The sequence below is a fragment of the Centruroides vittatus genome, unplaced genomic scaffold (genome assembly GCF_030686945.1).
Source record: "Centruroides vittatus isolate TY-2023 unplaced genomic scaffold, ASM3068694v2 contig_391, whole genome shotgun sequence".
In the NCBI taxonomy this organism is placed as follows: domain Eukaryota; kingdom Metazoa; phylum Arthropoda; class Arachnida; order Scorpiones; family Buthidae; genus Centruroides; species Centruroides vittatus.
In genome coordinates, this window is record NW_027122207.1 from 1069924 (window position 1) to 1129294 (window position 59371).

Consider the following 59371-nt stretch of genomic DNA (forward strand, 5'->3'; position numbering starts at 1 on the left):
GAAGTATGGAAATTACTTGGACAACACAGAGCTTAAGTTCTTACTATACTTTTCAATGAGATCATCAAACAAGAATGTCCATCTGTGACCTGGCTAACTAGTATCATCATACGTATCTGGAAAAAGAAGGGAGATGTCGGTGAATGCATAAACTACCATCCAATACATCTACTTTCTCATACACTTAAGATCTTAGAGTGTATCTTTGACAGCTGCCTATGCACAATTGTCAAAATTACTCCAAATCAATGTGGATTTGTTAAAGAACTCAGCACAATTGATGCCACTCATGCTGACTGCATACTAATTGAGAAACACAGAGAAAGAATAAACATTCATTTGACTTTTCTGGATCTGGAAAAAGCATCTGACAAAGTACTGCATGAGCTCATATGGAAAGCACTCTGAGAACACAATGTACTTGAACCTTATATGAAATGAGCTTAGCTTTTATATCACAACACCAATAATAGAGTGCAATGTCCAGCTGGTACCTCAGCTTCTTTTCCAATAATAAAAAAATTACATGAACATTTAGAAATTGTAAAAATTTCCTGCAGATAATAGAATGATTTAAATAGGTATAAAATTAAATGAAATGTGGCAATAGGTTACATCAGTGTTTCCCAAACTTTTGACATCTGTGTACCCTTTGTATAATTTTCTTAATGCTGAGTACCCCTCATCAAAAAAATTGCATATACTTTAAATCAAAAACCAAAGATAACGAGGATATTCCATTTCTATATGCTGCTGCAATTGAAAAATCGAAAAAGCCAAAATAGAAGACTATGTGGAAAATATTGTTCCTAGATATAGCGATATGGACTTTAGGTCTCATTTTTGTCTTTCTAGAAGCACTGTCAAAGTAAGTCTCTGCTAAGAATTGTTAGTTGTAGTAACTAGCTACAGAAAAATTGGTTTATTCGGCAATTTTAGCTTTTTATTAATACTAAAGCACATAACAAACCTTTCCTGTTAGAAAAATCGCACAAAAGCTAAAAATACACACGCGCACATTGTAACAATTCAATGTGTAGATACTGGAGGTTTTTGTGTGACACTGTTGTCTTGGCCATAAGGTGGAGGAATACACAGAATCACAGCACCCGGCGAAACCGCTAAGAAGTAACGAAGTTTTTTATTATTTTTCTATGTTCGTAATCGAAAAAAAGTAAACTGCTTGTTGCACCAGGAACAGCCGAAGCACGGTGCAGCGTGTACCCCCACTAAACTCTTCCCGTACCCCTGGGGGTACGCGTACCACACTTTGGGAAACACTGGGTTACATAAAGACAGTGCACTCTAATGTTTTAATTAATTTTTTTCTTCTCCTACTTCAATGAAAAATCTGTAAAGAAGTAAATCATAAACGGATGAAAGGGATAAAAGACCATTTTTTAAAAATGTGTTAGTTTTAAAGTTTATAAGTTACCTTTTTTGTTCATTTTTTAAGATATAAATTGTGATAAAATATAATTTTAAATAAGAATTTTTTGTATTTAGACTATAACATATGTCTAAGAAAAAATCCATTGTTTTAGAAATAGTACAACCAAAAAAGTCTTTGAAAAATATAGGTAAATGCTATTTATATACTGTACCATATTTATAAATATGGTGCGATGATAAATTGTAAAATAATCTGTAATACGGTACCTTGTTATATTTGATATTAGGTACTAAAAGACAAGAACTGATGAGGGATATGATACCCAAAATGATTTTTCTTGTAGCATTTCAAATTTACTTCTGTTGTTTCCAATGTTTCCTGTATGATAAGTCCATAAAAAAGCATTACCCTAAGCTTTTAATTTGAACCTGAAAAAACACTTGGTTTGCAGGTTAGTTTATTGTATTAATTATGATTGTGACTGTTTTGCCAACTGCATGTGCAACAAACAACTGGTGACTGATAGTATACATCAGTACCACAAGTACCACTTGTCACATGTATTGACAAATGGTAACACAAAAATTTCATGTTTGCCACCCTGCAGAGTATTGGATTACTGATTCTGTTGGACTGGTGAGTGATGGACTGTAGATGGTATTGGTTGTATAACAATTGACCGCTGTATATATCATTTCACACATCTAAGAGCAAAATTGTTTCCAGTTTTTCTCTTTTCTGTAAGTTGACTGACTGTAGTAGGATTTGTGATTAAGTTATTTATGTTTCTGTTCAGTTATTTCTTCAAAAATTGACTTCTGTATTTATTAACTTATCACTCAAATTTCTAAATTAAAAAAAACAATGTTTAAATAGAATTTAATAAGCATTTAAAGCTTAGAATCTGTTTTGTTTTCCTGGCCTACCTGAGGTTGCTTTGTATAACACCTAAGTTATTGTTTCTATTTAGTATTTAATTATTGTAGTTATACATATTCTGATGAATATTTGTTGCATTTATTTTATATTATATGCATTTTGCCTAATCTGTTACTACTAAAAGAATTTACAACTATAAAACTTCTCATCCTTTATCAACATTAATAAAGCACTAGAATGGCTGTATCTTAAAACAGAAGTTCTTAACTTTTTTGTTCTATGAACCTCTTTCCAGTTAGGTAAAGGTCATGGACCTCTTCTCAGAATAATTTTTTTAGATGCATAAAATAAAATTACAGAAGAAACCTGTTATATAGAAATACATTTATTAAAATAAAAAAAAATAACATGTGATATAATGATAAACCTTGTATGTGCTTCTTTCTTAACACAATAATTAACTGTACAATAATCTAAAATATAGGAAAGTTAAAGTTGATTTTTATTCTTTCAAGTCATGGATTCCTGGTTATGAACCTGTTTTAAAAGGGATTTATCACACCTATCCACTTGTTTCTAGTTTTATCACACTTGTTTTTAGTGATATTATTAGTGGACTAATGCCATAAGTCCTTTATATTTATTAATTAAAGAATTTAATTTTTAAAAACTGTTTTTCTATTAAGTATTTTAAATGTTTCTACTTTTCAAGATCTATCACATCTAGTTCTTATTTTAATGATCTCCCTACCAAAGGAAAAAAAAAAAGTACATCTTGAAATTAAACTCGCATCTTACTGTTTCTCTTCCTGATCCTTTTGATGACATTTTATGACTCCGGATTATCCAGAAACCCAGAGATGAGACATTACCAAAAATTGTCTGGACATAAATATAACTAACTTGATTAACTCTCCTGGAATTTATACTGCAGTCATTAAAAGCATATAAAAGTTTTTAATATTAATATTAGATGCTTACAATTATTTCATTAGCAACAAAATTCTGGATATTTCACATATTCATCAAGTAAAAAAGACAAGTAGCAGAGCCTGGCCAATGGTCAATCAAAAAACAGAGCGAGATATCAGTGTTGGTTCACTAATGAAAAGGATGACAAAATTCTTGCTAGACATTGTGCATGTCTGGTTAAGTTAGTTTTTTAATACAAATGGAACATATATTTTACAAATAGAAACTTTCATATGAGAACACAAGTTACTTTTTAAATATGTTACTGTATTATTATGAAATTGGAGAAAATCCACAACACTGCAACTAACTATGCATAAAATTAATAATACTAGTAAGTTGCCATGTTACTGGATGTATTTTTGATGTCCAACATTCTGCAAATGCTGTCCATAGCAACTATTGTATTTTAAAACTAACTCAGTATTCAGCAACAAATGACATATTTAATTCTTTTAAGACACTATTAAAATAGTATCTCAGACAGGTCCAAAGCATCACGAAATTTGCGAAAATTTAGTTGATTAGGAAAAAAATTATATTTGTTTAAAAAGGCAAGAAAAAAATGTTTTTAGCCCTTTGTTTATGTTGAAATGTTATGCAGAGTCGTAAATCTTAGAAGGAATGTCATTCTGTGATCAAACATCTCTGGTTGGGAGATCAATTTGAGTTGACTTCTCCCACGCTCTGGGTTGAAGTCCCGTTACACTTAGTAATGAGGGACCATCTACTTGGAAAGTGTGGATGAGGGAGATCAACCAATTGGAAGAATCAATCGAAAGATGGAGATTGATATAATCCTCAATTTTCAAGGATAAAATCACTTGCCATTAACTGTGCACCTGCACTTGGTTAGTCAAGACTCTTGATCAACCCACACCATGTGTCAATGTGCTATGTGCAGATCCTCTGGATTATTTACATCTGTCTGGACCTTGGGCCATTAGTTGAACAAAAAGTGATATTGACTGTACTACCCTCTCCTGCCTGTCAACTCTTCACTCAGAATTACATCTAAGCATTCGCCTGTCACCTCCACGGGACTGCCCTGGGGCTGCCATCATTGTTCCCAGGAGATCATCTCATCTCTGACTGAACTCTATGCCACATGGATCATCGAAGGAATACTTAAACTGACTTGTAAGCATTCTTTTTGTCTCAATAAACAGTTTGATTGTAGAGACAGTTGTCGCATTTGCTTCCTCAGCACCATCCACATACACGAATCCTTAGACTATTCTGATGTGGAAGTAATGTTTCTCCCCTGACAGTCGGCAAACTCCCACTATTATGATGATGTGTTTGCATTTATAATGAAATAATTAAAAAGATTATCAAGCAAATCAGGCATATCATTACATAATTTGTTATTAAATTCAAAATAGCTATAATTTTACAATATTGATCATTTTCAAAGAATTTAAAATTACAAATGAATTTTAAATATGTTTTTAATGTATATTTTTATATATTAATGTTTTAAAATGTATATATGTTTAGAAATCTAATCAGTAGATTACATTGTTAAATCAAAGAGCCTTTATGCAATTATTTTATACAAGGGTAATCCCAAAACTGAGGTCTTCTATTTTTTCATAAATACAAAGAAACTTTTATTTTCAATAACATTCATATCATTTTAAAGCTTGAACATTTATCTATTTTTTTACATAATTGCTATTTCGGTCGATGCATTTTTGTATTCCCATATTACACCAGCTTGCTGCCATGTCGCGGGACCCATCTTGCGCACACTTTTTGATCTTGCAACTTTTCCATTAAAATCCTATGAATGACGCTTCGAGAAACTCCAAGAACTAAAATGCAGAGATGATTCAGAGTGATTCGTGAATCTTCATGCATGGTTTGCTCAATCATCGTGATTGTCTTGTTGGAAATTGATGATCTCTCGCTTCTTTCTTCGTTGTAAATTTCGGTACGTTCAGCTGCAAACTACCTACACCACTTCAGAATGTTTTTGACATCTATGCATGACTCATCGTACACTTTTGTCAATTGGTGATGAATTTCAATCGGTTTAACACGACATGGCGGCTAGCTGGTATGACATGGGCATACAAAAATTGCCACATTGCCTACAAAAATGCATTGACCGAAATGGCGATTATGTAGAAAGATAGATAAATGTTCAAGCTTTAAAATGATATAAACATTATTGAAAATAAAAGTTTCTTTGTATTTTAAAAAAAATAGGAGACCTTACTTTTGGGATTATCCTCGTATAATGTAAAGAGAGGTAAAAATTATTGGGTATAAAGTATACAGGTAATTAAACTTTAATGAAAAAATAATTATTGAGACATAACAAGAAAAATAAACAAAAGTTTATAATTGAAATATGATCATTATCAATAAAATTAAGTTACTTTAATTTACTATGATAACAAATACAAAGAAAAATTTTATGCAGTGAATTAGTTTAATTTTACATATATTTATGAAAATTAATAATAAATCTATAGTACAGTTTATTTATTTAATGTTTTATATTTTTTAATATAAATATTACTTTTTGATAAATAAATAATTTCCAAATAATGTTTACTTTGTACATTTGCAGTTTTTACTTTGATATGTGAATTCTTTGAGCATTTTATGAAATATTTTGTTATTTAATAATTACAAATATATAAGCCATTTTTAACAGGTAACATTAATTTTTAATTTTTTTATTAGTAACTATATGTAGTTAGTTATTTATTAACATTTTAATTTTTTGTATAAAATTTTTTGACAAAATGGCTTGAATAATATGAATACTCTAAATATGAATTAAATATAAAAATTAAATGACAATCATAAAATTCTATTAACAATATATTTATAAATAAAAGACACACAAAATTACATTATATATATTGTATACATAGCAATTTGATTTTTAATTATTTTAACAAAATCTTGATCAGAGTTCATGTAGTTCAGTATTATCTGTAATTTTACATCAAATTAATATGAAGAAATAACTTATCTGATATTTTAACATTGCAGAGTGAGAGCATTGAAAATTGGGCTATCATATTTTATTGCGCTATTAATATTTTATAGGTAGATGGACCGGACTATCAATAACCATCATATTTTTTTAATTAATGTTAGTAATTACTTCCTTAAATGATTTATATCTTAACAGCTTTAGTCTTTAAAAATAAAAACATAATAATAATATAATTTAACTTATGGAAATATCAGACAACTTATTTACCAATATAAGTTTTATTAAACAATAATTTTATTATTTTTTATATACAAATGTTATTTTCTAAATAATTTATTATATATTTTTCCTACATTTTATCATATAATTTTATGGTGCATTATATATTTACTTACAACAATTATGTGCATTCATCAATAATATATTAGCATTCAAAAAATTTTGATTCTTTCTTTACAATAAACTTTTTGTAATTGTAAATACAGAAATACCTTATACATAAAATGATTTCAAGTTGTTTTATTTTTCCAAAGTTATTCAGTAATTAAAATTTTTTCTTCACAAACTTCTCTATAATATTTATTTTATATGCAAACATAATTCCAGTATTAAAACTTTATTTATATATAGCTTATAAAACTTTTTCCTAAATTTTTACATATAATTTTCTAATCTAAAATTGATTTATATTATATTTTTAGCTATTATAAAATAATTCTTTTTAAAATGTGATTGCCAACATATATATTATATATATATATTTATTTATTTATTTTATTTATATTTTATATATCTATTATCTTGCTAAAATTGCAGCACCAAAATTTTGCAACATTTAGTATTTTAACCAAGTTTTAATACCTAATTGCACAAGACAAAATACTATTGTATAAGTTTATCAAATTTGACACACACAAAGTATATAAGTAAGCTATTGTGAAATATTCTACAAAATTTTCATAATTAATCTGTGCCATTTTTATCATTTAACAAAAAAAATATATAAAAAATATCCAGTTTGTAACATTCCATCAATTCAAATTTACTTAGAATGACTCAATTATTTCTTCTTATATTTTTAAATCTTGAATATTTTTTGACTCATTATATATTAAAGTAATGGTCCCAGCATTTTATCTTTAAAACGTTTTGATATATTGCTATTATAAACTGCTTAAATAACTCTTAAAACACTTTATTGCTCTTTTAGAATAAATCCAAAAACGACTGAAGAAATTATTAAGCCATTTCACATACACTTATGTGTCTTTCTTGCATTTATAGCATAAAATACCATTTCTAGCTAAAATATTTATAATTTTTAAGTTTTTAAATAGGAAGACTATAATAAAATGAGCCAATTTTACTAAAAAATTTTAATATTCTATGATGATATCCTTTATCAAGAACAAATTTTATTTATCCCCTATAACCAGACAATAATTATCTATCAAATCATATATTATTAAATATTATTTCACTTTGTAAAATGGTGATGAATTTTAAGCTATTAAAATGTTATTCATTTGTAGAAATGTAATAATTTGAATTATCAGATACAATGGATTTGCTTGAATATTTATCTGTATTAATAGTGGATGAATAAGATGCATTTTCTGTTACAGACTGGAAGGGTAAAGATTCATAACTAGATTGAATTCCTTTTAATGATAAATCAATAGATTCATCTGAAAATACTGATGTTTGAGGTAAAAGTTTGTAAGAAGACTGATGAATTGCTTGCCAACGTTGTTTTTGTAATATTTGTCTTTTCTGGTGTAATCTCTGCTGTAGTAGTTGTTGTTGTAATGACTTTGTTTGGTCAAATGGTATTCCAATAAATTCATCTAGAGGTTTGGAAATTATCCCTTGGACAGTTGCATTCATATCTTCCAAATCTTCATATAAAATGTCTTTCTTTTCAGATGGGATTGTAGGTAGAGCTTTTATAGAAGATGCAAATAAATCTGTCTTGTCTAAATGAGTTTGTGGTAAATGATAAGGATATAGTTGCATGCAGGTATTATTCAAAACATTTATAGGAGAATTTTGAAAATACTCAAGTTGTCGTATTTGTTCTTGTGTTGAAATTGGACTTCTGTGTAGCATCTGAAATTGCTTTTGTTCCTGTTGGATATCATTTAATGCTAACATGCCTCTGGCTTTATCTTTATCACATAACCTTGTAGAAAACATTTCACATCCTTGAGCAACTAAGCCATCAGAAGCTCTTCTACCCTCCCTGAAATAACCTGGTGATTGTATATTACTAGTTTCTATTTCCATTGTATCATGTTGAACATGTAAAGGATTAATGGCATTAAAATATATAGGATGCAAAGAATATTGAGATATTTCTGATAAAGGTGGTTGTACAAAAGTTGTGCCATAAAAATTCATTGGAGTTTCAAATTCCTGAGTGCAAGACGGTAGACTAGAAGTCATATCTGTTTCAATTTGAGAATCAAAACTTTCATTATTTTCTCTGTTTTCAGAACTGATATTTCCTATTGGAGAATCAGATAAGCTGAGTTGAGTTAGATTACATAACGGAGGACTTTTTTGATAGTATTCTTTGCTTGGAAAAGTTGATTGATTATTAGATTTCAAATATAATGAGTGATGTTGTGTAGGAGAAGCACAGGATTCAAGAGAATCTCCACTAATATCTGCTTCTACACCTTCATCTATAGATGTTGTGATTTTACTTTGTAAAGGACTAGTATTAAATGTATGTGAAGAAATGGAATGCAGATTATTTAAATATGGAATAACTTCATTGGATAAAAGTTTCATTTTATATTCATCACTTGTCATTTGTTTCTGATCTGGACTGTAGCACCTGATGCTTGACAATTTATCATCAATATTTTTATTATAAAATTGTGTTTTAATAGAATGTAGAGATGGTTTAATCTAGAAAAAATAATTTACATAATTAATAAAAGGAATTTTTAAAATATAAAAATAATTATATCTAGCATATCATATATTTGTGCACATAACACATTTTGTGTTTTTTAACACAAACAACACACAGACTATTTGTGTTAAAAGACAATTTGAAGAGAGTATAGCTTATATACTTAGGTTATAGGTGTAACTGCAATGAGATGGGTTACATGTCTTTATTGAGGTGGAGCATTAGAGAAGCTTCTTCTATGTGGCTTACAGAATTGCATTTGTTCTTGAAATCTATTTGATCAATTTTGGTAAAACTTTTCCATTTTCCATTAATTACTATGAAGAATCCAAAAGTAAAATAAAAAATAATGGTTCATGACTTCATTTTTGAGATACAAGATCCTAACAAGAGCGCTTATGACAAAGCAATATCATACGACTTTGTCACATGATGTCCCAGGTTGCTAGCACATCTATGTGGCTTATGATGGACTAATTTTGATAAAACTTTGCCATTTTTCATTGATTGCGATGAAGAATCCAAAACATAAATGTAAATGTAGAAAATAGGGGTCCATGCTTTCATTTTCAATATAAGGTGGGGACAAAGTGACAATGTTCATGCTGCTTGAACATGTCTAACAGAATTTTGGGGTCAAATAAAAAAAAAAGCAGCATTTCATGCACCTAACAGAAAATAGACACAAAAAACGAACAGAACACAAGAACAAAGCAATTGACATCAACTGCTTGTAGTTTTGGTTTTATTCCTATACAGCAATGCAATATGGATGATCTGCCAAGGGAGAATACTTCTCAAGAGGTCTTGTAGATGGGATTGTAGGTAAAGCTTTTATAGAAGATGCAAATAAATCTGTCTTGTCTAAATGAGTTTGTGGTAAATGATAAGGATATAGTTGCATGCAGGAAACTGGCCCCTATTTAGGTGTTACTAACCTGAAGAAAACCTGGAAAACTCATGTAACCAGCCCATTCACCAGGCATAAACTCAACCAACTACAAGTGTTCAGTAGTTTATCCACTTAGCACTGGTGGACATTGGCATCTATTGCTTTGTTCTTGGATTGCCTCTCTGTGTTGGTAAGTGCAAGAATTGCTTCTCCCATGACTGGCAGATGCAAAGATAACCTCTTTCGTGATGTGCAAAGTTTGCTTGTCTGTGACCATCAGGTACAAGGATCACTTTTTCTGTGTCTAACAAGTACAAGGATTGCATCTTGCTTTCTGGCTCTGCCTCAATTCTATTGCAATATTACAAAATTGTACTATATCCTAGTAAATTTACATCTATGGAGTAACTTTCTCCATAGATATACTATTGTGGGTTATGCATGAAAATACATGTAATGCATATTATAAATGTTACTAACTATAAATAATAATAATAATAATAATAATAGTTTTGTTTTTATTATAATTATATTTTCAGCATTATTATTAAAATGCTATAAGACAATATGTATATGTTGTCTTAATATATCCAATTTTTTTCTGTATTATTATTAATACTGTTAAGGATTCTGTTGTTACTGTTGTTTTTATAGATGCTTAAATTATAGATTTAAAAATACTTGAGGATAATCAATGAATAGAAAATTTAAATGTTAAGAAAGTAAAAAAATTTCAATATAATGTTAAAATTAAGATACTTTTATTTCTCAAGCAGAGAAATTTGATAATGAAATAATTTACATTTTATGATTTTAAGTCAAAAATAATCAAACTAAATTTTTGGAGTTTAAAAGTGGCACCAATTTTTGAATGCCATTTGATAAAAAAGAAATTTGACTGAAATCTGATAAAATAATTCTGAAAAGATTTTTTTATATGTAAAATCAAAATACAGTCAAACCTCTGAACAATGGCCACTGATGGGAACATAAAAACTGGCTGTTGTTTAGAGAATATTTTGTATGCAATTTTGTTCAAAAAAAAAAGGTCCTGAATAAATGGCTGCTGTGACTGTTATCGGAAATTTGACTGTATATAGCTATATTTCAGAAAATTTTGAATTATTGTTTTTAAATTTGAATCTTCAGTACCTTTTAAAACATATAAAATGTATATTTTAATAATGTTTCACATATTATTTTTTGGCAATTCTGTAAAAACTAAAACTTTTTATTGACACTAGAGAAAAGTTCAATGCACATAGTGTATATAACATAAAGTAAATGTAATCTAAAATAATATTTTTTTCATGGGACATTATTATGTTTCTGGAATGTTTGCTTGCAAAATTTTATAATTTGTGTAAGATCACTTTTTATGAATATATAATATCCTTTATGTAAATTTTACAAAAAATTTTAAAAAATTATAAATTTGCAACTGGACACTAAACATATTAAATAACATCTTTTAATTCAATAGTGATTTTTAATACAAATGAATAGTTTTACCTTATTACATAAACATTTTCAGATTTGGAAACCTAAAACCAAAACTGTTTTATTTCTTGGAAAACTATATCCTCATTAAAAGAGTGCTAAAGAAATATAAATTCAAAATAAAAATATAATATGAACTAATTTCAAGGAGTATTTTTGCTTTATTTCATTTTAGTGTCTTCAGATAGAATATTGAAAACACAATATTCCAATTGTGTTTTGATTCAATTTCAAGTAATAAAATCAGAGTTTTGAAAAATAGGCTTCAAAATAAGGATTCTGAAAGCATCAATAAAAGATTCAAATATGAATTCACTAAATCATTATTAAATGATGACAATGACTATAAAAAGAAATCTCTTTTATGCAGTTTTGAATCAATTGTAGTTACTTTTAAGAGAAAATTTTCAGCTAATGATATCAAATGTACTGTCTTTTGATTACCTCCAAAATTTACAAGATTTGAAGAAAATTCATAATAAAATGTTAAAAAAAGTTTTGTCAACTGGGAGAGAAAATTCTAACAAAGATATAAATTATTGCAAATGTTGATGGATGCAATCTCACTTGAGATTTTTGTTTTTCTTTTTGTGAAAGAACATATCTATGACTAAATTTCATCAATAGATTTTGCCAATTTCATACATACAGAAGGGTTTCTGAGATTTATCCCAACTTATCTGTGGCATTAAGAACTTTTCATGTCTTACAAATTTTCATATATCCAAATTATTCCTCAAAATTAAACTTTATAGAAAAAATTGACTGTCAAATGCAAACATTTCTGGCCTTGTGATTTTATTAATAGTATAGGGAATAGTGGAATCATTAACATTTGATAAAGTTATAGAGCATTAAAAATCATTGCCAAAATTTGATTTAATAAATTTCATGTAGTATTTGTGTCTTTAATTAATTTATGTACACAGGATGGCCAAAATAATTATTGCTTCTGAATGCCAAAGATCTGAAGTGGTCTTGGCTACATGTAATATAATTATAAAATTCATTAGTAGTGTTTTTATTAGAACATTGTTTTTCAACATACTCCCCTTGCTTTTTCAAGTGCATTGAAAAATGAAGGAATAAAGAAGTTTGGTCAGCAATGCATTGCAAGTTTAATTTCCTCAGAAAAGAAAGTTTTTAGTAGAAAGATGAACTATTTCCTTCAATTTTTATCTATAGTAAATTAATGGTGACATTTCTGACAATTTTAAACTTTTCAATCCATAAGTACACACACTGTCATAAAATAATGTCTCCAAATTGTGCTTAAAGCATTTGATGAATATTAATTCTTAATTCACTTTTATAGAACAAAAAAAAAAAAAAATTAGAACTTTTTTCCAACTTTTCTTTGGTGCAGTTGAAAAGAAGAGCAGCATAATTACTACATTTCCTTGAATTAATGCTTAGCACTTATTCATTTACATTGGTCAAAATTTTCCAGTGCATAATCAAGGCAGGCAATTATTTGAAGCCTGATGCTAATTCAAGGAAATACAATAATAATATAAAATATTATTAATGTATTAGTTCAGCAAAGTGAACTTCAGTTCTGTTTGAAAATGCAAGCTGAGCTGAGGTCTTGACAGATGAGCTGCAAGCTAAGTTATGAATTTGGACTGGAGCTGAGAACTGAGCTGAGTTGGGGTGTGTTGCAACAAAGGGCATTTTTGAAATTAAATTGCATCTGTAATAACAATAGATACACAGTATGTCAGATATGTTTTCATTTATGTTATTAAAATGAGAGCGTTCAAATTGTTCAGTATTAAGCAATTGAGCAATAAATAATTTTTAGTTTAAGAGAATTATGAAAAATAATGAGCAAAAATGATTGACATTGTTAATATAGGGTTCAATTTTTAATTTATTTAATTTAAAATATATGTTCCCAATTTTAGCAGTGAAAGCTGGAAAAGCATGATGTCCTTGTACATCATGCTTTTCCAGATAACAACAGTTACACCAGTAAAATCCGTTTAAATTAATTACTAAATAATTTGTCACTAGAAAGAGGCAAGATGCCATCTCTTATTATTTTAATGAATGATCTCTTTTAGAAAACATTGAATTAAATTCTTTAGGATTATTTCATTTCATTTGACACAGTTGATCACTGTTAATTAAGAAAGTTCAGATATTGTTTTCAAAATTAAAATCATTAGTTAAAAGGTTACTTACATGTTGGTGAGATTAATGATACTAATTCAACATTATATGAAAATATTAAATTTTATTCATTATAACTGCAAAAAGTTTTATTACCTTAATGCTTTGGTTTGCTTTCAGATAGATTTTCTTCAGATAATGAAGAAAACATAACTGAACAGCTCAAAAATATTAGCAATAATTTGTACAGTTTCAATGAATAGAACTTTAAGTTTAATTGTAAATATAAAAATTAAATTATGATTATATATGAATGAAGTAAACTTTTCAAAATTTGCTGTGAATTCTTTAGGAAAGGATCACTAATCCATACCAATGCTTGCCTCATCAAGCCATCTTTATTTCACCAATGCCATATATGTATTTTGTGAACTTTCTTCTCCCTCTTCAGTATGACACTTCATTTTTTTTTTTTTTTTAGTTTTTATCTTTAAGAATCAGTTCAAAGATTTTGAAACAACAACTCCTATTACTTTAATAAACAGATCTTTTAAGAAAGAATAAACAAATTTTTAACAATAATCTCTAATAAACTGGATGTTTCACAATTCACTAAATAACCAAAAACTCTAGCATTCAAACTGAAAATTTAAGCAAAAACAAATGTTTTCAATCACTTTCAGCATCATCTTCAGGCTTACTTTAAATTAATAATATAGAGCAACACATAAAATAAACTTTACAGACTTATATTTATGGAACATTGATCAGATTGGTTGTTGCCACACTTGTGGTGGAGTCTGTTTACAAATCTACTGTAAAATTTTATATCATATTAATATTTTATTTAATGTAATATAAAATTTTTCAGAGGATTTTTGAAAACATAAACAATTTAAATTTATAAAGTTTATTCTATATGTTGTTCTATATTGTTAATTTAATGTAAACCTGAAGATAATCACTGAAAATGACAGAAGACATTTGTTTTTGATTAAATTTTTAGTTTGTGCACTGGATTTTTTGGTTATTTAGTGAATTTTTAATAAATTTACCATTGTTACAAACCTACTGCAGAGATGTCTTGTTAAAAACAAAAGAAAAATGAAGTACCATATTGAAATTCCCAAAATGTGCATGGAGTAAAGATAGTCTGACAAGGCAAAGTGTTGGTGTGGATTAATGTTCCTTTCCTAAAGAAATAATAGCATAGAAACTACAATACAATTCAAAAGAATGACTATCCTTTCCAAAACTTTTTAATGATCATTATTTTATATTAGATTTTATTAGAAATGGGCAAATATTATCCACAAATAATCAAATACTAGAAAGTATTTGAGATTTGAGATCTTGAGTATTACATTAATAAAAAAATAAATGTGAATACTATGAATATCTCTAACATCACACCGTATGTATACAATCACAGTGGCAGATCTGGAAGTGCCAAAGGGGTAAATAATTCAAAAATTAGGAATATTTAAATAATTAATAAGTACCTTTTATTAAAATGTGCATGACAATTGTATTACAAATGATCCAATAAAAAAAGGGTTTAAACTGTGGGTTATGACCCCAAAGGGGGGTCACAAATGAATGTAGAATCATAAAAAATTTGTACTATGAATTTATGCAAAGCAGTGCTTTTAGCATTGATGATTATAAAATCAAAATGTCAGTCATCTCTGAAAAACATTGACTGACATTTTGATACTGTGTCCTGTGTATCAAATATTTGGTCAAGGTTTAATTCTATATGCAAAAATAAACAAGCACATCCATCTTATTAGTGTGTAAATTTGCGTTTGTCTTTAACAAATGGTAATAAATGATAAAATAATATGTATACCAAACAATTGTTTTGAAATAAATTTTTTTTATGATTTATTATCAATGATTAATGATTTTATTTTATTTATATACCTGTACTAGGGGTTGCATAAAATTTTCATGGATAAGGGGGTTGTGAATTCAAAAAGGTTAAGAAGTCCTGCAATAAACAATATTTGTCCACTGTATATTTAAAAACAAAATTTTGAAGTTTAAACAAATAAATTTGATTTTGTTTTATTTTTTGGTATGATATTCCTAAATCTGCCACTGTGTACAGACAGCACTTCTGGTTTAATTTGTGACAAGAAAAGAAACAGTCCTGATCTTGAACACTTTTGAATTCTAACAAAATTCACACCTAAATGCTAATTCCAGCAGTAAATGAACAAGAAACTTTAATGTTTAAATGTTTTCGGCTTCTTTTAGAGGCCCTCCTCAGGAATGTTTGAATTCTGTTATCTTAAATAAAAATCTTGCAGTAGATGAGAATGAGAACAATTATTTTTTAATCTATAAGGTGAGATAAAAGTACTTAAATCAAGCTACTTTAAAAGTCAAAGTCAAAAGTTTGAAGTTTCATTTCTTAAAGTTTATTAAATCATTTTTCTTTTTACTTTCTGTTTCACTATTAATTTATTAATATATTGAAATGAGTAAAACAAGTTAAATAAATATTAAGTTACATAAGTTAATTAAGTTTACTAAGTATTCAAGGTATTTGAATATTTGAGATCTGGTTAATATTCAAATTCAAGAAAAGTAATATTTGCCCATTTCTAGTTTTTATCAATTTTATTAATTTTTTATTGATTGATTTAAATGCTGTTAGCAAGAGAATTTGATCAATATAGTTTATTTTCATGAAAATAGATTTCATATATTGACTATCGTCTTACTACAGTATTAATATTTTAAAATCAAAAATTTTATTTCATTCAAATATATAAATTAAATCAAGAATATATTATTATTAAAGTAAAAAATAAATTTCAAGTATGAATATACTAACATGATGTTTATAAGAAAGTTTTTTAGAACATAATTTGTGGGATGATACTGTTGAAAATGGATAAAAAAATGATGTAAATCTCCTAGTTGCTTGTTCAGTCATACTACTAGATCTGCGAGGTTCGTGTTTTGGTTTGTAGCTTAATGTAGGTACAGAAGATCGATGTTGTCGTAATCTTTCCAGCAGTAAATAATAAATTGCTGCATGATGATCATATTTTTCATTTCTAAGAGACTAAAAAATAAGAAAAATTATTAAAAAATATATAATAAGATTTGAAAGAAATTTTTATCTTAAAAGATAATAAACAAGAATTAAGTTCCATGTTTGTTTTTACTAAAGACTTTTTGTGTTCAATAACATCAAAAAAGAAAAATTTCATGATCATATTTTATTTGAAATTTACTTTATTTACTTCAACAAAGTTAATTCATTTCAAAGTTTTTAGATTTTATGTTCAATTATATGAAAATATATTTTACTGATTTTAAAAAGTTTACCTTGTCTATGCTTTATTAATATTAAATTATAATTAATGCCTACTTAATTACAATAAAAAGCAATTAATTTTTAAAACATACAGGCACTCCCTGACTTCTAGATTTAATGAGTTTCTAAAAATGTATACACAAGTTGAATATCCAAAAGTTGGACAATAGAGTTGCATGTGATAAAGGGCTTAGTAAAAAAGTAAAATCTCTTATTAAGACAGCCACTGTAAAAAAAAATAAATCTTTCCTATGTTACAAATGTATAAAAGATTATTTAAAGCATTAAAATCATAGATTAATCAGAAAACAGGCAAGAAAAGAAAATTTTTACAAATAATTTTGCTGATACAAAACCAAAACTGGCAGAAAATCTTATCCCGTAATAAACAAAAATTTCAACTTATCATTATCAGCTGAAATATGCAAAAGTCTGAATGTGGTGTCTCCTTTTTACTCCAACTGCTGTCTCATCTGATAATCTATTACAGGGGTCACCAAACTTTTTTTACAGCAGGCCACATAACTGAGAGAATGAGAGTGTGGGCCACATAACCATTTTGTTCAATATGGCACACTAAATACAAAAAAAATAAAGGCAACCAATATATTTATTTACCAGTACACAAACATGATTGCTGCAGCAAGCTTGTAATTGCTTTTCTTAGAAACTTCACTGCAGGTACTTACTCAAAAAGCTCTCTGATATCCAAAGTAGCCAAATTTTTTATTTCAGTGATTTTCCTAAAAATTATGTTACTGTCAGATGCAAAAATCAGATTGGACCAATTTTGGCATTTTTATTGATACTTACTATGTAGAAAAAATTAAAATAAGTGTAAGTTTATCTACAATCTCTGATATTTTCATCTAAATAATTATATTTTAGCTCATTTGTGGCACAGTGTGGCAACAGGCCAGATGAACTGATTTCATGGGCCCGTGGGCTATAGTTTGGTGATCCCTGATTTATAATATAGTGATATGAAATATCAAGAATCAGAAAATCAAGTATTTTAGTTTATATATATTTTAATTATATTATTTATTAATTTAATGTTAATTTAAAATAATAATATTACCTCGGTTGTTTTGGTTATATCTATTCCTAAACTTTGCATTAAATTCAAAATTTGTTCATTAAATTCTCCAGCTTTAATGTGTTTTTTATCATCACAGCTTAGATAACTGGTTGTTAATATTTGTGGAATAGGCTCTACACTTTGCATCCATTTATGTTCTTTAATTTGAGAAATGGTATATCTTTTTGATGGATCCAGCACTAGCATTTTTCTTATAAGATGTTCACAATCTAAAATAGTTCATAAATTTGCAATATATGTATAAATTTTTCATAACAAAGTAATATAAATTTTTATATTATGTTGATTTAAACATTGTAAAATAATAAATAAATTATCTCAAAACAAATTCAGTTTTATTTGCAACAAATCTTATTTCAAAAAACACTTTAAAATCAAATATTTAACAACAGAACTATTTTATCAGGAACTGTAAATAATACAGTAGAGAGTCGTTAATCCGAACCCCGGTAATCCGAATCGCCAGTTATCCGAACGATTTTCAGTTGGACTGTGTCGTGCTGAATCGAACGTTTTTGATACTAGATTTACTTCTAAAGTATAATTTTCATGTTTTTATATTCTTCAATATATTTATTTTGTTTGTACAAAATAAAGAAATAATTTTTAACGATACAATAGCCTCAATTATTATTATAAAAATTTTCGTTAGGCTTAAAATCGACGAAAATTCAACACGAAGTGACACACAATGGAGAAAAATTTGAACATCAGACAGGTTAATATATTTTTTCGTACATAATCGGTTATCCGAAGAGATCACTAATCCGAACAATCCCAGTCCTCAATTGATTCGGATTAACGACTCTCTACTGTAATACAATCAATTCTCGTGTTTTCAAATTAACCAATCCATCTTCAAAGAGTTTTTCCAGTTCCAAATAGAGCAGTTTTATTATTAAAAATAAAATTGTATATATAATTGCCATAAAATATTTCCTGAAGAAAATTAATTTAATATAAATTATACTTATTATCATGACAAAGTAATTTATTATTATTATTTATATTTCAAATGTCAATTCGTTATCAGTCGAACATTGTTAATATTACATGCAAACTAACTTCAAGTTTAACAAGTTATAATGAAATAAATAAATATTAAATTATAAAGTAAAAGTAAAAAAGTTATAATAAAATACCAGAAGACATGAAGTATGGAATACGAAAACGACCAGATAATACACGTTCTCGCAATATCTGAAGATTAGAACCATCAAATGGTAAAGCACCACATACTAAAACATAAAGCACCACTCCTAAACTCTGAAATCACAATAAGAATAATAATTTTATTTTGAATGAAGTGTAACATAACATTATTGATATTCTATTTTATAATTTTTAAAACATTTTTACAAATATTTTATATTTTAAAATAATAATATTGAAGTTATCCTATCTGAATATTTGAGTATCAGCTGAAATATGCATGTGATAAAGGCATCAATAAACCTGATTTTTAGATTAATGCCAAATGATTGCTGGATTACATCAGACTATATTAATGCTACTAATTACTAACTCAATGTCAAGTAATTTGGCCTAGAGGTAGGTGTTAGCTGCCACCTCTTGATAAATTTAATGATTATAATTAAATTAATATTTAATAATTAAAAGGTTCTGGAAGAAATGAATCTGCCTGAAGCAGGACTCAAACCACAACTAGCCATCTGAGTGCCATGGTGGGAGTTATAGGCCATGGCACTGAAGTCATTCCCAGTCAGCACCATGAATAACCAATATGGGTTATATTATATCCAGTGGTGATATTCAGTGGTGAATATTGGTTATATTATATCCAGTGGTGATATTCAGGGGGGAATATTGGTTATATCCAGTGGTGATATTCAGTGGGTTCGCACAGGTTTGGCCGAACCTGTTGGTAAAATTTTCAGTTTCCCGAACCTTGTTAAACACACGGAACATTTCTCAGTGGTTTTGTTTCTTTTAAAAAATATATTAAAATATACATATTATACTCTGTAACACTACTAAACTAGTGCCTTATACCCCGTTTGCACCGAGCATTTCAATCTAGATTGTGAGCAAGGTCTGGGACTATGCCTTGGTGCGATCTCTCTTGACCGTTTCAATCTCGACTGAAACGAGGTTTAATCGCGATCGATTCAAGAGAGTTCTTGAAACTAGATCCAGTCATAAGAGAGATCCCACAATGTCACGCATGCAAGATAATACAAGATAGCTGTGGAACGCGTGTCGGGCTATGGACAGCGAAATAAAAAGGATATTGTGTTTTGAGAGACGATGACATCTGTCTATTATCAGCAGTGCCATTCAGGGTGAAAAATTTTCCTTCCCAAAAACAAAAAAAAGGTTGACAGCACTAATATACTATTGTTATCTGGTCCTGGCCCAGGGCCCCTTACGTTTGAAATATGCCACTGATTATTAAATATATCACAAGAAAAGGTATTGTATTTATTTCTAGCCAAAACGTCCACTTTGTTTGTCGGTGATTGTTAGGGAAAAATTTTCTGCTAGTGAACCCTTTGTTAAATATTTTGAATATCACCACTGGTTATATCTAAATTAATAGATCTGGAAGTGAAGATTGGATTGAGAACTAGGTAGTGTCATGCATCTGCATAGCAGGCAGGAGTTGCAGGTTCAAGTCCCACTTTGGGCTGATTCTTTTCTTTCAAAACCTTCTAAATTAATTATTAAATTTGTCAAGCAATGGTGTCTAATATCTACTTCTAAGTCAAGTTACTTGACATTTAATTAGTAATTAGTAGCATTAATATAACCTGATGTAATCTGGCATTAATTTTATATTTTTCTTTTTCTTATATTAGAAGAGTTATAACTGCTACTTATCATCCTACAGAACAGGTAAGGAAACATTGATAGAATTGTGTATGTAAACTTTGAATATTGATAATTATAAGCACTGGATTTGGCAGACACCTATATTTAGTGGATTAGTCCTGGCATAGTAATATGATTGTAGATATATTTTTTTCTTGATTAAGCAAACACAGCCTTCTGTGGACAACAGACAAAAATTTCCTAATTTTCCTATTCTCCAAAACTTTTTAATTAAACAGACAATACAGTGGATTACATGTTTTATATAAATGTAATTTAAAAATACTATGCTAATCTTTAATACCATCACTCTGTAGCAATTCTTTGTATCAGACTTTCCAAATGAGGTTTTCACAGTTATATTTTTAGACAGTACTTCTGACACATCTCACATCAAACATTAGTAGACTGACACTGGCATTTCTCCTTTTCATTATTCAAGTAAGGAATTAACCCTAGGTACACTAAATACAGTATAAAGAAGTAAGTTATTGAAAGTTATATGTTTTCATTGCAAGTTTTATTTATGTACTGTATAAAAATTTTTTTTTTAAATTCAACTGAAAGTCACTTGTACAGTAGAAATGTAAATAATATATAGGTATCCTTCATATAACATAGTAGTTACATTCCAAAAAAGTGCCATGCTATACGCAGTGGTGATATTCGAAATATTTAACAAAGGGTTCGCTAGCAGAAAATTTTTCCCTAACAATCACCGACAAACAAAATGGAAGTTTTGGCTAGAAATAAATACAATACCTTTTCTTGCAATATATCTAATAATCAGTGGCGTATTTGGAACATAAGGGGCCCTGGGCAAAGACCAGGTAACAATGGTATATTAGTGTATTAGTGCTATTGACCTTTTTTTTTTTTTTTTTTTTAGGCAGAGAAATTTTTCACCCTGAATGGCACTGCTGATAATAGACATATGTCAGCATCTCTCATAATACAATATCCTTTTTATTTTGCTGTCCATAGCCCGACATGTCTTCCACAGCCATCTTGTATTATCTCGCGCATGTGAGATTGTGGGATCTCCCTTATGACTGGATCTAGTTTCAAGAACTCTCTTGAATCGATCGCAATTAAACCTCGTTTCAGTCGAGAGAGATTGCACCAAGACATAGTCCCCGACCTTGCTCACAATCTAGATTGAAATGCTCGGTGTGAACGGGGTATAAGGCTCTAGTTTAGTAGTATTACAGAGTATAATATGTATATTTTAATATATTTTTTTTAAAAAAACAAAACCACTGAGAAATGTTCCGTGTGTTTAACAAGGTTTGGAAAACTGAAAATTTTAACAACGGGTTCGGCCGAACCTGTGTGAACCCACTGAATATCACCACTGGCTATATGAAACAAAGGACTAGTGCGAAACTTAGGATTAGGTTCTAAAAGTTAACAAAAGTATACTATTCTTTTTTGTTACTAATAGAAATATGATTTTTAGTTAATTATTGATTGCTTTAATAAACATGTTTATTAAAGTTTGAATACTGAGATATCATAGTATTTCATTTGTCATTTTTACGAATGATTACTTACCTATGGCTAAAAAAGTTTAATAACACCTACCTAAAAATGTTTAAACTACTCAATACAAAGATTAATCTATAAAAACAAAACACAGTGACAGTTCTTAAAGGCTAAAGTCTGAAAGCAACGACAATGACACCTGATTGATAGGAAAGCTTGGGCAAGGAAGAAAAAAATTGCACTATCAGTTTTCATTTAAGAAAATCTGATGAAAGGCTCAAAACAAATTGAAAATTTCAATAGTCTAAAATCCATAAGCCAATTTGAGACAACATGCATGCTTTCTTGAATAAAATATCAAGTAATGGAGTTTGCACTTAAAAATTGTGAAATTTTGTATGATAGGATTTCCCAATTTCTTGAACTGTGTTGTATGAGAGATTTCCCCAATTTTTGAACCGTGTTAGAGTGAAACTGTGTTGTAGAAATGCTGTTGTACAAGGGGTATCTGTACAAGTGCTAATTTTTTTATTTTACATTCACAGTTTAAAAACAGCATATAAATTTAGTCCAAACTGTGTAAGAATTTATCTAATGAGTTCATTTTAATTTAGATGTGTAATAAGACTTATTTATATCTTTTTTCATCAGAAAAAACAAATTTCTTATTTTAATTTTTTGTCAAAATTGAATCAGATAAATCATGATCACATTGTATTTTTTTTTTATTTTAATGTTCTGATAATGTAAAAATTATCTGCAGTTGTTAGTAAAAAAACAGTGTGCATTAATTTTTTATATAAAAAATATTTTAAGTAAAAATTTTAAAACAAATGTTAATTGTTTTAACTTTAATAACTTTGTTTAATGTAAAAAAGTTTATTTTGAAATACTTTAATGCTTTCCCTCACACCCTCAGCTTGCATGCAGATTTTTTTTCTTTCTGCTTTGTGGTCACTAAGAGAATCCTCTTACAAGTTAGTAACACAATAAGCATATTATATAATAGCAATATTTACTTTAGTAACAATTCATTACTATGCATTATCATTAATTCTATTTCAAATTTATCATAAGCAAATGAAAAGGTTACCCATATATCAATTTCAGGTCCAATATACTTTTTTCCTTCAAAAACTTCTGGTGCAGCATATGGTGGACTGCCACACCATGTAGTTAGTTGACTTCTTGTAGAATAGAAATTACTAAATCCAAAATCTGAAATTAAAATAATATTTTATATATTAAAGTATTTTATATATCAATACAATTAAATACTACTCAAAAGTATTGCATTTATTATAAGAAAATTCTTCAACAATTTCATAGATTTATGCAAGTATGAAACTCTTATACCAGAAAACTTTTTAAAGTTGAAATTATATGTATTTAAAGTCCAATGTAAATTTTAAAATATTCATAAATAGTATGAATATTGAGTTGTCAAAGATTGTTTAGTTGGTGTAATAAGTTTTAAGACAATGCTTTTAATTTGTTTTTTTGAATTATAAAACATTTGAAATTTTTGTTAAGGTATTATTACTGTAATTCATCCTAAATAAAGTTATTTATTTTTGTTATTTGTCCAGATTTCTGATAAAACAAATAATGTTTTAATACAAAAAGTTGAAATTACTATATAAGGAAAAATGGCAATAGTTGCATACTGAATTCATTCAAATAATTTGAAGTTTTTGTAATATATTTTCTATATTAATAGATTCCAACAAATATACAGCTATTTATCATTCAGAAAGAACATTATAATATTGTTTTCAAATTTTACTATTTGAGTATATAATACAATTTGTTCTATTGTTATAAAATATTATGGAAATGCTAAATATTCAAATTTAAATTTATTAAAAAACTTCAAATAATTCTATAATATAAATATAAACTTGTGACAGTAAAACAATTTGCATCACGTAATATTTTTATTACTGTAATTTCCTATGTATAGTTCACCACATCATATCCTTTTTAGAAAATTGCTAGAATAGAAATAAAACTATTACATAATCCACACTATCATTTACTTCATATTTGGATTTACTTTTAAAAAATTGACTTTAAATTAGTTTACAATCTTATCAATTTAGAATCTTAAACTAGTTTATCATCTCATACATTCCATTTTTCTATCATTATTTTATTTATTTATTTTTTAAACAGTTCATTGTAGATGTGATTATAAACCACTGTACTACTACTCTAATTTCTAAAATTGCACTTCATTTTAAAGATTTGAGTAATAGTACTGTGGTTTATTACAAGTGCAATTTTTAGAGATGTGATTTTAAATAAGTGAAATGGGGGAAAGGAATATTTGAGATAGAACCACCTGAAGTTCATTTGAAAATACAAAATGGCTGCTGAACAACAAAATTTTTTATTGTTTTACTATATAATAATTTGAAAATACTATATATACTATATTGATGGAGATCAATCAAACAAATATAAAAAAAAATACTAAAAATATTACAGATTCCTTGAATGTTTGAATCAGGATTAAACATTTTTTGAGTATTATAATTATATATTTTATTATTTATAAAATATATAATTATAATAGTAATAATAGTTAAGGCTAAATAATGTAATAAAATTAAATGGATATAAATTTTAGTATCTACAGTATACAGTGGAATCTACTTATTATGTTCACTTTGGGACTTGCAATTTTTGATAACAATAAATAGCTAATAACATTAAACAGAAAATACAAATTTTCATTATTGAACTCAATTTATTGCAAAGTTATGACATTTGTACAATTTATATTTATCACAAACTGTACACTTAATACAATATTACACATTTATACATACTACATTTCTTATAAACAAGTGCTTTTGAAAACAACATAAAATTTATTTGAAAAACTTATGATTTGTTTGCATTTATTTGCTTTTGAATATAATTCTCATGATTATAATGCTTTTCAAAATGTTTTACTCTATATTGCCTGCTATGACAAAGAATTTGTAGTTTCTTACATCTGGGCATCAGTTGGAGGAACTTCTGAAATTTCCTCTTCTGTAATTAGGATAGATTCATTTTCTTCTGATAATTTGGAGTCATCATCAGCAACATTTTTGACATATTTCTGATAGTCATTGTAACTGCCACTTGAATATTGCTATCTGTATCCACCTGAGTTCCAAATTCGTTTTTAGATATATTGCCTGGAATTTTTTGCAAATTTAAACTGTAAGATTTAATTTTTCAGAAGTAGAAGTTTCAGCATTTATTTTAAAAAATCCACTTTTTTGGAAACAGTTTTCAATGATTTTTTTCTGAGACTTGCTTCCATGACATTGCTAGCAAATGCAATGCAACAAGAAGGGAAATCTTTTACAATTGCACTTGATGAAATCCAAGATTAATACAATGCAAGTTCAGCTATAATTTGAGCATGAATTTGCCTGCAGCAAGTTTTTATGGTCGCATGGCTGAATTAATGATGTATTGTTTGAAGATAAGGAGATCATTTTGATATTTTTAATGACAAATTGTTTATATGTGTCATGCAGTTGTTTACTAACAAGACAATTCTTTGCTTTAATTTATGATCCCACTTAACCAATTGTTGAAAATGACATTTGTCATCCAAGCATTTGCACTAGAAAAGTATGTAACAGGAAAACTTTTGACACCTTTAAAACACCCAAGGGTTTTTTACCACAAAGACATTTATATGTTATATTCTCTCACTTTTTCCATCTGTTGAACCATCCATCAATTGCAATGAAATCTTTGCCCATAGGTTTGTTAGTTCCTCTGCTTTATGACACATAACAGGTTCATTAACTGGAACATTCTTTTCACAAACATTACTAAACCGAATTTTAAATGCTGACTCAACTATCCTTCTTAGATTATTCTCTCTTCCAATCCATGTTGTCGCTAAAAAGTGAAGAAATTTCTACATTTGATCTGTTTTTTAAGATCTTAAAAGTGGTTGTGAAAGTTTTAAGTGCATAGCTGCCCTATGTTGACTCATTTTGGGAAATTTATTGTAATACTCTAAAATTTTTTACTCCTTGAAGAGACAAATCTCTATGCTTTTGCTTTGCTTCTGTCATGATCCAAAAGGTTTTTTTGTAGAGCAGTTTGTATAATCTTCTTAACTCAATAGATCACAAAATTAAAGTAGAGAAATTACAATGGCACATGTGTTATCCCCACTCATTGGCTTTAAAATATATTTTTGCAAACAACCACCAGATTATAAATTTATTGGGTTACATGAGGTTTGTTTATGTCTAAACAATATATTTTGAAAAGATAAATGGTATACTTCATGAAAAGATTTATTTACATATTTACTAAGTATTCCTGTTGTGTGTACAGTATGTAAAAGATAAAAGGTATGTTTTTGTTAAAAGTAAGTTTTGAAGAATAGGTTCATTTACAGTAGTGCAAATTTTCTTATTACTTCTCTCTACTGTAATTACCACAGCTGATAACAATAGCCAAGTTTGATTATAATAGGCAGATTATTTTTAACTAATTTTATATAGTGTTTTGAGGCTGACTGGTTATGATAGCAATAGCCAGTTGATACATTAGTTATGATTATTATAGTCAGATTTCACTGTATTTTATGTTTGGGAAGACAAGTCCAGGATGGCAGGGTGATAATGTGGCATTATGATTTTTGTTGGAAATGATTGCCTTACAAATTTAAAATAAGTGGTAAGATAAAGTAATTTCTGTTAATGCCATCATTGTTGATTTTTCTAAACTTTTAAAAACTGAAAGTATAACTAATATATAACCAAGACCAGGTCTGTCACAAGTGGGTGTGCAGCAAATTTGGTGTCCCTTGATGAAAGTGTCCACAAGACATTCTTGATTTAAATTATGAAATGATAGAAAATGAAACAAAATGTGTTAAAAAAGTAAAATTGAGAGCTCCAACAGTCCAAATATTAACACTGGCATTTATATGTTTATAGGATATGGATAATATAGTATTTCACAATCAGGTGTATGCAAAGATGTTGAGCTGCTTATCCTGTAAGGAATAAATTTGTACGGACTATATAGGCTAACAAAATTGCAAGAGTTTCATACCATCCATACTCAATTCAAAGGAGTTTTGATGTTACCTGTAGAGGGACACTGTATCACTAGATACAGTGTCCCTCTGCAACAGATCACTAATGCCTTTACATCACAATTGAAGATGATATGAAGAACTAACCAAGTTTGAGAGAGGAAGGATCATCAGGTTGAGAGAAGCCAAATGGTCATCTTGCTGAACAGCCCACCACCTAGGCCATTCTGTGTTGGGACCAATGAATGAGAGAAAGCTCACACACATGGGTGCTTAGACTCAGGACCCCCTTAGCAGACTACTAGCCCAAGAAGACTGCTGGTCCTCCAACAAGCATGCACACAGCCAATCATATCATTGTCCACCATCTGAACACAGATGGTTGACAATGATATGGTGCCATCATTACAGGCCACTATGTCTGTCCATATCATTTTGAGTGCCTAGGTGAGGAACATTTAGTATCACAGTAGCCATTACATGTGCTGCCATTGACACTACCCACTGTTGCCTTTGTTTGGAGTGGTGTTCCTGCTGACAGGATTGGACTGCAATGGAATGAAACTGGATCATCTACAATGATAAATCCAGATTCAGTTTGGGCTCTGATGATGGCTATGTTTGTATCTGGAGGCCCATGGTGAATGCCTCAATCCTGCTTACACTGTGGAATGGCACATGCCCCAAAGCTGGTGTGATGATCTGGGGTGTCATCACATATGACAGCTGGTCACCTCTAGCAGTGATCCATGGGACCATAACAGCCCAGTGGAATGTTAGTGACATCCTGCAGCTACATGTGTTGCCTCTCATGGCAGGGCTCCCAAGAGCCATTTTCCAACAGGACAATGCTTGACCACATACAGCAAGGTGTTACAGGACTGCCTCTGCCAAATTGCTACACTTCCCCGGCCAGCCCAGTCCCTGATTTGTCACCAATTGAACATGTCTGGGATCACCTGGAATGCCAAGTTGGACAGCCTAGGAGTTTAGCTGAACTAGCAACTGGACATTACAGATGCCACAGGACACCACATGACACCTGTATGTCTCCATGCCCACTCACATCACATCATGTATTCACACTAGAGGTGACCCAACAGGATACTAGAACCTCTTTTCATTTGTAGTCTTTTCTGCAATAAATGATTCTTTTGCTTTTATTTTGTAATCACTAACTTATATCACCATTACACTCACACATGTAAAGTTTTGTTTGATTCCAACAACTCCTTCTTGGTGCACTAATTTTTATGGCAATGAGTATATAATCACTCAAAGTTAATGACTTTTATCTCTTTATTTACATTTCTAAATAATAATTAATATATTTTTGAATACTGATAATAGTAATAAATTTTAATATATTTCTAAATATTTTTTTCGTGAGACTAAATTTTTAAAAAAATGTATAAGCATTAATAACTTTTTTATGAAAGCTTACCTGCAATCTTTATATTCATATTGGAATCTAAAAGTAAGTTTTCTGCCTACACAAAATAAAATGAACAAATATTAAATTATTCTATATTATAATAATTAAAAAAATTATGTAGAAAATTATGGTTGTTCTATTGAATTTTTGAATAATTTAAACTATATCACACAAAATTTGTTCTGAAGGATATTCTAGTAATTAACGTAAACTAAACAGTCTGTGAAATTATATTGTTTTCTCATATAATGACATTAAGTTCTAATGGAAAGAAGAGTTCTCATAGTTTATTTCTGTTAGAATTTAATGTCATTTTAAATCTTTGAAACATTGGCGATCACTTTTTTCTATGAAGTCTATTAAGATAATACTTTGACATCAGGGATAATTTTAATACTGATCACTTGAGTAACCTTTTTTCAATATTTTTGAAACATTTAGCATTATGTATTTTAAAGAACTGTTAGTAAAAGTAAAATTACAATTAAATTTTATAAGAATAACATTTTGGTTGTTTTTGTTTTTTTGATCTAAGAAAGATCTAAGAAAATAATTTTTAACAAAGAAAAGATTATTTCTAAATTAACCATTTTAGGCAGAGAATAAAAATTCTGTATTCCATTTAACATTAATGGTTTCACAAATTTGATGATAAAATAAAAAAAATTTCAAAAATTATAATTATGTGTACTAATTAATAGTCTCAATTGATTTCAACATATCATCAGTTGGCAATCAAAATCTCGTATCTCCAATAATGAGTCAAAACCACATTTTTGTGCTAATGTGTTGTAAAGTCTCTCTGTATATTGTCAAAAACCTCATAAGTGGTATGTACCTTTTAAACACTCTCCCTGACAATTTCAAAAATTCTCAACCATTTACTCAAAATTTTGCTCTCTTGAAACAACATTTTTTAGCTCTCCTGTAAAATTTTAGGAAATGCAGATATGAGGTTCTGATTGCTAACTAATGATAAACAAAATGTTTTCTCCTGAAAACTGTTTTAGAATAGAATAATTTCATTTTAAAGTTTCACATGCTATGCAAAGATGACAGTAATAAACATTTTACATTAATAAAGAAGGCATATTTAACAAAAACAAAAACTTATAAAATTACATACAATACAATTTATAACAGAGAACAGCCTCCTGTCCATTTATAAATGAATTAAAACACAATTATATTTATATTAAGATTTTATATATATTATCATACAATAATCTCACAAGTGAAAAGGTGGGACGGTTAATAAGTTTATCAGAAGAGCAACTAGAATTTCTGATACCTTCCTCTTTTCTAGAGGTTTGAGACATGATAACTTGAGTCAGTATGCTAATCTTCCTTCGTCATTACACACACCTTCCTCTTGGTATTCAGCCAAAATGTATGCAAATTTATCTTACAAGATGACCAACAAATTATGCTTTATAGTTTATTTTTTTAAATAATTTCGTAATTCAAATAATTATACATCCTATTCTATTAGCAACTGCCTCCCTTATGACATCCATGACACCTGCCCTACTTATTTCTCTATTTGTACCCTTGAGTTTGTTTTGTTTTTAATAATGACTTTCATACAAAAATTTGGTTTGAGTCACAGACTTATTTTAACAAAGTTAGATCTCTGGTCTGTTTCATGAAAAGCAATTTTGCTTTTAGAACAATTAAGGTTTCTTTAGTTTAAAATTAAATATAACTTATTTGATATAAACTGAAGATATATTAATTGCTTTATTAATGAAAAACACTCACCTTTAGAAGTTTTCAACATTTTGTTGTTATATCATTGAATTTTAAAACAATTGTTAAAGATTGAATAAAGTTTAAAAAGTATTAAAGTTTAATATTTTAAATTCAGAATTAAAGATAATTTCACATTTGCATTTATAGGATTCTCTAAATGTCAGTTAACCAAGATATATGTTAATAATATTTTAAGAATGATTAAACCAGTTTGGAACCATTGTGTGTTCTCATAAGTGGCACACAATATGTACAACAACATTGTACAGATTTACAATAAACAGTAATGTAAGTTTGTTGTAATGTATAAGTTATTCATGATTCAGTCACTTTCAATGAGGTAACTAAATTACAAATAATAGTTTTCATTATTATTTGGAATAGATTTTTTTTATTTTATTATAATGTTGCTTTAAGCATAGAAAAGTGTAAATTTTATTTTATTCAGTATATTCTATGTTCCATTTAAATTCTAGCAGCAACTGAAAAAGCTCAAACATTGTAGGCAAAAGTGCTTTTATACTGAATTTAGTGTTTTATTTAAGCCATATTTAAGTTTTTGTATGTAATTAAACATCATGTTTATAGTGAATTAATCTCTCTTTAAGATTAATACTCCAAAAAAACAACCCCATTAAAGTATATTTTACCATATTTGTTATTTTTTGGAGTATTAATCTTATTTTTGAGTGTTATTTTTTGGATATATATATATAACAACAACAACAAATCTAATAATCTGATTTTAATTAATTCCAAATGATCTGCTGGGCTATATTAAGGCTAAAATATACCTGATAGATAATCCAGCCAATTGTTTGACATTAATGGAGTAGGAATTATATAGAAAAAATAGCTCAAATGATTTTCAGTATTAATTATGCATCATAAAGAACCACGTATTCAAAATAGAACAAAGTTATTTTGTAATGGAAGAAATTCAAATCTATTGCGCTGGTACAGATTTACAATAAAACAATATTCATAATCATCAAATTGTAACTAACAGTAATGTAAGTTTGTTGTAATGTATAAGTTTTCAATTACAAATTTTAAAAATATTGGACGTAAGATTTTCATTAATAGGAAATATATATATTAAATTAAGAGATTTTTAGAAAGTAATCATTTCCAAGTGAAAGGAAGATATTTTGAAATCTCTTTGATTAATAACATTTTGTTTAAGGTTACACAGCTTTTAGAAAACATGTTAGGGATATCTGATAAGGACTACAGCTCAGCTTAATTATACACAAAGCTTCAGCCAAAGATGTATATTTTGTATATTTCATAGAATTAAAATACCAAATTTCTAGAACCTACTGGATCATATGATAACCACAATAACCTTGAAAATTCTTGAACCTCTTTTTGTATAATTTATATTTTTAAAGCATATTTTACTACATTTAATGTCTCATTTCAGGTAAAATCTGATAAATACAATATCCACATCAGAAGTAGAGTTTAATTCCATAATCCAGTAAACTAGAAATGATCCTGTAACCAATTCTGTAATTTAATTGAAAATTTTGTTATGGAATTATTAAAACATTACCTTCGTTTATAATTAATTAATATTTTAATACAAAATAATTCATTTATAAAAGAAGAAAAGAATTAGCTCTGCTCCAGGCCAGTTTTTTTCTTCCAGATGATTCTAAATTATTTAATAAATTATTTAAATTATAATTATTAATTTAGATAAGATATGGCACCTAACATATACCTCTAGTAGCAAATTACATAGTATTAATTATTAAAATTAGTGGATTTATAAGTATTTAAGTATTTAAGGCAATCGTTTGGCTATGTATCTAAAAGATAATGATTTATAATTTTACCTTTAAGTCTCTATGAACAATATGTCTATCATGACAATATTCAACAGCAGAAATAATTTGCCAAAACTTTTGTCTTGCCGTACTTTCCAACATTCTTCCTTGAGTGGCAATAAAATCTATTAATAAAATATTTAAGAAATTATTTATTGAAATTACTATCAGATTTAGTTAATATTAAAGCTAAAAATTTCTTCTGTAAATATAATAAAAATATTGATGTGGAAAAGTATAATATATATAACATACAGTAGAACTGAAGTTCATTATCTGAAGCAAATCTGTAAATGAATATACTACCATACTTTTTTATAATTCATAAAAGCTTTGCTGTAAATACACTGAGCATGTAAATACTGTAGTACTTTTAACCTTGACTGTATCAAGTGAATGGCTGATGATGAGGTTACTATTTTTTAATTCTTTCGATCATTAAGAGACTCTTTTTTCTATGCCTATCACTGGTTTGGTCAGGCTGTCACAATGAGGGTTTTAGGTGACAAGAGATGGAGTCTGACATATCCAGGACAGACTCCATGAAAAATGCTGCTGAAATTATTGTGGAACACTGCATAAAGAAAGGAGAAACTGCTATAAAATAAAACTAGACTTTTTAAAGAAAGTTTAAAACGATAACATGTATTAGCTTCTTTAGCCAAACGAAAGAAGATACAACATGAACGATTCTCCCAATCATAAAAGAAGTAAACATGATCATAAAAAATCCTCAAATGAAGAAGTCCATCCAAAATTTGGAAAGTTGAATCCTTTGGATCAGAAGTTGATTTGAAATCAGGAGAATGTGTTTGATGGTACAGCAAAGTTTTATGCCAGGAAACATTAGAATATTGATGGCAAGAGACAGATAGAATGCTACAGAATTCATAAACTTAATGAATCTAGAAAAAGAGAGGTCAAGGAGAAGAAAAAGTAGATAACATGTATACAAAATAATTTGTTTCTGTTATCTTTTATCGTTTAATTTCAATGTGAGATAAACCATTCATATTAAATTATAACTACAATAATACATATTTACTAATATTGTATTATTGTAGTTATATTAATAAATATTATAATATTTATTATATTAATAAATATTATAATATTTATTAATATAACTACAATATTTTTATCCTTAAAACTATTGTATACATTAGCTATATAAAAAAAACCCCCAACTTTTTTTTGCATTTCTCAATGTTTCAAGATCCTGAGCCCAAAAATATAAAAATCTTGGGAGGTCATTGACTGATTTACATACTTTCCTTCTGTTATATAACAGTCAGGAAAGTAAAATGTATTGATTCCCAATTGATCACAAACATTATTTCATAGAGTTATTTGGTGTATGACAGATCTAGAAATATTGAATCTATTAGATATAGAAAACCAAAAAGATGAAAACAAAATTATTATTAACTAGAGAGACACAAAATACCTTATGTACTTTTTCAGCAAATGTTTTCTACTAAAGCTGAAAACGTTTAAAAAAAAGGAAAAAGTATGTGTAAGGTACTTTGTGTTTCTAGTTACTGTCTAATTCAAGCTTATGCAAATATCAATACAAAATTATTATTATTCTATCAATTTAGAATAATTTTAGTGGCAGCTTTACATTGAGAAATAATGATAAATTTTCTGTTATTTATATTTGTATATCATACAATAGGAAAAAGTGGTATTTGATGTTAATTAACACATGTTAAAATTTCTGTAAGAATTTTAATTTAGTTTTTGGAACACATTATAAATATCTGTAATATTAGGACAAAAGCTAAAAATAAATAATATCCTAGTCAAATTAGAATATGTTCTAAATAGAAAAATTTATTATTTTTATTGTATATTTAAAGTTTTGTGTGTTGCAATTAAATTAAAATAAACTTGTTAAAATAGTTTTATAATTTATTTCAATTTCAAATAGATAGATTTTAATATTTCATATTAATAAATATAATTAAATAAATTAAAAATTTTAAAGAATACTGATTATTTTCATATTTCACTTTTGTCTTATTTTAATTTTGATAATTGATTTGATTTATAATTGATAGATTGAACTATAGTTATAGATTATAGAATTTTCTTTATACTTTCTAAATAATTGCTATTTTATATATATAAACTTTGAATTTGTAACTATCAGGTCAGTCCATAAGTCTGTGGCATTTTTATGACCTTGAGAAAAATCTTGTTTTGCTGTTAAAAATGTCAGTCTAATGTGATAATTTTTACACTGAAGTGTTAAATTGGATCTCATTCTATAATACTGTTCAGAATTGTGAACATTTCAGTTGTTTATTTTCGTTAAAATGGAAGTAACCAACGAATATAAAAGACACATTTTATACTTTTTATTTGGTGAGAATGCTACAAATGCAGCCAAAAAAATAAATACTGTACATAATCAAATCGTAATTAGTTCAAGGACTGCGCAGAAGTGGTTTGAAAGATTTAGAAACAACGATTTTAGTGTGGAGGATAAGGCTCGTACGGGAAGATCCGTCGACTTCGACGACGATGCTCTCTCTGCACTAGTCTGCACTGTAAAAAAGGCTATTTCTGAATATTTTGATTCAAAACCGAAATCATTTTACGAAGACGGGATTAAAAAGCTACCATCGAGATGGCAAAAAATTGTACAAAATAATGGTGAATACATTATAGATTGAAATAAAATTTAATTAAAATCTTTTGCTGCTTTTTTTTGTAGATAAAAATATGCACGAACTTATGGACTGACCTGATATATATCATTCATTTCTTTAATATTAGGTAAACTTTTATACAAATAAATCTCAGTAAATTTTTATACAAAATATATATTTCATAGAATTGCATAGAATATATACTGTATATATAAATCTCAGTAATTCTATGAAATCTATACCTCAGATATGAGATGTATCATTAATGAATAGGCATTTATAATTTAAACTTTTTTCATTTAATAAATTAGTACAAGAATATCATAAATTACAAGTGAGTCAAATTTCTGGCTAAATTTGAAATTGAAGACATGTTTAATAACTGAGACATGCAAGTAAATATATATGCCTGAAATAATAAAATTATTATTATATTCTACAAATGTTTTTGAAATCAATAGTTAATTTGATAATTTTTTTTTATAAACCATTAGTCTTCAAACTCTTAGCATGTATAGAATCCTTCTCTTCCTAAGATATATTGTTGAAGAACTCTAAAGTATTGTGAGGTCCCAAAAACGGGTTGAAATTAAACATTTATTATTAGAAAATTTTTAAAACAAAACTAGAAAAATAACCTCTGTTGTTAAAACAGATCAAAGATTGGATTACTTGTACTAGCCATATGAAACCGAGACAAAAAAGAAATATATATATATATATATATATAATTATTGATGTAAAACATGACACAATAATTGTAAATGAACATCCTCCAGTAGAGATGGGCCTTTGACAAGACACTTGTATACAAGCAATTACAACATAAAAAAATTTTGGAAAAGGAGAAAGGTCAATTATAGAAGGAAATATCATGTCAGGTCATTAAAACTTTAAGACGTCATAGACTAGATAACAATGGAATAACATGAGCGCAAGTTCAAAGTCCCATCAACACCTTTCGTCCAGAGTTAGTGGATGGTGTCAGGTAAATTCCCTGAAGCAAACCTTCTCGGGATCTGAGTGGGTCTTGTCTTTTGCTTAGGGACAATTGTGGAACCAGTCAGAATGCACAAAAAGGGAAAACGGAGATTGATAATGCCAATTTTGAAGGACACGGCAGAGGACTCTCCTAGAAGTTTCAGAAACAAGAAGATGTGTGTGTCAACGCGCAGAGTTTCCGTATCTGTGCCCATCTAGAGAGCTGTGTCACTGATGCCAACCAATGATTCTCCTCACTTGCTGCTGCTCCGGGGCCTACCATCAAGCAACTATAGAGAAAACCATCTTCAATGCTCTGAACGTTTGAACATTTATTTGTTGAAAGAAACTTTGTACATAGTGTAAGTTATTTCATGTTAAAATAAATGGGTTTTTTGTGATATACTTGTCATTTGTGTTTTCTCCGCCACTCCCACACATGAACAACCCTAGATCATCCTGATGTGGGATTAACAATCCCCCCGTGTAAGTTCTCCAACGAAAAGTTGGAGAACTTAGACTGGTGTTCAAGAAGTGGGATTTTAAGTCCCCAATCTCCACCAGGTTGGTGAACTTACAGCATCTCAGAACACAGTTTGAATACCACTACTTTAAAGTATAACAAATATTTCATTCGTTTTTTAACATCCTCATTTGTAACAATTTTTAATTTATGTATAAATATATATAACACTAATAATATATTTATGAAATTAAATATACTGTATTTAGTTTTATGATAATTTTTGACTTTTTTTTAAATAACATTTTCAAATAGTCTGCATATATTAAAAAAATCATATAAATTAAAACATTAGAAATGATATATTATTCAAAACAATTAATTATTTATTGTGACATTGTCAGGCTGCAATTTTTAATCACATTTTAAATTTATTTAATTTAAAATATATGCTCTCCAGCTCAAATTACTGGTGGCTTGCCCCTGTACATCATACTTTTCCTTTAACAATAGTCATGCCAATCATCTATACAATACTTTTTGGGGAAATTTTTGAATTGAAAAAACATTACTTCTGGTTTGCACCAGAAGTTCATATATAGTTAATTGGGGCCTACTGCCCCTAACCTTTCCATATCTTGTCTTTCATCAATATAATCCTGTTCTCGAGATTAAGGAAAGACAGACTGACAGAAGGACAGAGAATTTATAGGTCTACAATTTTTTTAAATTGCAGCCCAATTATACACAGACACATACACACACTTTATTAAGAATCAGATAAATTTAAAATCCTTAAACAAAACATCTGTTATGGCTGTTTGTCTTATTACATATTGTTTTATGAAATTTAAAATAAATTTATTAACAAAGAAAATTATTAAATCTTACCAAAAATTTCTCCTTGACTAGCATATTCAGAAACTAAATATAGCATATTGTTTGTTTCCATCACCTAAAAATACAAATTTTCTAGATAAATAAAATAACAATATTTTTATTTAAATTTAAAGAAAAATTGATCAATTAACTAAAATTGTTATTTGTAAATATATCTAAGTTGTTATAAAATTATTTACACACTAGTTTAATCTAGAAATTTTGTTTCAAAATTTTTTAATTTAAAAAAATCCTACTTAATTATAAGTATCAATAATTTATTTAAAATAATTAAAATTAATAAAAATTTGTTAGGTTATTGCAGTTTTTATTCACTGCAATAACCTAACAAAGTGCAAACATTTTCGCCCATGTTAAACAGGCATCATCAGGCAAACAAACTGCTGAGAAAGACACTGGGGATTGCCAAACACATGCGTAGGGGAAAAGGGTATATGACATAAGAAGAGGGGGGAAGGAGTCAATGTTGTGAATGTTTATGGCTGAGTTATGGCAGGTGGCCTTGTAAATTTCTACTTGTTCCAGATGTTTAAGGACATATGGTTTAGATTCGTTATGTAAGAGGTGTGTCTCGTGGAAATCTAACTGGATGCCTGGGTCAGATGTGTAGATAGCCAAAGTCACATTTGGTTAAATCTTTTTTGATAGATGTTTGATGTTCTTTGAGATGGATATATAATGGGCGAGATGTAGCACCTATGTATTGTAAGTGGCAGTTATAACGATGGTCAATGAGGGGGATACTGTAGATGCCTGGCAGGTGGTTCTTATTGGGACAGTCTTTGGCTATGCGGAGGAGAGGGGCGATAGCTAGACTTCTGCGGAATGCCAAATGACATTTCTTTCCTCGCACAATTTCTTTGTAAAGTGTGGCAAGGGACTTGTTGTAGGTGACAGCCTTAAACTTTGTTTCTTCTTGAGCAGGTTTAATTAGCTGGGTGAAAGTGGTGTTGGAAAGATTGCGTACAAGTCCACTAATAGTGTGCGGGGAGTAACCATGCTGGGTGGCATATTGGATGATAGTACGAAGCTCCTTCTCTCTTTCCTGTTTGCTATATGAATAGTAAAATGCTCATTGTATTAAGGCTCTGAGAGCTGCCATTTTGAAAGTGAAAGGATCATGGGATGAGGCTAGGATGTAGGTAGAGAGATGGGTGGGTTTCCTGTAGACCTGACTAGACAGGCATCTCAGTTTGTTGGTGATCTGAATGTGCAGGACAATGAATGGAGTGGCATTGTTCTGTTCAAGATGGAGTACTAAGCTAAAGGGGTTTGTGGTTGATTGCCTGTAAGAAATCCAAAATGATGGATTTATTCTGCCAAATTATACAAATATCATTAATATATCTGGTATACAGGTGAATGTGACTGGTGAAGGTGGGAAGGATGGTGGTCTTAAATTGATGAACTACTAATTCACATGAAATGCCAGATAAAGGGCTGCCCATAGAGACCCCTTTACTTTGTAGGAAAGTTTCTCCTTTAAAGGAGAAAAAGGACAAATGGCAGAGAAGATCAGTTAATTCCAATATGTGTTTGTGGAATTTGTCTGTGTCCTTAACATGGGAGAGGAAGAAATCCCAGAGGGAGCAGAAACAAGGTTCAATGTGGATAGATGGATATAGTGATTGGAAGTCAAAGACCACAAAGTGAAGTGTTTCAGATGGCAAGTTCCTTGAGGCAACCTATTAATTCCAAAGAGTTAGCAGTGGAGTGTGTGTATGGAAGGAGGCAATCCATGATGAAGCTCTTGATCTTCTTTTCAAGTTGTAAGGTAGATGATGATGATGCTTTGTCTATGATAGGATATAGTTGGTTGCCAAGTTTGTGAGCTTCAGCGAAGGCAAAGATGCATGGGTGACTGGGGGCAGTGACAGCAGTATGGCAGAGTTGAAGGATACCTGTTATAGGAGGGTGTTGGTGAGGTGAATGACTCTAGCCTGTAACTTATTTAGGTAGATATTGGGGCAATGGAACATCTAGTGTCCTGGATATAGTCCTGTATGCTCTTGCAGTACGTGATCAGTGCATCAGTACAATGTTCTTAGATTTGTCGGTTTTCAGGGTTATGATATCTTGCTCTTTCATCCATGTTTTGGTGTCCTGAATGGATTCCCAAATGGTTGCCTGATGCCTATGAACATGTTTATTCCTGAAGGTAAAGACAGTTTTCCACCAGTAAAATTCTTTATGTAGATCTTCCATGCCTTCTAGGAGTTGTTCTACTTCTGGGAAGATAATCTCGGGTACTATTGTAAGAAGGAGAAGGGACGTAAGACAGGCCAAATTTGCTGACTCAGTCAGGAGGAATAATGTTATTCCAACAAATGACATTGTCGTGGTGAAAGGGTAAAATAGGGTGCTTCTGCGTGTTAAGTAAACTGAAATCTTCTTGTTGTGAAGTTTATGTAACCAGGTGGCAACAGAGTCTACTAGGCCAATGATGTTTTGGTTAATGTGTGCAAGTAATGAAGGGTTATGAAGGTAGAAGTCATTTTCAAAAACTATGATTGCTTTGATGATGGCGTATTTACATCTGGCTTGATGAATAGCTTTACGTAGGCAGATGAAGCAGACTCATTGGAAGATGGACAGGAGAGTGATGTTGAAAATAGAGGTAAGGACTAAAGCATTTTCCTTACCTGTACATTGAAAAAGGAAGTCCAATTTAGCTATACTTCAGCAAAGGCACAAGATGAGTTAGTAATGACTATCCTGGCCAAACATTACCACAAAGTTAACAACTGCTACTTTACAACAGGTTAAAACTAGAAAATAAACACTGCAATAACCTAACAAACCAGCGACAAAATTATAAACAAAGTGCAAAAGTTTTCGCCTGTGAATATCTTTCAAGTTTTAAAAAAAAGCTTGACTTAATGTTCTTATCAGTAAATAAAATCTTGAAAAGCTAGACACTGATCAAAATTGTTCAGTTTAATGAAAAATTTTAAAGATGTTTGGTTTGGCTGTTTGATGGGATAAAGCAACATAACACAAGGGCATTGCTTTCTGCCATCCAAAACTACAAATTTTCTAGTTGAATAGATAAAATTATCTGAATTCAAGGGTTGGATTTCACTGGATCTTTGGATAAGCAAGAGAAGAGAAAATTATCATACGGGTGTTAAACTACAAATAAATATCGCTATAATTGCAATTGTAGCAATATTTATATGTAGTTTAATGCCTGTATGATAATTTTCTCTTCTCTTGCTGATAAAACTATCTTTATCTAGATTTAAAATAAAATTGATCAATTTTCTGCCGAGGGATTATCTCCTGAGAGCCCTTTCTACGGGAACTGGTTCCTATTTAGATGTTAGACACATGAAGAAAACCCAAAAAAACTCATGGCCAGCATGTGAATGCAGGACTAACTACCAGTGTTTAGTGGTTTAATCCATTCAGGCAATAGTGGACCTAAAGATATTTCAATAAAGACTAATGGCACTAATGGCCATATTCACAACCAAGGATTAAAAATTACAGCTAGAAGTTAACAACCATTTACTTCACTTTAGAATGTAAATGTTTACTGGTTAACTTCTAAATTCTCTTGATCCTTGGTTATGAATATAGATGTGGTTGTCTTTAAATGATTTTTATTATTGTATAAAATATAGAAATTAGTTTTAAAATTTAATAAAACAATATTCTTTTAATTTTAATGGATGATGATAATTTTAAAAGTGCAAAAATAATTTAATTATAAATAAGGAACATCTTTTATGTTTTAAAATAATAAATTAAGACTGTCATGTAGTTACAGGTGAACATTTTTATTAAAACAACCACTCAAAAACTGTGTAAACTTGATAACAACAGTGTCCGAAACCAAAATCCAGCATACAAAATAAGAGAGCTAATGTTTTCGCTCATTTAACATGGGTGAAAATGTTAGCTCTGTTATTTTGTATGTTGGATTTTTGTTTTGGACACTGTTGTTATAAAGTTTTTATTTTATCAAAAATTGAAAAATAAGAAAATCAAATATTAAATTTTAAAATACTTGTTCCTGTTTAAAATATTTGGCTTTTGTTATTCGATAATTAAAAATATGCATATTAAATTAAATTTTTAATATACAAAAATTATCATCATTTGATTACTTATGCATTCATAAAACATTTTTGAAATGAAAATTGAAAAATTTTTTCAAGAATCAGATGAGAAGAATGATAAGTAGTAATTGATTAGTATGAAATTTGAATTCAAAAATAGATCAATGAATTTTAATCAGTATATATTAAAATTGAAAATTCAATTACACAAGAATTGAATAAATTTTTACATAGTATATAGTCTTCCATTATTCTGATAAATATTTTGACTAAGGAAAGAAAAGTAAAAGAGTAATAAAACTCTTACTTCTAACAAAACATTCTACATCTGCATTTGTTTAAATATGCAAATTCCATTATGAAAAATTCTTCATCAAAATATCATAACACAAAGCTATTAATATATTCAATAGGATTATAATTAACATCTGTTTTGTTATTCATACAGAAAAATGTATTAGAAATTTCGTTTGGACTCCATGTATAGTATTATATAAACTGGAAACAGTTTTTCTTTAAATCTCTTATGTATTTCAAAATATTTTCAAGTTTTTTTGAGCTTTATTGAAGAAAAAATTAGAATCTATATTCTAAATAATAATTGTATGTTTATGATGATAAATTCAGTTATTATTTAGAATACTGATTCTAATTTTTTCTTCATGAACTAGAAAAAAGTTTATGCTTGATATTTAAACTTTTTTTAATAAAAATTATCAATTTAAATGTCGTTTTTGAAAAATTTATATAAATATAAACTTATTATATATTAAAATTATTCTTTTGTTATATTTTTTACATTCAGAAAATTTCAGTTCAGTTATATTTGTAAGTCTGAAGAAGAATGAACAAAATGTATTTTTCATATAAATTAGTATTATTAATAAAAATTAAAATTATATCTTTTCATCCTTTCTTATATAATAATTCAAAATTTATAGAATTTAAATATTTTATATAAATTTTTAATTTTACATATATTAGTTTTATGATTGTTCTGAAGAAAAGTTATTAATTTGACAAAAGACTGGTTTTGATTTTATCAGACAGAAAATCATTCTATATTTTTTGAATATTTAAATGGTAAATTAAATATTTTATTATTCATAAATTTTTTACATTATTTTAATTTAAAATTTTATTGTTTACTTTATGCTATTTAACAATTATCAGCAATAAGTTATATATTAAAAATGTAAAAACTTTTTTTAAGAAATTTTCAATATAATAATTTATTTCTATAATTCATTATTATCAATTAAAATAGAGTAAATATATTGAATGAATTTATAATTTTTTTACTTCAATATAATTTTCATTATTTAAACTTATAATTTATTCAAAACTTTTCAAGTAAATACTTATAACCATTATAAGTTTCCCAATTAGTAAGCTAAATGAAAGCAAATCTTTGAATTAATTCATGAAAATACAAACAGTGAATCAAATTGAAACTTTTTACCTGATACAACAGTGAATTTTCCTTCTATGTATGAATTTGACAGGTGCAATCAAGTTTCTTGATTCACATATACTACACGATAAGTTTGCAAAAAATCAAAAGAATTCTACAAGTTAGCACCTTCAAACACATCTGGATTAATTACCAAATATTCAAAGAAAGAAATATGGAACTAGTTGACATTTATTAAGAACTGGAAGTTGTAAATGGTAATGGTGTAATATCTGTACAAAGCATGTGAAAATAGCACCAAGATTTTGAGTCTGGTTGAACAAAATTGACAAGAAAGATCAGAAGCAATATTATATATAACAAATGAGCTTGCATTAAAGAAGTTATTTGAAGTAACCAAAAACTATGTCTGTTTGAAACAGAGAATGTGTTTGACTGTATACATTGAATCATAGGGACATTTTCCATGAGTGTTTAGACTTTCAAAAATTTTGCTGTTATTGGGTCCCAAGAGATGGGTCTCATTTGCAGTTGATCAGAAACAACTGCAAATGGATCTTTCTCTCAATAACCTGAACCATTATGCAAAATAGGATGATGCATTCTTGTGCTATATAGTCAAAGGAATGAACGTGGTTACATCATTATGAACAGTTTTTCTGAGATGGAGTCCAATGATTTGGAATCACCTTCAATCAACTTTTCAATAGAAATTCAAAGCTTTCCCAGTACTGTTAGAAGTACCAGGTAAAATTATGGTCAATGTGTTAATGAATCAATGGTCAATGTTGATTCATTTTGATTTAAGTGTTGAGTGTTGATTCATTAACACATGGTCAATGTGTTAATGAATCAATGCTCAACACTTAATAGCGAGGTTTCTGCCAAAGTTTTCAATGAGAAAACATGAATATTGGATGTTCAGCGCTGCCTTCCTGTAAGCCTAGAAGTTTGACAATGGTGTTTGGAAGGTCAGTGGAATCATGCTTGATGTTCCAAATGTTGTTGTCAAACTTCTAGGCTTACAGGAAGGCGGTGCTGAACGTCCGACGTTCACGTTTTTGTGTTAAAAACTTCGGCCGCAACCTCACTATTAATTTCACATCAAAGGAAAAACAGTTAACATAATATCTTGTGAAGAAATGCTTTGGAAACTCAACTCTGGTGTCCCTTCAAACAGAGTTCACTTGTTTCATGACATTGTCTGTCCACACATTGCAAAAGATGCCACCAAACTTCTGAGGAAGTTGCAAATAGCAAATTCTTTCCCACCTACCATACAGCTTGGACTTAGTCCATCAGATTTTTACTGTTTATGATATGAAGATATATCTGTATAGAAGACAATTTCAAAAAGACAAAGATGTCAAACACAATATTTGCCAGTGACTGAAACATCAAATCCCAGATTTTTTTCACAAAGGAATTGAACCTGATTGTTAGATTGGACAAATATCTCAGCAAACATGGGGATTATGTTGAAAAATAAGGAACCTTTTCAAAGCTACTTAATGAATTTTTTGTAAACATTAATTATTTTTAAAATAAACAGAAACTTTAATCCCCTGACATACTTTTGTACTTATTTGGTTTTAGTGCATATAATAGAAAATTTTATTCAGTGTTTTGTTTTACATTTTAATAATAAACAATAAAATTGTTTTTTTTTTTTTTTTTAAAGTATATTTTATATAGTCATTACTTAAGATAATTAAAAAGTTCTAATGAAACTGAAAGATTTTGAAAAGTAAATGATTAAACTATTCTTGAAATATAGGCATAAAAATAAATCTGGATTCTAATTGGAAAATTCATTCCAAATTGAACTATATTCAATCTCTGTATTTTAATATATATATTTATTTGCAGTTTCATTATTAAAGTGTTCCATGACATTATGATTAAACTATTCTTGAAATATAGGCATAAAAATAAATCTGGATTCTAATTGGAAAATTCATTCCAAATTGAACTATATTCAATCTCTGTATTTTAATATATATATTTATTTGCAGTTTCATTATTAAAATGTTCCATGACATTATCTTTATTGTTTATACTTAGAAGCATGCACCTGTAAAGGACACTTCATAGCAAAATACAGAGTAATTTCAGAAAGATCTTTTAAAGGAGCAAAACAAAATTTGTTTATATAATTCTTACAAACAATTTGAAAAATACTTGAAAAGTAAAATCTCTTTTTAAAATATTTATTATAATTATCAAATCTGTTTATTCTATTTCCATTAAAAATTTCTATACTTAGAATTATAATATGTATCTTTAATAATCTCAGATAGTTTTATGTAGTATTATATTATATGTGATCTATATGCATATATATCATTATATATACCTGAGGTGGGCAAGCAAGAGTTCAGTGGGAGCCAAAATGTAGGTTTTGCAAAATGCATGGGAGCCGCAGTACTGTACTATTGTGGCGGATGATATGGTAAGGCTGGGAAGGATAGCACTTTCAGCAAGAGCCACATGTAACTCGAAAAGAGCTGCATTTGCCCATGCCTGATATATACAATATATATATAATGCAGTATATCAAATATACATTAAAAAATTATTTATAAAATATTATCAAAATTCATATTACCTATATGGTAATATTACCTATACTAATAATATTACCTATATGGCAATATTAATTTTGATAATATTTTATATTAAGTAGAAACTGGGTAACACAAATTTCAAAAATATTAAATCATTATGGATTTTCTATAAAAATATTTTTGGATCTACCTGAGATAAGTGAACAACTAAGCCAAAAATTAATACAAAATGTCTTAGAAATCTCCCTATCACAGGACATAGAAGATATATACAATAGTGAGAAATCTGATTGGTACAATATAATTCTAAAGTACCCATTCAACAACAACTACATGTTAACAAACCTGGCTTTCAATGTTAAAAGATTTTTTATTCAACTCAGATTAAATAAAGAATTGATACTAATCAACAATAAATTCCTTGAGTTTTCCAAGTGTAACTGCCCAAGATGTCATAAGACAATGTCAAAATTCCACATGTTTTGTGTAAGCAAAGAAGCAAATGACTTAGCACAGAGTTTTGACCTGCACCTTTTATCTAAATGTACCAATGAAAGAGCTATGTATGAAGTTACCACACAGCAAAGTTTGACATAATCTATAAGCTATATAATTATGCCCGTGAATTTATGTTGATGAAATAATTTTAAATAATTAAACAATTTAAAAGTAATTTAATTAATCTATAACTACCAATAAATTTAAGATGGAAAAATTACTTTACACTTGTATTAAAATCTACAATAAGTTACACCATACAATTGGATTGTCTATGACAAAAAATTCTCGATTGTAACATAAAGTTGTATTACTCAGTTTTGAATCTATTATGTGTAACAATAAAGTGTAATTAACTGTGAGATGGATATGTTAGACTAATTTCGTTTAAATGATGTGTATCTCAGCGATAATAAATATTTGTTTGTTACTAAATTACACCCTTTGTAACTGGCTGATGCAATTCTATGAATAAAAATTGATTGATTGATTGAATATTTTATATTAGATATATTTTTATATTTAAAAATTAAACAGCTTCTCTCTTTCAGTTTATATAAAAGTTATGAATTTGAAAAATATATATTCATTATCTGGAAAGAGGGATAAAAATGATGAAAATAAACATAAATTTTTTCTTGTAGATTTTCAAACTCCAGTTTCAATATTTTATCGTATTTATGAATTTTAAATTTTACTATATATACAAGTTAATGATTAAGTGCAAAAGAATTAAAATATTAAATAATATAGATTATATATATATATATATATATATATATCTAATATATAATATTTAATATTGCATTAAAAATTTTCTTTTATAGATATATGCAAAAAAAATTTTAAATAAAATGCTGTCATATAAACAGTTTACAGATTGATTAATCACCCACTCATGGAAAACAAAATAAAATTTAATATTACATCATTTTACTTCTAATAATTTTTCAACTAAACAATGCTTGAAAATATTTTGATCTTATGATGATACACTTTTTACATTTAGTAGCTTTTGATTTTTTAATATTTCATAAATTGAAGAAATTTATCAAGTTTTTAGAGTAAAAAATAAAATATGTAACTGTTCTATTTATAATCCGTGTAATGTTATAAATAATGCATGTCAGTTGCAGGTATTTCATTTTCCTGTTTGAATTTTGACTGAAAACAGTTTTCCAACAAATCCCTGTGTGAGTGTTATATAAACAGCAGGATTCACAGGCTTTTATAAGTAAATAGCTTTTTATATAATATGATTTTAATACTTATTTTAAATGAGAAACTGTGGAAAAACAGTTGTACTACAAAAATTTGTTATTTACAGTGAGGATTTAAGTGGATAATTATATTGCAAAAAATATGTTATAATAATACATTATTAAACATATATAAATATTATTATATTATTGATATTCATTATGTATAAATAAAAATTATATCAATTAATTGTGATTTTATTTAAAAAGTTGTTTATCAAATGATAATTGTATTATATAGTCACAAGAGAGAATTGTTTATAACATTAAGAGATATACAAGTATATATATTTATCTTTAATAACATAAATTTGCTCAATTAAAATTTAAATTATCGTATCTATAATTATCTATATTCAGTTGCTATTAATAATTTTAAGTTATAAATAATTCTCTCTTGTGATAATATAATTATCATTTGATAAGCAGTTTTTGAATAAAATCTATATCAATTAATTATGATCTTATTTATACGCAATGGAATTCAATAGAAGGAATTAATCATCTGATTAAAATTTAGTTCGTATTGGAATTGAGCGATAATAAAACTTTAATTTGAAAAATTACGTGAAAATTTTAGATGCAGATTTCACCAAAAGTAAAGTAAAAGCTTGTAAATTCTAGTCTTCATTTAAACAGATTGTTATTAAGCATCTCATTTTACTTGAGAGCTAATACTCATTAGTCTATAAGAAAAATGTGAAATTACAGCACCTAATAATAGTCATTTTGAATGAAGATTTATATTAAGAAAGCCATTATTTTCATTAAAAAAAATAAAATTTACTCGGTAGAATAGAAAATATTTAAATCGTAAAATGCTTGTTAAGAAATAAAACATTTCAAATCAAATATTTAATTCTTGAATTGTAATTTTTAATAAAAATATTTACAGTTGTTTTTTTTTATATAAACGTAAGTTCATATTTTAGATTATGAATGTGTTAATTTCTAATTTTATATTTAACATTAGACAGCGACGATCGAATTACTTCATACTACTTTAGAACGTATTATCATTCATCGTTTACAACTTAACGCAATTAAATATTCAAAACTTATTACAAAATGAATGCATTGAACCCTATTGTTACATAACATATAAAATTCAAAATGTATTAAAATAAAAAGTTTTAAATATATTTTCTATAAAATTTTAAAAACTAGACATCATCACAACAACCGATTTATCAAGATTTTATTTTTCCATAGTGAATATTTATATTTAGAACAGGTTATTGACCTTACGCAAATATTAAATCTTTGCGAGGAGAAAAATAATAATCACGATATTATGTATAAATTATATAACGCTAAGTAAGGAGATTTTCATTTCTATATCAAAAATAAAAATAATTAAATTTATATTATGTAAATTTATATATTCGATATAAACATATTAATATATTAAATATGCGTAAATATATTGAATGATCTGCAAAACCTGAAAATGTTAAAAGAAAAAGAAAAGAGGGAGGGAAGGAGAAAGAGAGAGCAATCAATATTCCTTCGATTCCTGTAGTGGACATTCAGTAATACGAATGAACAGTTACGTCACGATAACGGAAGTAAATTATAATGAAGCATTTACCTGATATAACTTGATGATATGCGGATGATTGAGCAATTTCATGATCTGTACTTCACGATAGACTTTCTCTAGATTCGTTGCATCTAATACTGTTTTATCCACAATTTTAATGGCTACCTATAATATATAAAATGCATTTTTCTTCTTTTTTTTATAAGTCGTATAAATCGTATTCTTTTCAAACAATTATATAAAATAAATGTATTTTTCTGATTGGTCGAGTCTAGTTTCAAAAATCGATAAATGAACTTTTGAAGCGAATTAATACGGGTTCCTGGTTAATTTAAATACAACGAAATGTTTATAGTTTTATCCAGTTTGACTGGCTTTTATCTGTCTTTTTTGTTTTTGTTACTCCGATTCTTCTTATTATATTTTTAATTTTACAAATTTTTTATCCGAAAAATTTTTTTTTATTTAATTTTTAATTTTAGAAAACAAAGAAAACATTTGCGTGGCCTTTTAAAATGGCCTCCGCCACATATGTCGTTCACTCCACTTGTGCTGAAACATTAATGAGTTGCACTTTTATTTGTTCTAAAAATTGAAGAAATAAAGATTGAGGGCAACGGAGAGGAAAATGAAGATCGATTGGTTTACGAAAATTCCCGTAATCATTTTGATACATTATTATTTAGTAAAATTATATGTATAAATAAATTAAAATTTTCTTATTTAATAACGTCTAAATGTATATATATAGTACACAATTAAAAAAAATTTGTTTAAAAATCGAATTTTCCTTATGATAATTATTGTTCCACCGCAAGAAAAACTAAGTGCAGATAAATTGTTTTACGCGTTATCGATCGAAACCACGTGTTTAGTTCGGTATTATCGTATAGAAACAAATAGCCTAAATCAACAACCGACCCTTCTTATCCGCGTTTACAGCAAGTTATGGTATTGTATGGTTAGCTTACCTCCGTCTTTGTTATCCTGTGTCGAGCAGCTTTGACCACGGCAAAATTTCCTTTGCCTATAGTCCTCTCGATATCGTAGAATCCGACGCGAATAGGTCCTTTGGGTTTTTCGGCCATTTCGCATATTAATCGTTAGCGTTATCCGTGCGACCTGCAAACTTATCCCGCACATCCCTCCAGCTGGTGTTTGATGGGCCAGCCATGCTGCTTGCTCTTCACGTTTTGTCTCATTTTGGTTGTGCCGTGACGTCATCGGATATCGACTTATTACGGCATCTGCGATTTCGGATTTATTGACGTCCAGTCTACGTTATAATCGAGTGTTGTCCCGAAACGGTATATAAAAGAAAACCGATAGAGATGTTCTAATTGAATATACAGAATTAACATTTATGGGCTTTTAGATATGTCAATATCCGATAATGTGGTCTTTTGTCATTATTTTTTCTTCTGGGGATAAATCAATAAATTATTCTTTTTATCATTTTTAAAGAATTGTTTTTCTTTATAAAAATAAAAGAAAATATCATTTTCGGAGTTAAATCAGCCGAAAAAATAAAAGTTTTTTTTTTATAGCGCAGTAAACGAAAAATATTATATTTTTAGTGGTTTTTTAAAAAATATTTTTTGAATTTCCATACAATAATTCGTAGGAAAATATAAACTTATTTTCTTTCTATCGATTATTCTGTCAATCTTTGAATAAAGTTTGTAATTCTCCATATAATAAATACATATGTAATTTACAGTGTTTTATATTATTAACTGACCTTTAAATGAACTCTTAACTTGGCATCAGTTTAAATTTTTACAAACATTTTGTGATTTAAACCATAATCTAATTTTATTTTTAATTTATAAAATACTGCATTTGAAATTAAATTCTAGATTTTGATTTCAGTTGTACAAGCAAAGTAGATTCTCTTTCTATAACTGGTGGATAAATATGTTATTAAAAGGAATAAAATAATAGTAAATAAACGTCATAAAAGGCAGAATAAAATGTTTAAACATAAAACAAGGATGTGCAAAAGTAAATATAAATTAAGTGATAGACTATTGAATACAGACAAAATAAATATTGATAGCTTAAAATTGTTAATTTTTAAAAATTTTGTGATATTTTTAATATACATTAGGAAGTAAGGAAAATATTTAAAAAATATAAAGGAATAAAATTAATATTTTGTGTATTAAAATACATAATAATATATATATATATTTAACAGAAAGGTTTATTTTAGTTTTCTAAGAATCGATTTTAGAAGTGAGTTAATTATATTTAAAAACTTTTAAAATGATATAATGAAATTATTTGAATGGAAAAACTTAAGTTATTTTTACAGTCTATTTGAATATTTTGATGGAGAGGGAAAAAGATAATTATTAGAAAATCGGATTTACACGAAGAAACCGGAAAACGTTAATAGGTAAGAATTATATTATTAAATATCCAGATTTAGAATATTCGCAGATATAAGTTAATACACAATCGAAGAGGTCAGTCATTTTGGAAGTGTGTGATTTTTCTAAGTTCGATATATTGATAAAGAATTTACTGTATAATAATTTATTTAAAACAGTGTGTGTGTTTTAAATAAATATAGTTTCATTAATCATATAGGATAAAAATAATATATAAAACAATGAAAATTTTATGAAATTAAATATGTAAAAAAATAAATAAAATAAAACTGCACTCTGTCTGAATGAAAAAAATAAAGTCCATAAATAATAATGAGTAAAAATTTCTCTTTACTTAACTAAGCATACTTAAGACTAGGCATTCATTAAAAATAGAATCGTTACAAGTAACTAAAAGAAATTTTTATCTATAAGAACAAAATATTGCTATTAAAAGATGGTAGAAATAGATTTTAGTAAAAGTAATATATAAAATAACTATCAAAACTGAGGAAAACTAAATAATTCAACTCAAAATGAAAATAAATTGATTTATCTGGGAGCTATTCGCTTGTTGGTAGATTTGTTTCATTTTTTTTTTCTTTCTTACTAAAACAATTATTTCTTTTTTGCTTATAAATACATAATATTGATCCCAACAAAATTATTTTTACTGTAATTTGAAATTTAATTATTCATAAATGCACGTAATGTTGTTGTTTATAATTTTTCAAAAGTAAAAGTTATTGAAGAATTTTTCTATATGCACTGTACTTTTATTGAATAAGTAGACTATTTTTCCTATTATTTTTGTATTTCGAATCCAAAACTAACAAGTATTACTCCAATTATGTTTATTTAAGAAAGAATATATATACCGGGTGTCTTCAAGGACGAACTTATAAACTATTGTAAATATGACAGCACAAAAAGTTTTGGATTGATACTTATTACTTTAGATTTGTTTACAAAATAACGTTTTTTTTTAAGATAAATTCTTTAATCATATCGATTTCAAGGATTTCTTTAAGCTAAATTTCTCAAGTTGAACTATAAAAGTACAAATAATTTCTTTTCATTATCCTTGAGTTCGTTTATACAGTATAAAATGGTTTTGTCAGTTAATTATTATAATTATACTGACAAAAATTTGGTCTTAATATATATAGGCCTATATTTATAATGGAATCAGTCCTGGATTTTAATTATCAAAATTTATGTGTATAGTCTAATAGCAGTACGGGTAATAGCAAAATATCAGGCTAACATTAGAACTCGTAAGTTTTTGTAATGGAATAAGGTGTAAATTGTGCAAAATATTTTATAAAATATTTATCTTTTAACTAATTATTTCATAATGGAAATTGATTTAGTAACAATTCTATCATTTATTTACGTTGTAGTTATTTAAACACTAATTCGAATTTTAATAAAAATAATCAAAAATTTATTTAAAAATTACGTTATAAATACAGCAAACAGATATGATAGTGGATATAATAATCGTTTGCACGTTGTTATTACAGCAAAATCCAAAATTATGAATATAGATTTTTTATAAAATTTTTGGCATCAAGGCCGATAAGGGTAACATACATTTATTTTTCTTTTTTTTTTCTAATAGAAATAGCAAAATTAGCCTGGATTATTTTTAAAATATTTTATACACCTAATCACCTAATGTAACGAAGAAGCGTTTTCGTTTCTTTTTTATTGAAAAACTATTTGCACAAATTTCTATTTTGGTGTAGAAAAGCCGTTTGTAAAATAATGTTAAAATTAAGTACAATTTATTGTAAGAAATATTTTCAATACTTTTATCGAATTTAAATAACTAAACAGTTGCACTATTTAAAATATTACTAGAACTTTTAATCCAAAAATTTTAGAAAAAAGTAAACAAACGATTTATTTTATCATATTAATATATCATTTGTCAAATGACCATTAAATTGCAGTGCTGTGCATTTAAATTTATTCATATAACAATGATAAAATGACAAACGGTATCAAATTCCCTTCAACACTTTAAATCGGGCATGTGGATATAAAAATTCATTTGTTGTGATCTTTCATTTATAAATCATATGCATTAATTGAATTCTATCTTCATTTGTATATTATAAATCATCACTTTTTATTAATACTTAATTTTTATAAATACAATATTACATTGTAATAAAATAGGTAAAAACATATTTATAAAAATATATCAAATATGTGACAAACACAAAACTGATATCGCCTTTATATCAAATGTGAAGTAACTTGAGCGCTTGACAACAACAGTCAATATGTATTGTCACCTAAATATTTATAAGTCAAAAATGTCAAGATATAAACCAAATAATTCTTTGGATGATAATGAAACAGTTTTTCATTTGTTATGAGGATAAAGAATGAAAGTATTCCTATTTTCTTATTCCGATTCCACTATAAGTCAATTTCGGTCATCTGCAGTTAAAGCTTGTTAACATTAGATCTAAAGTTCAATTTCTGTATGAAATAAACAATGATGGGCATTATGTGCTGTACATAAAAGTAGTTAACTAAGGGAGACTGGGGACAATTGTAACAAAAATCACTTCCGATTTTTTTTCATAAGTATCAATATACGAAATAAAGTGAACCATACATTTATAAAGTATATATCCGTCTAGTTTAATGTGAAAATTTTGAAATGCAGAAAACTATTTTGCAATATACAGAATATTTATTGAAATAGAATGCTGTAAAGTGTTATACAACTGACTCCAGTTTATGATCAATTGTAACATGTATTGAGGTCAGTTGTAACATATATACAATATTTTAGTCTTTCCTGCTTTGGAACAGGCAACATTAAACTTTGAAAATATTGAAGTGAAGAAACGGGAATGGGAAAATTGGAAATTGAATGCATAAACAATTAAAAGGTTTTAAAATTTTCCCAAAATTCTTTGTAGTTCGGAGTCATCGGAATTGCAATATTAGCATAGGTATGCCATACTAACTGTGCTAATCTGTTTCTATTTGTAGCAATAACCTTACTTGATGCCTGGACAGTTACACTAGTCTCGCCAACATTGTAAATGTTGTGTGGCTCAAACTTGCTCTTTTCATCGCTTCAGCAAGCTTATCGAAGAATTTGTTTACATTAAGGCTATTGAAATTCGTGGCTCTTACGATGCTAGTCGACTTGGGCTTTCTAACGGATAGCCATTTCATTTTCATTTCACTTTTCTGGATCATTCAAGTTATATTTTATAGCGTGCTGATAGGCCAACTTTCGAACATTCTCGGATGTAAGACCACAACTGCTATTCTTATATAGAAAGATAAGGATTGTTTCCTGTTCATTTGTAAACTCGGGGATCAATGGATGGTGTTGCAGTTGTTGATCGTATCTCCATTGACTGTCCATCTTTATGTAACATCTGTACAAAAAATGTGGAAAATATTTAAAGCTGTCGCCATTAATCTTCTGATCTGTTTTTCACCCAGAATTACAATCACTACTGTCGTCATCAGTTCATTTGAAATTCTTCGTTTTGTCTTTCTCTCGTTTTCGAGGCATCATGTAATGAATTACACCAAAGGACTATAATAAAACACATTGAAAATACAACAGGAAAATAAGTCTATTCTAAAATTTAATGAATTCTCTTTCAAGAGGTTAAAAATGATGGCTCCGTTACTCCAGGAATAGCAGTTTTATATACAGCATCAGTAACCCTTATTTAAAACGCATTTCGCTCATATTTAAATTATATAAGTTGATTGCTTTATCCGAAATACTGTATAAGCAGACTTAATACTTACGTTTTCAGTTCAAAAAAGTTACTTTCAAGCTTTTTTTTTCGTAAATAGTTGAAGAGTCCCTAAAATCATGCATGATAAATCACAATAAGCAAGTACACTAGTAAACTCTCTTGTAGTGTTTATTAAAGAGTATCGTAGATAAATCGGTGTTATAATTATTCCCAGTCTTTCCTACACAGTGAACCAGTATAAAAGGCAATATAATTTAACTACTCGTTAAATACAATACATTTAAAATACTCAGAAATGGAAAAACAAAAAAAAAATAGACTAGATTAAAATAACAGTTCTGTATTCATTTAATCTTAAAAAAACAGAAATAAAAGTATTAAATAATGAACTGACGTCTCAAAAATACAATTTTTTCAAAATTTGCTCCGACGAGGAAAACAAACGTTCCACTGCAGCATTACTGGGCGAGAGTAGTGTTGTATTCTAAAAATCGTTCTTTACATGACAATAGTTGTTACGTACTCAAACTGGCATCTTTGTTTCCAATTCTTGATTTCACAAGAAAATTTCTGCAATCATTTTAATTTAAAAAGTAGAATAATAAGTTATAACGGTACTCTTCGGTTAACGGGACACCAATCAATCGATTAAATCCGATTTTCGTTTACATCTTAATACTTGCTTTAATTTAGATTAAATCGTTTATAAAGTTAATTAGAATGCAAACCTACCATTTTCTTTAAGTATGCATGAAAGTTATAAAAGTCGATTATGAATTTAAACAATGAGAATAATACATACATCATATCGAAAACGATTAATTATACCAACGCGAAAAAAGTTTAATTTCAACTTCTAGTTGTATATTATACGTATAACTTGTTATGTTATTTGGTTGTAAATTCGAAATTAGAATAACAGTAAAAGTTAAAATAACATTTTTTTCAACCTACATTCTACCTAAATAAACATTTTTTTTTTTTTTCAATTACTTTGCATAGTGCCGCGTTTCGTAGTTGTGTCATTTAACATGTGGTTATGTAAATTACGTTTATTGATACCAGTGATGTACTGTACCTCAAAGTTAGTGTAATTTTTTTTTCCTCAAAGTTCGCTGTAATTGTTCATTTTAGTCAGTTTATATTATTAGCGAGATTGAGGCCGAAGTTTCAAACGCCAAAACGTGTACGTCGGACGTTCAGCGCCGACTTCAGTCGGCGCTGAACGTCCGACGTACACGTTTTGGCGTGCTAGGCTTCAGTTCCCTGTAAGCCTAGAAGTTTGACAATGGCGTTTGGAAGTCAGTGGAATCATGCTCGACGTTCCAAACGCCATTGTCAAACTTCTAGGCTTACAGGGAAGCAGCGCTGAACGTCCGACGTACACGTTTTGGCGTTTAAAACTTCGGCCTCAACCTCGCTATTATTAGATTTAAACTGGATTTTAGAATACGGAATATGGATATTAGAATTTTCAACTGACGAAGAAATTGCGATTCGTTTTTTCCTAGAAATTGGAAACTTTACATGGTGAGTTTAGGAAATAATTCCAGTATGATTGTTGATCGGAATGATTATATGCGTTATGTTTATACCAACTTTTTAAGGTCTGAAACTTTATGCATTTGCACAGAAGCATGTGTAAAATGCATATTTTCACCTTTTGATGAGTAAATGCATATTTGGTACCTTTTTTAAACCACAGTTTACTCCATGTCGATAAAATTATCGATTCAATTCCACTGAGATTTTACCCCGTAGAATTCGGGTACATATCAGACGCGGCACCTCATTTTATCAAAAATGCTCAAGCCTTTGTGTGACGCAATTAAAACCTTTTCCCCTACTAAACTTTGACCTGTTAGCATGCAAATTTTAACGGATTATCTAACCTTTTATCAGCTGACTAATGTTCATCACCGTATATCCAGTAGAATTTTTGTAATTAATTTTTACTTTCCGGATTGATATACAGAGGGAAAGTATGGCGATCCGGCAAAAAAGGACTTCCCAGATTTTTACATTTTTGGACTTGGAAATGTCGAGAAATGCAGGCGCACCAGTGACCAAGCGGTCTTCGTTCCCTAAACACTGGGAGTTCGGTCGTGGGTTCGCACCTCTCTCGGACGGGCTGGACACGTGGAGTTTTCCGGGTTTTTTCCACGTCTGTAACGCCTATCGTATATTTCCGCGGATAAGACGAGGTATAAATTTTCGTCAAAGTTTTATAGTTTTAGCATATATCTGTCCTATAAGACGACCCCGGATTTTTGGGGCTTTTTTTTATGATTCAACTATCGTCTTATCTGCGGAAATATACGGTAAATAGGGGCCAGTTTACCTTAAAAATACCTCCCGGAAGGCAACCCCCTAGGCAGATCGCCCAAGTGTTGCGTTGCCATAACTAAAACAAACATCGAGAAATGCAAAAAAAATATGGGGTAATTTCTGTATGTATGGATTAGGGTTTCTCAAACGGGATCCCGGTTGTTTTTTAAACCCGGGAAATTCCGTAAATTTCTTAAAAGTTCACTTTTTTGGTTGGAGAAATTTTGCAAATACAGTAGAGCATCGATTATCCGACTTAATTGGGGACTGGGGTTTGGTTTAAATACTAGCCTCCCTTTCATGGTCGAGCCATTGCTACCAGCTAAAACATGCAAAAATTTAACAAAAATAATATTAAAGTAGCCAAGACAACCAAATATTGTAGCGCCACATCACTAGCGGACATTTGAATTTGCCGATAGAACGCGGTCGGTTAACCGATAAGTCTGTTAATCGGGGGTCGGATAATCGATGCTATAGTGTAGAAGGTATAATTAACTTAAACTGTCAGAATACATTAATAAGTAGGTTTAAAATTAATAAATACAAATGTTTTAAATTTTTGCTCGTTATGGCATGTAACAAATGGTCAATAATCAATACGTAGCTTATTTGTGGCAAGATTCTGAAAATTCTTTACTTGTCAGAACCTGTAATATCTGGAGTAATTGTGCTTATGCTGTCTTAATTTTTTAACCATGCCCAATAGTTTCAATAACTGTGTAACGCCAGGTTGTGCAAATTGGTCAAGGATACAATCGAGTACGAAGTCTGCAAGTATGAAGTTTTTCTTCATAACTTGATTATTAAAGACAAACGAACTGCCGAATTATTGGGTTATGATGTTTCTATTAAAGCAGCCGAGGTAGACAAATCAAGAATACTAGTGAGCAAAAGAAGTACTACAATCTCGAAGACGAACTAGAAATCTTGGTAAAAAAACACATAACACAAAACACGATTCCACCCACATCCATTGAATCCTTAGCAGAACTTTTCATTACTATAATAAGAATCAGATTGAGTGATCTGGGTATTGACCATCTTTGTTTTTAAAAAATATTATTATAAAAATTTACAATAATATTTAGTATTATGTTTTATATAAAAAACGAAAATACCTTTTTTAGTTAGAGGTTTGATCTAATTTCATTTTTTTTTAATTTTCAACTCAATTCGAAGCACTTTTTTGTTGTTGTATGCAACAGCAAAACTTTCAGCAAACTTTAATACCGTATTTACTTGCTTATAAGCAGCGCCGGATAAAGGGGCGGGCAAGCCGGGCGACTGCCCGGGGCGCCAAATTTTGAGGGGCGTCGATATAAAAATAAAATATCTTTTTACATTCATTATTTTTTTAGATTTTATAAATTAAAATTCATCATTTTTCATGAGACACCGATTTTTTTAGCAAGCAATAAATTGTTTTTTTCTTTAATAAGACCAAATAAAGGTCACATCGTTAATTATTTTATTATTGTCAACAGATATAAATAATATTCAAATTATTTAAAGAAAACTATTTGTATAGTCAGAATTCATAATAACTCAAAAAAAAGATTAACAGACAAAAACAAAAATTTACTAATTAAAATAATGAAACCTAAGAATTTTTATGGCTTTTATCACACAACATTGATGCAGACAAATGCTTTTTAATCTCTAAAAAGTTTATTTTTATTTATTTTGAAAAGATAATTTGTAATCAGTATCACGTATCACAACAATCTACTCAAAAAATGGACGAGATCAAATTTATAAATTACAAATATCAACAAAATTATGAATAGTCAAAGTGATACTGGCGCCTGTCATACGCCTTAATGGTTAAATAACTTTGTCTTTCTGTAAACTTTGCATTAACAACACTTGCCGTGCTTTAAATAAATAAATTTTTTACACAGTTCTTTATTGTGTAATTTTGATTTTTTGCCTTTTTTTACTTTTTTTTAAATTTGCAGTAAATTTGTATATTCTTGTATGAAAGGGTGCCAAATTTTATTTTGCCCGGGGCGCTCAAAACCCTAGAACCGGCCCTGCTTATAAGACGATCTCGCATATAGGACGAGGTGTGACTTTAAAGGTCAAAATAAA

At 28.3% G+C, this 59371-nt stretch overlaps 1 protein-coding gene across 1 annotated transcript; it reads right to left on the bottom strand.

The window, feature by feature from the left end:
• Positions 1 to 6944: 6944 nt before the first annotated feature.
• LOC136975885 (serine/threonine-protein kinase SIK2-like) lies at positions 6945 to 50167 on the bottom strand. The gene is made up of 10 exons (XM_067271038.1): positions 49794 to 50167; positions 48871 to 48987; positions 37469 to 37532; positions 32486 to 32601; positions 28899 to 28944; positions 23480 to 23604; positions 19212 to 19335; positions 18049 to 18278; positions 16479 to 16712; positions 6945 to 9119 (listed from the first exon to the last, which is right to left on the bottom strand). The coding sequence occupies exons 1-10, from the start codon at positions 49908 to 49910 to the stop codon at positions 7722 to 7724; spliced, it is 2571 nt and encodes an 856-aa protein (XP_067127139.1). The 5' UTR covers positions 49911 to 50167; the 3' UTR covers positions 6945 to 7721.
• Positions 50168 to 59371: the final 9204 nt, after the last annotated feature.

What these genes read in the sequence shown, in the direction of transcription:
- LOC136975885 (XM_067271038.1), bottom strand. Translation starts at nt 49,910, where the DNA reads ATGGCCGAAAAACCCAAAGGACCTATTCGCGTCGGATTCTACGATATC. An exon ending in TCCATACTTCATGTCTTCTG is followed by an intron (nt 18,279 to 19,211) that starts GTATTTTATTAT and finishes GAACTATTTTAG; the next exon opens with ATTGTGAACATCTTATAAGA. An exon ending in AACTTTCTTATAAACATCAT is followed by an intron (nt 9,120 to 16,478) that starts GTTAGTATATTC and finishes TATTTTTTCTAG; the next exon opens with ATTAAACCATCTCTACATTC.